At 42.4% G+C, this 72089-nt stretch overlaps 1 protein-coding gene across 1 annotated transcript; it reads right to left on the bottom strand.

Moving 5' to 3' along the window:
* Positions 1–25363: 25363 nt before the first annotated feature.
* Positions 25364–56118, bottom strand: GABRA6 (gamma-aminobutyric acid type A receptor subunit alpha6). The gene is made up of 9 exons (XM_035107994.2): positions 56028–56118; positions 55417–55484; positions 51397–51617; positions 51211–51293; positions 45268–45411; positions 44352–44504; positions 43391–43650; positions 28752–29015; positions 25364–25414 (listed from the first exon to the last, which is right to left on the bottom strand). Exons 2-9 carry the CDS (start codon positions 55417–55419, stop codon positions 25364–25366), a joined length of 1179 nt encoding a protein of 392 aa, XP_034963885.2. The 5' UTR covers positions 55420–55484; positions 56028–56118.
* Between the last annotated feature and the right edge of the window lie 15971 nt (positions 56119–72089).

Here is a 72089-nt window from a genome sequence, read left to right on the forward strand (position 1 = left end):
GTCTCTATTTTTCAATTTGCATTGTATTGTTTTATGCACTGTGGCTTGCTGTTGTTTTATTGATTATTGTTTTGAAATTATTTATTGTAAATGTTAAGAGTGGGTTTCTGTTTAATTATCATAAGCTGATATTATTCTATACTATTGTAATGATTGTTGAATGTTACATTATTTGATTGCTTATTCTAAAGCTATGTTTTATTATCACATTTTTGTATTGCATTAGATTGTTATAAGGTTGTTTTGTATTTCATTAGTTTCTGTTTCTTCAGCTTGTAAACCGCCTTGAGTATTGAATGATAGAAAGGCGGTATACAAATTAAAAGTGATGATGATAAAAAAGCCAATGCAATTCTGGGCTGCATCAATAGGAGTATAGCATCTAGATCAAGGGAAGTAATAGTACCACTGTATTCTGCTCTGGTCAGACCTCACCTGGACTACTGTGTCCAGTTCTGGGCACCACAGTTCAAGAAGGATACAGACAAGCTGGAACATGTCCAGAAGAGGGCAACCAAAATGGTCAAATGGAAACAATGCCTTATGAGGAAGGGCTTAGGGAGCTGGGTATGTTTAGCCTGGAGAAGAGAAGGTTAAGGGGTGATATGATAGCCTTGTTCAAATATATAAAAGGATGTCATATAGAGGAGGGAGAAAGGTTGTTTTCTGCTGCTCCAGAGAAGCGGACATGGAGCAATGGATTCAAACTACAAGAAAGAAGATTCAACCTAAACATTAGGAAGAACTTCCTGACAGTAAGAGCTGTTTGGCAGTGGAATTTGCTGCCAAGGAGTGTGGTGGAGTCTCCTTCTTTGGAGGTCTTTAAGCGGAGGTCTGATGGCCATATGTCAGGAATGCTTTGATGGTGTTTCCTGCTTGGCAGGGGGTTGGACTGGATGGCCCTTGTGGTCTCTTCCAACTCTATGATTCTATGATTCTATTCTATATGTATATGTACTGTATATGTATATGTATATGTATATGTATATGTATGTTGTTGTTTTTAAAAAAAGTTGTGCGGCAAATTCAGATAAAGACCATAAATTCCCAACCTATACAGTGGTACCTCGGTTTACAAACACAATTGGTTCCGGAAGTCTGTACTTAACCTGAAGCGAACTTTCCCATTGAAAGTAATGGAAAGTGGATTAATCTGTTCCAGACGAGTCCGCGGAGTACTTAAACTGAAAATACTCAAACCGAGGCGTACTTGAACCGAGGTATGACTGTAATCAGTTTCTTTGCAAATTAAAGGAAGCAAGATAAACTCTGCAAGAGATCAGTCTTGGTATATCACAGTTTTAAGAAGTGGGGAAATGATCTGTATACACAAAGCAAGTTTAATCATTACCACATGTTACCAGCTAAACTAGGTTTTGAATCTGTTCTGACAACTAAATGGTTCTATGTAGGACATAGAACTTTCCATCTTTGTTTTTGTTTAGTACACATCAATGAATGAGAAGTCATTAGGTACAATTCACAACAAGCTTGATTTAGGGCTAGTTGATATTATCCTTCACTAATGACCACATGTAAGCCAGCCTCCTGCCAGATGCAATCATTGGATGCAATGCTGGATGCAATCATTCAGTGGGGTCCTGCTGTTCTTTATTCAATCTCTGACTCTCCCTCCTGTACAGTTGGCAGAACTGACTGGAGAATACACCAAACTATTCTCCCTTTTGCCTTCTTTGATACTGAGTCAGTCAGTCACTTTATTTGTTTACCACTCTTCTGAATACAAAAACCACATTTGAGCAGTTTGTGCACAACAGAGTTTTTCCTGCCACTGTTATATCCTCCCTCAGCAGAACCATCTCATCACAGAAGGAAACACTTCTGAACCCTTATGTACTTATCCCCCATCGACCTGGTCCAAGATGCCTAGAGAGAGTCTGAAACAAGGAATCTAAGGGATCTGTCAGAATCCTTTAATCTTCTTTTTCATATTTAAACGCTGGCATGGAGGTGGCATTTTTTGTCTTTGAGGGTGCCAATACTCAGTTTGGCAGAAGTATCTGGATTTAAGCCAACATACAACCTGTCTGTAGACAATCAGTTTAAGTGTTTGAAACTGGATATTCTGGCTTAATTGGTTTGGAGATCATATCCAAAACAGGATTGTAAAGTTGTCTGAATAACAGAATTTATGTTGCGTTAAAGCACCCACTAGTGACTTGGAATTGATGAACAGTCTTTTCCAAGACCCCCAACTGCTGCCCTTTGGCTCCTATCATAGGGAGCATGTCAGATTCAACAAGCAATCATTTACTGTGGTCCTGCTGCTCTTTATTTGACATGGCTGATCACCGGCACCGGGTATGCATGAGCTGCAAGGGCCTTGTTTATGGTACATTTGTAGTCTGCGCAGATGCGGACTGAGCCATTGGGCTTGATGGGTGTGACGATTGGGGTTTCCCGGGGTGGCATTAGGCACCGGCTCAAGCACTCCTTGTTCCACGAGCTGATCTAATTCCTTATCAATGTGGGGTTTAAGAGCCCGACGGGTCTTGAACCTGATGGGTCGTAAGCCGGGGTCTAGTTGTAGGCCAATGGGGGGCAGTATATCATCCCCGTTGAAAACCTCCAGAAACTCTTTGCAGATGGCGTCCATGCCCACGTGGGAGCTGGTGTGGTTCACCCTGGTGATGGCTAGCCCCAGTGGCCCAAACCACACCAACCCCAGTAAGCTAACGTAGGACCCCTTGACCACGATCAAGTCCAATTGCCGCTTCTGCCCTCAATATTGTACATTGAAGGTTCCCACCCCCATTGTGGGGACCTTGCATTTTTGGAAGTCCCAGAGGGTGAATGGGGCCAGCCTACGCTTGGGGCCACCACTGGGACACAATTTCCTTAATGTCCATGCCGAGATTATGGACAGGGTTGAGCCTGTATCAAGCTCCATGAGGCACGGGGCTCCCTCTATCCGTATCTCGATGTGAATTTTTTCTGCATTAGAATGAGTGACTTAGAATGGATGGATAGTCTTTTCCAAGACTCCCAACTACTGCCCTTTGGCTCCTATCGTAGGGAACATGTCAGTTTCAACAAGCAATCATTTACTGTGGTCCTGCTGCTCTTTATTCAATCTCTGACTTTTACAGCCTTGGTGTCAAGCATTACAGCCGGAATGGAGTCATAGTCTCCAATGAGAGGAGGATCACTGCCTTCAAGCCCATCTCCTCCTTCATCTCGTTAAAAATGGGGGAAATGTGGTGAGGTTGGTGCACACGCAAGTGTATGTGATGAAAGAAAACTTGGAGCTGTTAGCAGAATTATTAAGTTAGACAATGTGTCATAGTCACACATATTTACGCGTGCTTCTAACAATGCAGAATTTTAGAAAGGTGTTTGTTATGGAAGTGGCAAGTCTTTTCTGAAGAGAAGAAATGTAGCAAAATAAATGCAGGGGGAGTGAACAAATGACAAGTGTAAAAATAAATGCAGGGTGTGGAGATCATGAGACTTAATACTAGAACTGCAGTGCTAGAATTAGAATGTGAAACTTTATTTTTGCTTCTGTGATTTTTATTGATGTGGAATGAATCCTATTTACCAGCTGGTCTCAATTTCTTTGAGAAGCAGAATTGCTCTGAATGAAGCTACTAAGGAGTGTAGTGAGACCAGTTTCTTATAATTCTTCCTGCACACAAAATAGAAGGAAATTAATAGATTAATCATGTGTAGTTTTCTTTAAGATGGCCCTGCTTCTGTGTTCAGTTTCTGTTTCCCCAAAGAGATTTTTTTTTAATGTGTTTTTGGCCAGCATGTAGGCCTTATTTTTATATGAAAGCTGCTGCATTGATTGTAATAGCAGGCATTTTGTCTCCCTCCCCCTCCTTCCCAAGTGGTGGAAAGCTCAAAACAGTCTTTATGAGGGCATTTTACTTTGGGGAAGAGAGGAATGAAAACTTCTATTATAGAATCTGTTTATATCAGAATATAGAGCTGTGGTATATATTAGAGGAGTGCTTCCACACTGAACGTTAACCATCGAATAGTAAATTGAAAAGGAACAAAGTAGAATTATCTTAAAGAAGGGAAAGATCATATACGGGTATGAAAAAAAAATAAGAACCCGGGTCTGGAGTTTATAGCCGTGGGAGAAAAAATGAAGAGAGGAGTGGTAATTTATGTAAAACCAGCTTTAACCCCACAACTAATATTTCAAGATGAAGAAGGTAGAATAGTAGGAGTAGAAATACAAATAAATCAAGAAAAGATCATTGTGGTAGGAGTGTATGCCCCAAATAATAACAAATCCAAATTTTACAGGAAATTGGAAGAGAAGCTTTGGGAACTTGAGAATGGAAAGATAATTTTGATGGGAGATTTGAATGGAGTTATATCTATTGAAATGGATAGAACCGAGAGGGGGAAAATCAAACTGAGGCAGACTACCACTATCGTTTTCCCAGTTGACAGATAATCTTAATTTATTTGATACCTGGAGACTGAAGCATCCCACTGAAAAGGATATAACCTATTTTTCCAAAGATAAAAAAATCGGGAGGGAGAATAGTTGCAATTTGGGCCTTGAAAAAATTGACATTGAGTGGTAAAAGCAGAGATTTTGAACAAATCTCTTTCAGATAATAATCCAGTGAATATACACATAATTTAAAAAAAAAAAACCATACGAGAGGGAGATGGAGGATGAATGATGAGGTATGGAGAGATGAGCAAAAGGTGAATAAAATGAGAGAATTGTTGAAGGAATTTTTTCGAAATTAACGAGAGACATGGGACAGGTAGGAAAATCATTTGGGATACCTGTAAAGCCTATATTATAAAATCTTTGCAGGTGTGTTAGCAAATAGATTGAAGAAATGTTTGAACAGAATAATAGGTAAGGATCAGAATGGCTTTTTCACAGGGAGACAGATAAAAAATAATACAAGAGTAGTGGTTGATCTTCTAGAATTTATTGATATGAAACCTAGTAAGAAAGTGGCACTGTTATTGGTGTATGCAGAGAAAGCTTTCAACAGTGTGGCCTGGAATTTTCTGGTTCACACTGTGGAAAGTTTGAAACTTGGGAACAAAATCTTGAATGGTATTAAACCGATTTAAGAAGACCAGAAAGCTAAGTTAATAATTAATAATGAAATAACTGAAGAATTCCTAATTGAAAGAGGCACCTCTATCCCCACTTTTGTTCATTGTGATGCTGGAAACACTCCTAATAGCGATAAGAAAGGACCCAAAAATTAAGGGGATTAGTCTAGGTAATAGACAATATAAAGTTAAAGCATTTGCGGACGATGTAATTATTATTACAGAAAATCCAGAAGAAAGTATACAAGAAGCCTTAAAGAAATTGACTGAGTACGGAGGAGTATCGGGCTTCAAGTTAAATAAAGAAAAATCTAAATTATTAATGAAAAATATGGGGGGAAAGGAACAGGAAGAATTGGAAAGGGTAACAGGCCTTAAAATCACCACGAAAGCTAAGTATTTGAGGATCTGGATTGCAAATAAAAATACCAAATTGTATAAGGATAATTATGTGATGAAGTGGAAGGAAATTAAAGGATATTTAAATAAATGGAATAAATTGAACTTGTATTTATGGGGTAGGATATCCTTGATAAAAATGTCAATTCTCCCAAGAATGTTCTTTCTTTTCCAGACGATCCCAATAATTATTGGGACAAAATGTTTTAGGCTGGCAAAGGGATCTTTCTATATGCTGGAAGTCAAACTTTTCAAGCAGAGATTGGATGGCCATTTGTCATGGGTGCTTAATGGAGATTCCTGCATTGCAGAGGGTTTAACTAGGCTATTCTCGGGTTTTCTTCCAACTCTGGAGTTCTATGATTCTTTGATTCTATGCCAGCAGTGTGCCTGGCCCTATACAAACACAGGTTTTAAACCAGAATTCTGTCTGAAAGGCAAATGGCAGGTTGGGAAAAAGGATGAGCCAGGGGTAATGTGTATTTACATAACTGCAAGGGAAACCACATTTAAAATTGTAATTGCGAGGGTGTCTCTTGACTTATTAGGAGTGAAAAGATCTCTCAAAAAAATTAAACAGAAGGGGTTTAAAACTGAATGCTGAAAGCAGAAACAGAGGAGACATCGCAGATATTTCAAAAGTAAGGGGCAGCAATAAAGAAAAGGATAGTTTAAACATTTGTAAATGATAATAATAAAAAATTATTATTGACTTTTAATGTGTAATAGATTATTGTATTTTATTTTTCTGTTGGAAGCCGCCCAGAGTGGCTGGGGAAACCCAGCGAGATGGGCAGGGTATAAATAATAAATTATTATTATTATTATTATTATTATTATTATTATTATTATTATTATTAGGAGCATGAGTGGAATGGAAAGGGACTCTAAGCAAAGTTTACAACTGCAGCCATAACAGGAAATTATCAGGGGTGTGCAGGGGTGCAACCATGAAGGGTTCTGCAAATAAGGGCAGAAAGATGAAGAAAACTGAGAAAAGGGGTAATAAACTATTGAAAGAAAATAGGAGTACAAGCATTTGTTTATAAGAGGTAGCAGAAGTAATAAATTTGGTGAAAGAAATGCATGGCTCAAGATGGCAGAAAGGGAAGCAATTGAAAAGTCAGTTGTGGTAAGAGAGGCAGGAAAGAGCTAAAGCAAGGGCCAAGTTCTTAGCTGTGGGGAAACCTAGAAAGGCAGAGACTTCAGCAATGCTCTGAAGGGAGAAGTACCAGCAGGTTTGGGCTGCTGAATCAATTTGAGTAGTAAAGTAGAAAGAGCAGGGTTTTTTGTTTTGTTTTTTAACATGTTGAGTTTAAGCCTGCAGGAAGAAATCCATGCTGGTAAATCTGAAAGGCAGCTCGCATTGCAGGACTAAATCACAGAGACCAGGGCAAGAGTAGTCAAGCAAGAGTTGAGTATTTTCAGCATCCTAATGACACCTAGAGCCACGGGATGCAGTAACTGCCCAAAGAAATGTTAACCGAGCAGGGGGTAGGTAGACAAATGGAGACTGATACAATTTAAAGACAGGAACAGAAAGAGATTAAGCATCTCTCTCTCTCTCACACACACACACACACACACACAAAACAAGATTGTGGAAGGCTTGTGTTCTGTAAAACCAACATACTGTATTCTTGTATTGTTAACATCTGTACTTAACCTGAATCAAAATGTAGCCTTTTAAAGATGTAACCCCATTTTAGATACTGGAAGACTTTGCCTTATTATTATTCCCAGGTATCTCAAAAGATGTCCATCTGTTACAGACAAACTGAAAGTCCTGGTTAATATCCCCCCCCCCAATAGTTATTCCATTCATTTTCTCCACTGATACGGATTTAACCCATATGTAAAACCTCTTTGGCATTGTACAAGATGCAAATGTAAGGTAAGACTACCAAAATGTGAAAAATATTTTTTTTTTGTACCTGGGCAGGGGCAGGGACTTGATCAGGAAGAATAATAGCTAGGTGTCCTGCAAGTCTTTGGTACAGTCTACTGGTAAAGTAAAGAACCCAAAAGCAAAGAGAGAGAAAATCCACAGAAAACATCCTGCTCACTTTAACTAAAACCGCCATCATTGGCTCCTGGCCATGTTAGCTGGGGTTGGTGGGAAATGGAGACCAGCAGCACCTGGAAAACCACGGATGCTACATTCCTGGTATAAAATCTACAGCTACTTCATTTATATTCTGGTTTACCTCTAAGAAGCTCAAGCTTTCTCCCACACATTTAATCCTCACAAGCCTTTGATGGACACTGGGCTGAGAGATGCTGACTGGCCAAAGGCCACTCAGTAAGCAGCAGAGATAAATATGGATTGGAGCCTGGCTTTCTGTAGCCCCTAGGACAGGCATCCCCAAACTTTGGCCCTCCAGATGTTTTGGACTACAATTCCCATCCCACCACTGGTCCTGTTAGCTAGGGATCATGGGAGTTGTAGGCCAAAACATCTGGAGGGCCGCAGTTTGGGGATGCCTGCCCTAGGCCAATTGTCTAAACTAGGGATAGCCAGAAGTTTTGGACTACAGCTCCCATCAGCCCCTACCAGTATGGCCAATGACCAGGGATGCTGGGAGTTGTAGTCCACAATATCTGGAGGGTGCCATGTTGGCTATAGTGACCTAATCATTGCACCACTTTGCCTTACCATTCCACCAAGTAATACCACCCAAACATGATTTTGGGCCACCACTGAACAAGCTAACCCAGCCCAGACTAGCATGTCACAATGTAAGAACTAAAAGTGCATATTGAACAGAACAGTCAAAACTTGCCATACTCCACACATCAGATGTGCAATGTACATAAATGCAACACTTGTTTTGGCTTGTCGGTTTATCATTATTAATGTTTATTATAGTTGTTGTTGTTATTCATGTTGTAATGGTGTTGGGCGCTGCATTTTTAACTTGGGATTTAGCATCAGCATTGAACCCTTATTAGCCAAGTCCCCATCCAATTGCCCTCGTTGTCATGATCCCGATTAAAAGACACCCTCGGGTGCCTGAGTAGAAGTGGAGTAATTACTCTGCTAGAAATGCCTGGTCTCCATGACAACCTGGTAGAGAGAGAATAGAAACCCCTGAGAACAGAATCCCAAAACCTAGAGGCAGATGGGTTTGTAAAGGAAGAGGATAGCCCCCTGTGTTAAAAAGCTGCTAGGAGGTCAAGCCCAATAAGCACAGGATAGAGGGCTGTCCATTTAAGCAAGCAGGAAGGCATTGGCATAAGCAAAAGCTTCCTCATACTCTGCACCTGGTAATAAGCAAAGCCTAAATGAAGAAGAAAAGAAGAAGAAGAAGAAGAAGAAGAAGAAGAAGAAGAAGAAGAAGAAGAAGAAGAAGAAGAAGAAGAAGAAGAAGAAGAAGAAGAAGTTATTTATACCCCGCCCATCTGGCCGGGTTTCCCCAACCACTCTGGGTGGCTCCCAACAGAATATTAAAAGCACAATAAAATATCAAACATTAAAAACTTCCCTAAACAGGGCTGCCTTTGGATGTCTTCTAAAAGTTATGTAGTTGTTTATTTCCTTGACATCTGATGGGAGGGCATTCCACAGGGCGGGCGCCAATAACACTAGTTAGAAAACTAGTTGAGGTAGGAACAATTCCAGAAGTTACATCTGTTCCTTGTGATTCGCATGCAGCCTGCAGAGACTTTGCTACAGCTGAGGTCAGTCAAGTGTAGCGGTTGTATATTACAACTGTTGACAATGGGATTTGTGTGGCGATACCCCGATGCCTCCCCGAGAAATAAAAACACTAGACACATTGCATAAGGTTAATGGGCATAGAAGGCCACAACTTTATTGATTACGGATGTAGAGGGGTATTGGCCTAGGCATTGGATCTAACCGACTATATCTGACTCCAGCCCGCTCTGCTGGCAGTCTGTGAAAGGTTAACCACCGTTGGATGAGTCCTGCGATGCACATCAACTAGGAGCTCATCCTGGGGCCACCGCTAGGGGCGTGCCCTCTGGCCCTCACCTACCACGGCTTCGGACTTGGCAACGCCCCCGGACTCCTTAAGGGAGTACCTTTCCGCATTTTGGGGGAGGTGATGGCCGCAACCTCCCCCCCACACCTGTACCTTCACGAGATAATCCAATGCCTACCGCCAAAACCCAAGTTGTGACGAGTAGCTACGAGGTAGGCGAAAACCACAAGGCCTGAGCCAATTTGCCAAGTGGGAAAAACTCCTACCAGGCCCCAATAGGCGACCAACCGTAGTCCATAGCACTGTCACGAAGAAACCCTGCCTACGTGGGGGAGGTGGGTGGGAGAAACGCAGTTGTTGAATCCAGAAGAAGCAAGGCAGAGTCCCTGCCGCGCTCTTGTTCAAATAGGCGAGCCACGCCCCCCAGAGCAACCTAATTGGCTGTGCTAGGGGCGTGCCGCGGCAGGGAGATGACCAATGGGCTGGGGGGAATGCTAACCATTCCCCCCCACGTGAAGGCCTCGTGGCGCCCACAACATCTCCTCCCCCCGAGGTGGGGAAGAGACTTTGTGTGGCGATACCCCGATGCCTCCCCGAGAAATAAAAACACTAGACACATTGCATAAGGTTAATGGGCATAGAAGGCCACAACTTTATTGATTACGGATGTAGAGGGGTATTGGCCTAGGCATTGGATCTAACCGACTATATCTGACTCCAGCCCGCTCTGCTGGCAGTCTGTGAAAGGTTAACCACCGTTGGATGAGTCCTGCGATGCACATCAACTAGGAGCTCATCCTGGGGCCACCGCTAGGGGCGTGCCCTCTGGCCCTCACCTACCACGGCTTCGGACTTGGCAACGCCCCCGGACTCCTTAAGGGAGTACCTTTCCGCATTTTGGGGGAGGTGATGGCCGCAACCTCCCCCCCACACCTGTACCTTCACGAGATAATCCAATGCCTACCGCCAATCGAGCCCAAAGGGCTCGCCGCCAATACCCCCACAACCGCAACCAATACCTAATAGCAAAAGGAATGTCAGCAAGCCAAACACCATTTCCCTCATTTGAGAGGTGTATGCCATCAACACGGTACAGGGACGCCTTGCAAAAGGAATGTCAGCAAGCCAAACACCATTTCCCTCATTTGAGAGGTGTATGCCATCAACACGGTACAGGGACGCCTTGCAAAAGGAATGTCAGCAAGCCAAACACCATTTCCCTCATTTGAGAGGTGAATGCCATCAACACGGTACAGGAACGCCTTGCAGTCATATGACTCCAGCCTGCTGTGCTGGCAGTCTGTGAAGGATTAACCACCGTTTTGTGAGTCCTTCAACTAGGACTCACCCTGGGGCCTCTCAGAATCCTATGGCTGGGCACAAGATAGTTTGTCCATTCAAAGCTGAAACCTTTCTGGTCACTTTGTCCATTTGAAGCTGAAACCTTTCTGGCCACTGCCAGAACCAACAATTTCCTTCATTTATCAATAGCAGCAGGGTTGTGAAAGTCGCGCAAAATGCGTCTCTTCAGCAGTGAAGACCAAAGATAGTTCAAGATTTGGAAAGGCAGTCCCCAGCTCGACAAAGTCTTTAAAATCTTCAGTGCAAATCAACGCCTTTACAGTAAGCCAAATCATTTCCACCGGGCTGCACCTCCAATAAAACAGGGGGATTTTGTGAGGCGGCCCTGGCGGCCTTGGCCTACACAGCTGGCAGGAGTCTGTCCCAGCACTTCCATCTCCTTGTAAAGCAGGAAACTTTGACCCGTGGAGGTAGCCCCAAATTGGGACCCAGTCTCCAATCAAGGGCGCGCGCCTGGGCATGGTACTGTGATCAACCATCCAGATATTCACCGTATTATCTCCTGAGAACAAAGCAAAAGAATGTAAGTGATTTGCCAAACTCAGTTGCTTAGTCACATTGTGCAGCGGAGGTAACCCTTGTAAGCTTGGACTTCCATTGACCCAAATCTTTTATTCTCTCCAATGAGAGGCCCATGTGTACCACTGCTGTAGCAGACCGAATTCGGAAGGAATGTGCAGTACCACACAGGGACTCTTCCCTCTCCTGTCCATGTGAAGCAATAGTTATGTATCGGATAGAATTAGGTCGGATAACCAAGTGCCCTTGACAGACTGGTCAGGGGCAGGGAGCTCGCACACCCCTCCTGATGGATGATGAAGGGGCCAGGCGTGGGTGTCCTTAACTGAAGGAATCGCCTGGTGTCCTTTACCGATTCTTATTCAATTTTTAAGCTAAGAGAGGAATAGCGGCTGTCAGGCTAGTAAAAGACTTAACCACACGTCCAGGTAACACAGTCAGGCAAGGTATTAAAGCACCTGATCTGTGGCGGGAGGGCTGACTGTGCCTGATATCCCCAGATTTGCCCCATAGGCCATAAAATCTGAAAGCCAAAGGCTTTGAACCGAAAGTCAATGAAATCAGCCATAAGAGTGGACAGAGCCAATATGTCGCTTCTCCCACAGCCCATCGAGGCTAGGCATCGCGATGCCGTTAGTAATTCCAGAAATAAATGTGCTGGTAAGTCGAAGAGAAACTTAAGGTGAAGCTGCACAATTGCGCAGAGTGGGAGTGACATCATCTTGGACCGCTTTGCAAGGGTACCGATGACAGCTCGATTATCCATCCCAAAGGAACGTGGCGATCTCTGAAGTCCTCCATCCAGGGTGAACTGGAACTATTATGAAAGAAACTTCCAAAGGTTAAATAGCATGCAATAGTAACCAGGCAAGCCAAAAGGCCACAAAGTCTGACACCAATGATTTTGGACCTAAGTCCATCACATCCGCCCAGGCCCTCTTATAAGATGCCACTACTCCCTCAGCCCGTTGAGGTATGTCAACGCAATGCCATTAGTAACCCCGGGAAAAAATTCTGAGAAGTTGATGATAAACTTAAGGCAAAGCTGCACAAATGCACAGAGCGGAGCGACATCCTCTTGGAATTCGACGCCTGCTCTGCAAGGACACCTACGACAGCTCGACTATCAATCCAAAGACAAACACAGAGATCTCTGAAGTCCTTCCACCAAGGTGAAGAGCCACTACAATGAGAAGAAACTTGGAAAGGTTAAATTGTATGTAACCGCCAACTTCATGCACCACTGGTGTCCATGAAGGAGCCCTGACTGAATCTGATAATGTGGAAAGAATTACCAATTGTCCTGCCAGAGAGATATCCCCTTGTAAAGATCCAAGAAGTTCAGTCAGGAGTACACCCATATGAAGAGGAATGAAGTCCAGCGGTTTACCCAGCCAGAAGCGCCCCGAATGGCCAGCCTGGCTTGCGAAGTTCAAGAGTCCCCAGAGACTGAAACCACCATATGCGTGCTAGGGGAAGTGAAGAACTCTGGAAGAGGGGAGTTTTGGATCTCGAAAGATCCAACAGCATAAACCCTCATATTGTGCTAATATATGCTGGGATTCCCAACCAAAAGTGAATGAGCTCTGAACTGGAATCCTGGCCTCAAAGACCTCTAATTTTATATTTAAGTAAGGCTGTTAGTGGTACACAAACCACGCCATCCTTAGCCCGAGGCTAAGCAGCCCAGCAAAATCATTCTCAAAATAAACTACAGGGCCCAGGACAAAGCGATAGAAAGCACGGATTGTAATATATGCTTTGTTGTTGTTTTAATTATTATTATTATTATTAATATGTATTATTGCAGTAGTAACATTAATCCAATTATATTCGAAACAATACAAAAGATATTTGAGATTGTAAATATCTGCACGGTGCTTATTGTTATTATTATTAAATATTAATAATTATTATTATTGGTGTACTTATTTCTTATTTAAAGCACTGTTTCATACTGCCATCAATGAGATTTGCAATGGGCAGAATGTACGCAGGCAATTAACGGGGAGGGAGTGGGTTAATCAGCGACCAAGCATAGAAACAGCCTGACGTGTCCCTGTGGTTCTAATCGAATAAATAAGATTGCAAACCAATATTGCTCTTGCCAAAAAAAACAGTCACCAAACAATATGCCCCCGAGTGTTGATAATATCTATGCTGATGACCAGCCAATGCCCCAATATTGTCTGCATCGCCTAGCAAGCAGGACCCCTCAGGAAGCGGGGTTTATTCTCAATAATGTGACTCAATATTATGCACACTGACTGGATTGACAATACTTATTTATTTATTTATTTTAATTAAGAATGCTGAAGTTTGTTTGGCGTGGGCTTGGACACACCTGGACTAGACACCATTTAAAGCAGTCTACTGTGCATCCCGGACTCTCGCAGGGGACAAGTCTGAATTCAATAACCAAAATTTTTAAGGATGTGGAATCTTTTAAAGGTGTGGAAAAAGTAGGAATATGGTAGGGTGCCCCTAATTCCATCAGAAAATTGTTGAAGGTTATGGCGTTATGCAACCCCCAAGCTACATCTGCTTCATAGAATCTGAGTTTTTTGTTGTTGTTGTTGTTTGTTTTGTGTTTGTTAGTTAGTTAGTTTGTTTTCCTCCCCTGGTGGTCATCTAGTCCAGCCCCCCGTATTGCAAGAGTACGCAGCTTCCAATATGGGAATTGAACCTGCAAACTTGGCGTTAACAACACTACTATCCTACCAACCTAGAAACAGTACCTCAGAGTTTGACTTGACCTTAGAGTTCGAGGGACCCAAGAGGTCATCCAGCCCATCCCCCTGTAATGCAAGAATATGCAGCCTTCCCCATATGGGGATGGAACCTGCGACCCTGGTTTTGTTTTGTGTTTTTTTTTTTTTGTATGTGTGTGTGTGTGTGTGTGTTTTGTTTCTTTCTCTCTCTCCCCCCCCTTTTTTTTATATCACTACTATCCTGCCAACCCAGAAACAATAACTCCACCTCAGGATGAGAACCAGAATCATACTCTGTCGGCAAGGTGACAGCAGGAGCCCCCATTAGCTAAAGTGGTGCCAATGAACTGATTGGCGGCCCCTGGGGATGCCCTATTTATTTATTTATTATATTATTACTTTCCAAAAAGGACGCTATAAATCAAACCACCCTAAAGTACATTTATGCTGGGACAGTGAGTTGAATAGACTGTAGCCTTGGAAGGGGTCTGTAGGTCATCCAGTCCAACCCCCTGCAATGCATGAATATGCAGCTGTCCCACATGGGGATCAGTGTGCAACCCTGCCGTTTTAAGGCACCGTGCTCCCATCAACAGAGCTATTTCAAAGGGAATCTAGTACAGTATAGTGTATACTGGCCAGAAGCAGGCTTCTTCTTCTTCTTTTAGTGTGATGCCCACAGAGATATAGAAGCAAGCAAACCGCAGCATAAAAGGAAAAGCCACTACCAGTTAAATTCACTCGAAATGTAAAAAGATCCTAAGCAGTCTTAATACTGGGATTTCCTTATGATGAAATTTACCCTAAAAGAAGTAAGGATACTGGGCTAAATGTGTGGTAGCATGACGAGAGGTCCTGATTTTATTATTATTATTATTAATTTTTTACTTATTTATTATTACTGGGCTAAATGTGTGGTAACATGAAGAGAGGTCCTGATTTTATTATCATTCATTATTATTTAATTATTATTTTATTGTATTTTTATTCTGAAAGAGAATTTTGTATGCAGATGTAATAATAGCTAGCAGATGCCAAATTCAAATAATCAATCCACAGCTTAAAGAGGCTAAGGCAGCAAGTACTGTTTCTTAAACAATTGAGAATACAATACTGAAACAAAACGGGGGGGGGGGAGGACTTGCAACAGGAAGCATGTAACAAAATGTTAAAAGAACAGGTAAGCGTTTTATAGTAGCAAGCAACGTCTCACTTAAAGCCGGCCCAGATAATTCAGAGCAGCTATACTGTGTAACAAAACTGCTATGGGCCTGATAAAACTTCCCCGCAGCTAAACTATGTAACAACTGCTGCTATTGGCAAAGTAAACTGCAGAGGAGCAAATATATCTAAAGGCCAGGCGATCTGGTCAGCTAGGCGATCAGGAAACAATGTAAGCAGGCTGACAGGAAACTGCTGGGCAATAAAGCAGTACTTAAGCAGTAATTACTGGATCCGACCCAAGACTGCACGGCGATCAGGGAAACAAAGAAACTGGGATTAAGGTGATTTTGCTGATAGGTAGAAACTGCCAAGCCCTTAAGCAGCAGTTCAGCCGACTCTCTCATTTTTTATTTTCTACGCGACTTATTGGGAACCTTTGCGAAGCAAAAATCAACAAAGGGGACCCAGCAATCCTTCCCTGTCCCAGGGAATAGTCCGACACTGAGGGCAAAATTGGGAAAAAGGCTGGTAATATGCAAACATAACTATAGCAACTGCAGTAATTAAGGCCAATGGCTCAGTGAATGGAAGCAATCAAGGGGCAATTTACCCCGCAATATCTATATCAGCAGCTCACAGTTAAGGGTTTTAAAAGCAGACTCACTGTAGTTTGCGACCAGAAAAGGCAAGGAATTTTAACTTTTTGTAAACTTTGTGGCCACGTGTTCTATTAAAATGGCGATGCACACTGCTTCATGGTCGTCTTGGCAACCCTCAGCAACTCGGCAAAGGGAAAAACATTCAGCAGTTCCCTCTAAGCCTTAAACACTGAAAATGTTAGCAAGCACAGGGAAAATAGCAACAGCGATTAGAACTAGCTGTAAAAAGGGGTCTAGGAGCAGCGAAAGGGGGGGTGGGGTGGACGATTTAACCACGATAGCAACAAAGTAACCCTCGGCAACACTCCCAAAGCTACTGAAGCACGAAGCTGCTAATTAAACAAAAGGCAACTAAATAGGTTGTGCTGCTCTGGCTTCTTTTGCAAAATTAAAGCAGAGGTGAATTATGCACGTGTAGCAGCAACCCGATACAAAACAAACACGCACACATTAGTCAAGGGGATGTAGAGGGGTTCGCTTTTTGTCTTTTTTTTTTTTTAAAAAAGGTAGCTCGCAAGGAGGGGTTTTTCCCAGCGGCAGAGAGAAATACAAAGGGCTAAATGAAAACACAAGGCAGAGATGCAAATTTCCAGGCTGTCCCCACACACACACACCCCGCAAGCATACGATACCCTACAGCAGCTGCTCCTTGCTCTCACAAGATCCGTCAGGAAACGCAGTTGTTGAATCCAGAAGAAGCAAGGCAGAGTCCCTGCCGCGCTCTTGTTCAAATAGGCGAGCCACGCCCCCCAGAGCAACCTAATTGGCTGTGCTAGGGGCGTGCCGCGGCAGGGAGATGACCAATGGGCTGGGGGGAATGCTAACCATTCCCCCCCACGTGAAGGCCTCGTGGCGCCCACAACATCTCCTCCCCCCGAGGTGGGGAAGAGACTATGTGGGGGTCTGCAAGGAGAGGAGTGTGTAAACAAAACAAGAAGTCCTCCTGCTAAACAGAGAATTTGGTGCACTGCTTTGATTCAAAGATGACTGCTGGGATGTATATAGGAAGTAAATACGATTATGCAAGGAAAAGGTAGCTTGAAAGAAAAGCCACAGGGTGCACTGGTAATAATAAAAACAGGTTGTGCTTTCATGCACTAATGCTCCGCTTGTAGAAATGATCCAGCAACAAAAGGCCAATTCTCCTGATCCAATTGATGTGGTATGGCACAGTGTGCATTGTATGGAACTAGGTGGGATCTGGCTTTTGATAAAGCAGCCATGTGACTGCTTCAACATATGCTCAGCTGCAGGTAGTTGATGGGCTACTGTGTTCTTTCAAGTCCCACTGCTCCCCCTGCCCTTTCCTCCCACAATTCCTGGGTAGAGAACTAAGCAAGTTTCTCTGGGTTGTCCAGTCTAGATGTGGAAATTCCAGACAGGAATGCTCAATCCCTTCATGCGGCTCAAATTGTTATTGTTGATATCGTTTACATTAGTCGCTTTCCTTACGAAAGTGACTCAAAGCAACTTTCAGAAACTACATAAATGAAAGATGCCTCAAATGATGGGGCATTTCTTACAGATCTGTCTCACCCAGGTGATACTTGATAAATCACTTTCAAGAATGAGAATTTTAATCAAAATTGAATTTAACATTCATGTCTCACAACAAATGTCATTGATCTGTAGAAAACACAACCTGAAAAGGAGACAATGCACGTACTTTTGTAAACTAAGAAAATCTTAAATAAAAAGTATTTCAAACAAACAAGTAATGTTAAAAACAAAAAAACCTGCATATACAGACGTGTTTATTAGGAGAAATTTACACTGAAATGCTGATGAATTTCCATGAGGATTTTAAAAAGAAAAATTCACATATTGCTGAGGAAATGGAGAGAGCTGAATTTAAGACAGATTCATCCATTCCTTCAGATTTCCCCTCATGAATGCATTTAGTATGTTACTTTCACTAATATGTGCATTTTCATGCACATCTTTTCCCGAATACATGCAAATTTGCACACATTGGTTAAAGTACTTTATCACATAAATCAAATAGCATTAATTTCAAAGGATAGCTGCACTTGCATATTTGTTCCAGCATATCAGGGTTAGTATTCAGCTAGGCTATATGTAGAGTAGACCCATTGGAATTGCTGTACCTAACTTAGTCATACTCATTAATTTCAGTGGGTCTGCTCTGCGTACAATTTAGCTGACTACCACCCAAGATGTGTTTTTCATTAAAATGCTAACAAAACCAAATCTCTCCTATCCCCTGTTCCTAGTCCCTGGGGAATCCACATGTAGGACAGATGTTTTAAAAGGAAAGCTCATTCTCAGAGCATGTCCTACCATTAGGCAAGATACCTGCACATCCCCAAGCATCCTGCACCTTGTCCCTCCCACTCTTCAGTGTGGTGAAGTGTAAGGTTACCATTTTTTTTGGTGAATCCTGGGACACTTTTCAACTTCAATGGATTTTGTATGGAGACTGATTTGTAAATGCGGGGAGTGTCCCCGGGAAATGGGGACATCTGGTAACCTTAGTGTAGTGGTTAAGAGTGGTGGACTCGTAATCTGGTGAACCGGGTTCGCTTCCCCGCTCCTCCACATACAGCTGCTGGGTGACCTTGGGCTAGTCACACTTCTCTGAAGTCTCTCAGCCTCACTCACCTCACAGAGTGATTGTTGTGGGGGATGAAGGGAAAGGAGAATGTTAGCTTATTTGAGACTCCTTGGGGTAGTGATAAAGCGGGATATCAAATCCAAACTCAACTCTTCTTCTTTTTCTATAGCAGAATGGGTTGCAGAGAAACCTGGATGTAGCAGAGCAGACTGGGCCACGTTATATTCCTAGATCCATCCCATTTTCCTTCAGGTTTTCTTAAATTAGCCATAGGAAATTGCTGTAGTTGGCCTGGACAATATCATTTATTGCTACTGTGCTGCTTTTCTTATTATTGTGGTATTTTGTTTTCAAATTGACAGGCATTGAAAAATGGAACAGTCTTCTATACACCATGATTCCGCCTTAATTCTATGAAATCTATCTCAGGCTCAGTAACCCCTAATGCGCATTTTCCCAAACTTTATATTCTTTTACATGTTTCCTACATTTATAGAATGACCATCTTATGTTGCTAGGCTACTGATAGTGTTTTTTAAAGGGTGTGTGTGGAGTAGGGATGGGTGAGAAATTTGTTTCCATTCACATTTAAAGGCAAATCTACCTAAAAGGTGAACTGTACCTGAAACAAGATGCATCTGAAACACATTCGTCCTTCATAACTCACACTTCTCTGAATTTTGCAAGCTCTCTAATAACATAAAATGGGTACAAAAGCATATGTAAATTGTGCCTAAAATGCATATATTAGTGAAAATGAGACACTAAAATGCATGACATTAGAGAAATTTGCTTGCAAAAATGTGTACATTTGACAAAATTGCCTAAAAAGTGGTATATTAGAGTGGAAAACGCACTAAATTTCTTTTAGCAAATTCTCAAACTGATACAGAAATGTGGAGGAAAAACTTAAGGTTGGATAAATGAGAAACCAAAACCAAAGTTTCACCCATCCATAGTCTGAAGACAAATAATGGGAAAGGGATCTCTGCCTGTCACAGTCTAACCCTTTAACTATCAGAATGATCAGTTCTGATACCTGAAAATCAAGTAGAAAGCCCTATGATTTCTGCCTCACCAGTATCACACAGTCTTGATTCTGAATTTCAGTATCAATTGCTGCAGCAAGCTTGGCAGATTAATATACAATGCATTCCCTTTATAACAATGAAAATAACCATTCTTTTATCAACATTATTGTTTAGAATGATAGCAAAAAAAATAAGTAGGCAAGATGACATCTACTATAAGACCCACCTCTGCTGGGTGTTGCAAGTTTTGCTAGCACAAACTTGCACACATGCATTAACTGAAACCAATCCAATTAAAATATAGCACCTTTGTTTCGCTACACTTTGCCTCTCAGCAGAACTGAACAGATTCATGTGGTTGTAAAATAGTCCATTTTTATAGACAATTTTCACAGTTTAAGACAGAATTGGCATGGCTGTCTTTAAAACAAAAATAACAACCTCTCTCTGCATCCAATCTGTCTTTTGAAGTCAAGCCATTCTTTTGTAAAGGTATTCTCCTTGAGCATGGTCAACTTAGGCCTTCCTCACACGCCAGGATGCATGTGAAACAGAGCCTCACATTTTTATTTTTATTCTTAAAGTTCCCTCTCTATTGTGTTTTATTATTAGAATCACTTATACACCACCTTTCGGGGCACAAATCTTTTCAAGGCATAAAACAATACTAAAGACACTTAAAACTATATTGGCTCTTCCAGCATAAAAACATGACAGAATAATAATAAAAAATTAAACCAGCAGAAATAAAATGCTCAGGGAAAAGAAGAAAGTCATCGGTGCCCATAGGCACCAGCTCCGAGGGATGGAGGCACTTTGAGGGCCCCAATGTTTTTTTTCTTCCTGAGGGGGCCGGCCCCCTCCAGTTGTGCCGGCAGTTTGACTGTTTGACTCTAGGTGAGAAACCAGAGCATGTTTATCTAGTCACTGTTAGGCCATTATTGATGGCTGCTTGTGAAGGTCATTGGGGTGTCTTGGTGGGAACGAACATCATAAACCTGTTCAGAGAGGTTTTTAATGTTTGATGTTTTATTGTGTTTTCAATAATCTGTTGGGAGCCACCCAGAGTGGCTGGGGGAACCCAGTCGGATGGGCAGCATATGAACAATACTATTGTTGTTGTTGTTCTTGTTGGCTGTGCTCAGCTAACAGCTTTGAGAGGCACACATTGTGCAGGCCTGTTCCAGACAGAGCCTTACAGCGCAATCTTATACATGTGCATAGAGCTCAATGGGGCTTCCTCTCAGATTGCAATCTTCATCATTTTCACTTGGCATGGAGTTCCTTGTAGCCCTTAGTCTGACATCACTCTGCAATCCATAGTGGCAATCCATAGAATCAAGGTCCATTGAAGAGGCTGAGCATGTGGTCAGATCTAAAGGTATCATATTTATGACAAGCCATGGATCAAAATATATCGCTGTCTGGTGGTGAAATGAATTGATTGTCTTCTCTTGCTGAAGATGCCAACATGTTTCGTATCATATTATTCAGTGATGACAGAATTGTGTAATTAGCTTCACTCCCACACTCCCATTTGTCTCTCATTTCAGAATTATGCAGAGATTGGATTTCTCTTTCAGCCTCTGTTTAGCATCATTTGATGATGATACCCAAGATAGATTCTGGATCGATTGCATCAGATACAAACTGCCAATAACATCTTCTGCATAAGTTCACTGCGGAAAACTTGATCCGTGTATGAGTATTGCAGCAGGATTCAGGAAAAATGTTGTTGTTGTTTAGTCGTGTCTGACTCTTTGTGACCCCATGGACCATAGCATGCCAGGCACTCCTGTCTTGCACTGCCTCCCGCAGTTTGGTCAAACTCATGTTCGTAGCTTCGAGAACACTGTCCAACCATCTCGTCCTCTGTCGTCCCCTTCTCCTTGTACCCTCAATCTTTCCCAACATCAGGGTCTTTTCCAGGGAGTCTTCTCTTCTCATGAGGTGGCCAAAGTATTGGAGCCTCAGCTTCAGGATCTGTCCTTCCAGTGAGCACTCAGGGCTGATTTCCTTAAGAATGGATAGGTTTGATTTTCTTGCAGTCCATGGGACTCTCAAGAGTCTCCTCCAGCACCATAATTCAAAAGCATCCATTCTTCGGCGATCAGCCTCCTTTATGGTCCAGCTCTCACTTCCATACATCACTACTGGGAAAACCATAGCTTTAACTATACGGACCTTTGTTGGCAAGGTAATGTCTCTGCTTTTTAAGATGCTGTCTAGGTTTGTCATTGCTTTTCTCCCAAGAAGCAGGAGTCTTTTAATTTCATGACTGCTGTCACCATCTGCAGTGATCAAGGAGCCCAAGAAAGTAAAATCTCTCACTGCCTCCATTTCTTCCCCTTTCAGGAAAAATGCAACTATGTTATTTGAGTACTTGTCATGTGGACTATGCATCTTCTAATCCAGGAGTGGGGAACATGTGGTTCTCTGGAAGCTGTTGGACTCTAACTCCCATCAGCCCCAGCCAGCATGGTCAGAGGTCAGGAATGATGGGAGCTGTAATTCAGCAATGTTTGGAAGGCCACAGCTTCCACATCCTTGATCTAGCATACAAAATTAACTATGTAGCCCTTCACAGATGGCTGAAATGCCTGGGGAACTGAATGCTTGTAAGGAGATTGCATCCACTATCCTGCCCATAACTTCTCAGTTATTGAAAGTTCTGTTGCAAACTAAACCTGTTTGTGTACAAGTTGTGTAGTCTATCTAAGATGCATCAGAGAGCCTCTATTTTTGAGATTTTCCAATTACGCAAATGAAGGCTACACGTGTATTATTATTATTATTATTATTATTATTTAAATTATTATTATGACTGGTAGCATAAAGCGTGCCATGTATAATGTTCCAGTTATCCTTTCCATTGGTAAACCTATAGGGTTGTCATGCAGGTTTTGTACATAAAAGTAGGGAATTCACGTGCTATCTATAATTGGGTACATTTAAAAAAGCTCATGATTTTTATTTAGTCTTTTGTACTGCTGTCAGAGCTTTATTTTCTTCTATGTTTAATTATTATGACAAAATACAGAAATAAATACATTCATTCTCATTCACCTCCCCCCCAAATGTAATATATCCTTAGTTATATTTTATTGTAACAAGCTATATCACACCATTTTAAAACTGTGATTGAATATTTACAGATGTACATATAATATATATACATTACAGTTGTTAAATTAGATTCATTTTCCAAAGTGACTTTTTACTAACAATAGTAAAATAAATTAAGAGATCATTCTTTTTAAAATTCTTCTACTGTAATATACAATAGTGTGCAGCACGTGCGTTCTCTTGGGGGTTGGGATATGAGAGCCCTCCCTCCCTTTGCATGTAGCAGCAGAGCTGATAAAGGAAGAGGTGAGAATCACTTGCATTTTCTCTTCCGTCATTTCCTGTGCTGTACTAAAGAGCCTTTAGCCGCACAGTGCTTTGAACAGAATATAGAGTACATTGTGCCATTTGTCACGCTACGGACTCCCAAACTAGCATTCACTGGAAGGAAAACGAGCTGAAACAATTTGGTTAGCAAAAGTTTCTCCCATTACATTCAGGATCATAAAATCTCAGAAGCATGTCCCAAAAATGTGTGTTATAAAAGTGTTACAACAGACTGGAATACCTCCAGATAAAATAAAAGGGAGCCACTAAAGTTATTGGCAATACTTTGTATGTTATATAAAGATACACGAGAAATACAGATGCAACTGAACAGAGAATGCCAACAATGAATGGTTCAGCTTCTTTCAAGCGATTTATATAATCATAATTGTAGATCTTCTTAAAAAAATTAATCAGGGGGGGATGCATACAGTAGGATGAAAATGCATAGCAGAATGAAATGTGCAGCATTCATCTTTAAAATATATATATTAATCTTTTGTTAGTTCTAAGCCAAATTTTCACCTGGTGTTTATCAACAGTTTCATTAATCTCAGTAGAATTATAACTTTTCCATTAGCAATAGCATGCATCTTAATCTACAACTCACTTAAGGTGAAGCATGAGAACTTCAGTGTGTTTATTTCTCCAGACTAGATGGCTCTAGACATTACAGGTGGCAGGACTAGAGGGATCTCCTCATGTGTTAAAAGGTAAAGGTAAAGGGACCCCTGACCATTAGGTCCAGTCACGGACGACTCTGGGGTTGTGGCACTCATCTCGCTTTATTGGCGTACAGCTTCTGGGTCATGTGGCCAGCATGACTAAGCAGCTCCTGGTGAACTAGAGCAGCACACGTAAACACCATTTACCTTCCCGCTGGAGTGGTACCTATTTATCTACTTGCACTTTCCCCGCAATGGAGTGAGCTCCTGTTGCTCGGTCCCTGTTCCTCGTGTGTTACTGATCTGCAAATGCTGTGCTTTAGCCATCTTGAGGCGAACATATTCATGATTGCATCAAGAATCTTTTTCTGTGTTATTTTATCAAATGCACATTATGTTTTTTAAAAAGCCAACCTTTATGCGACGACATATGTTGGTGTATCAAGATCCTTTTTTATGTAGTGTTTTACTAATGTGCAGGAGCACATGTGCACTTCAATGCAACATTGCCCCCAAAGATGTGGGTGTCATGTAAGGGGGGAAAGGTTCAAGTGAGCTGGAAGAACCAAAAACAATGTGCATGCTTCAGTTCTGGATTGAGTTCTAGAAAGCTTCCTGGTTAAACTGGAGTTGAAGAGGAGTAAAATTTTAAAAGGGAGAAACAGCCCACCCCTTTCAGCCCAGCACATTTGGCTGTCTGAAACAGAGCCCTATTGGCAATGTTGCCCCTATGTTAAGGTCAACTCTTTAAAAAAAGTCTTTTCAAATCATTAAGATATGGATTCCTCCCCCTTTATCTCTCCTGCCCGCCCACCCAGAACCTCACTTTGCAGCCTGTCTTGCCCTGCTACTGGAAGGAACTCAAAGATCAGCATAAGCACCAGAAACACCCAGCAACATTAATGTGTGAGGTTTGATGGCACATTTTTATGGAAGAGAGCAGAAAGAGTCTGTTTCATCCTTATCCTGCCCAGATTCTCCCAGTAAGATGTTCTTGGTGGTTAATATTTTTTTTTATCCCACCTGCATTCTAAAACTTGGAGAGTGCAGGGGTTGCACAAAGGAAAGTCTTTGTGCATTGGCTTCCACCAGCACATCAGCTTAGTTGCATCTGGCCCCAAGTTGTGCATGAAAGGAAGCTTGCAGATCCTGCTCTTTTATGGATTTCATTTATTTATTTATCAAAAGTTATACATCACTTTAAAAAAAAATCTAAAAGACCTTGACTTAAGCAGGGTACATAAAGGATGTTAAGGTGTTATTCTGAGTCTGATTTGCTTTAAAATGCTACCATCCCTGGAATATTTAAAGACAGCATTAGCTCATGTTTTCCCATTTAACTTGGTGGGGCAAAGGCTGCAGTCCTATGCACATTTACCAGGGAGTAAGCCTCACTAAATTCTTCAGGACTTACTTTTGAGTAAGTGCTCATAGAATCAGGCTTTAGATCAGCTTAATTACAAGTGTGCTTGTCTGAATTTTTTGGTTAAGTGGCAGCCTCTCACCCTGACGTTTGTGCCAGCATTATGCCACCACCATGCTATGCAATTTGATACACAGCCTAGAACAGCACCTTGTAGGGAGCAACAATTTGAGCGTAAGTGAATAATTAAGCCCAAGCTTCAGCCCTGAGCTATTTAGCAAACAAGCTAAAACACAAAGGGAATCAATAGAAGGACTTGTTCCAGTGATCACCCTCCATGGGGTACATACTATACAAGGATTGTGCCGTCTGTGTGCCAAGAGTTCATAGCGATGTCTTCAAACACTGAAATATTTTACATTCAGTGACCAGAGCCTCACAATTGTCTTTAGAACCAGTCACTTAGCCCGGTGAGTCTTTTGGTCCGTTGTCACACCTGAGTTTGCAGCCATCAGTTGGTTTGATGGTCATTTCGAAGATGCATTGCAGTAGGTTCAAAAAACTGAAAGAAAAGAGTCAATGGAAAATTCAGTAAAATACTCCCTACAGGGCAGTCAATCAGCAACACGGGTGCTATTGATTTTCATTTGTCTCAGAAGACCTAAATCAGCAACTTATTGTATGGAAGAATCATAGCTGACGTGACTCAATAAGGCCCAATGCGAAGTGTGCATGACAATGACTCTCTAGCTATTTCTTTTCTACACATTCCCCTCCCACCTTCCTAGTAACTGAAATGTAGCTCGATAAAGGCTTACATGTGAATAATTCTGGAGTTCATGCTTAAAAGTTTGAAGAACTATGCCATTGTCCACATGCCTTGTTTTCAAAGCACATGGGGGAATCGCAGTGACGTCAGGTGAGGAGCCGCACCAACCTGTCAAACATGGCCCATTAGGGGTGGGGGAGACAAGGATCCAGCCCATCAGTCAGATCCAGTTCTCCACCTTGCTTATAACACACAACTTTTTATTTTATTTTATTTTTTATCTTTTTGAAACAGAGTGCAAACAAGAATATGTTCCATTGTTATTGTGCTGGCGTCTGCCTGCCTCGGAAGACAATGGAGGAGCGCACCTTTGGGGGTGAAGTCAAGCTGTTGGGAGGTTGCAGCGCCTGCTGTGGCTGTAGAGACCAATGTGGGAGAGACATGTTTTGTTGTAGCTGGGGCAGATGAAGGTGTCCAGTTGTGCTGCTGCAGATGTACCATGGTGTTCTCTGCACTCCTCCCAGTGGATATTTCATCACCATTGCAAATTAGATAATATACTGTAGGTATACTTATACTTTATAAATGCTCTGTGGCTGGTTGTTTCAAATAAGAGTATAAAATCCAGCTTCCTACTGTTCCTTTGTCATTGGATTTCCTGGTCAACAGGGTCAATGACCTTTTTCTCCCAAGCTTCATTTCCTGTTCTTTTCATCACATTAAATCAGGCATAGGCAAACTTGGCCTTCCAGATGTTTTGAGACTACAATTCCCATCATCCCTGACTACTGGTCCTGTTAGCTAGGGGTGATGGGAGTTGTAGTCCCAAAACATCTGGAGGGCCGAGTTTGCCTATGCCTGCATTAAATAGTACAGTGTATATTCTTCCCCCTCTGTGTAAGGCTTTCCCTCTTCCCCCCACTTTCCCTTGTACTGTACTCATAACTTCCTGTTCTCTCATACCATCCTTTATCTAGCCTGTTTACTCTTTTACCCATCCTATCTTTCTGACCCTTCTGTCTGCTCTTGAATTCCTCTTTCCACTCAGCCCCCAGATTGCAGCTCTGCCTCCCTGGGCTCCTGTCTCTCCTGCCCAACAAAGCATACAGTACAGTTACAGTGTGAAGTTTATCTTCAGCAAAAAATTAATCTTTTCTCTCAGAAACTGTGCTGTTGATAAACATTCTGATAGTGAAATTCCCTGGCATCGTAAAAACTCAGTCAAAGACCTGGATGAGTGGTGGCTTGAAGACTAAAATATTCGTTTGTCTATTTAAAAAAAATGCTTATTAACTTTTTTATTTTAGGTCCACATTTTATTGTAGCAAATCTTCTTGGAGTGAGAAAATCTATTTGTGGTATTTCCAAAAATTAATGTTCTTTTGTCCCTAATTCTACATTCACACAGTCAGCTTCTTTAATGGAATGGAATGGAAAATCCTTACTCCATCAATCTCTGTACTTGGCTTGTGACTGTCTGTGCTAGTTTGCAGAGTGGTAAATCCCACTGTGATTACCAGAAGTGTGTGTTTGCATTAGATAAACTATGAAATATATGGCATGCGTCCAAAGTCATGTGCGTATGATAGAGAAGCTGTGTACTGCAACATTCCATCTAAATTAATTGCAAATTGATCTTGCGTAGAAGGGGATGTCTGTCCTCTTAAAACAATGATATTAATACTTTGATTTTGCAAATTATAAACATCACCATGCATGCTTCCGCAATTAAACATCTGTCAATATTTCAGTGGTAAACCCACATTTCCCCATGGCAGCAAAACCTGACTTTCACAACGTGCTGTAGTCTAAATACCTCCGCTTATAATTTTACCTTGGAGATTGTGTTTTGAATTTGTCACTTTGCCCCAGATAAATTACACTTGAAGAAACACTATGTGGGATTCTTAAACCACACAACCAACCAATTACTCCTCAAGTGGAATTCTTTTACTGTGGCTGAAGATCTAGGCTACCACCATACAGTTAGGAAGCAACTAGGTGATGGTAATCATATGAGGGTTCAAGGCAGCAGACTGTTCTATCCATCCTAGGGGCAGCCAATATGATGATATGTAGATGCTGCTGTGCTACAGCCCCCATCAACATTGACCTCTGGCCACCTTGCCTGGATGGAAGTTTGGAGTCCCAACAACATCTGAAGGGCACTACATTGATTACCCCAATTCACCCCATCTCCTGGTCAGATTAGCTGGTGACTCCCAAAGCAAACCACCAGGTGTTCATCTGGCTTTAACTTCTGAACAACCATTGCCACCATTAGCCACTTTTAAGTACTGTTTGGTGGAAAGGCCGGATACAAATTGAACAAATAAATACGAAATAAACACAGTGGCTTGGATCCTAAGGAAAAGTCATCTTGAGGAAATTTACAGACGGAAAGTTTCCTATCCCATCCCTGGCCTACAGCCCCACCCCACCACATGCCCCATTGTTCAGGAGAGGCCCCAGACCCTACAGAGAGGCTGGTAGGTGGTGTTGCAGGAGAAAAGGAATATGAAACTTTCTTCTCTTAGGAGTCAAGCTATATTCTCTCTCTCTTTCTCTCTCTCTCACACACACTGTGTATACACTGCTGTGCAGAAGGAACTCCTGCAGGAGCCAGCTTGCCCAGTCACTTTAATAGAAAAAGAAAATCCATGCTTGCATCCTCCCTTTTCATGAATTGATTTTTTTTCCTCCATCAAAATGAAAAGTAAATCCCTTTTGGTCATGGCCTTGACCATGACATTCAGATACCAACTACAGCAAACCCGCAAGCCAAAGTTCTCCACTCCCCATTTATTTAATTCCACCCACCCAGCAGGTTTTCCTTGCTTACCAGGCTTTGGGAAGGAGATTTGAGGGCTCTGGAAGTGTCCCAGAGGCTGGTAAGGAAGGCCACTCAGGGCCCTCCCGTGACCTTCTCAGATCACACTTTGTGGAGGCAGTTCCAGGGGTTCCTGGCTTTGTGCAATTTGGCCTTTGTGTGTGGACCCCTGGAACTGAACTCTTACTTGTATGTGGTGGGCCCACAGTATATCTATTCATTCAAAAACTTCTCCTTTAGTGCTAAATTCAGCTCAATACAGGTTCAGGCTTCATATTGCTGGAGAATACTGCTACTCACTTCCATAGTGTCCTTTGAAAGGTAAACCACCCAGTATACCAGGTTGAATCCTGCAAATGCCACTGGAAAGAGGATCCTGGAGTACTGATCTATTTTACTCGTGCCTCCAATTAGTGCTGGTGGTGGCGGCGGCGGCGGCGTAGTAACAGACGTCTGTTGACTTTGAGATGCACTATTAGACAACATGCTTGTTTCGAGGGACTGATCTGTTTGAGATGTGATAGAGTTGACTCGCTTCTTCAAGTTGCAGTTGGAGTCGGAGTGCTGCAAGGAGAAATATGGTTACGACACAGTTTACAAGAAACTCGGCTCTGTGGTTTTATTCACCATACTTAATATTTAAGAATATTAAATTCTTGTTTTCCCACTCTTCCATTACTTAATCATTCTCCCACCCACTAGCTGCCACTGCCTGCTCTAAAATAAACATGAAACAAACAAGCACAGAAACACTGGAAGCCACTGTTGTCACCCTTGAAATCTATGTATGTGCATCTCATCCCTCTGATCTCCATTCTTCGTTGGCAGGTTATATTTGGTGGAATGCTCCAACATGAAATGAAACGAGAAAACCTCCTTATAGAAGAAGCCAGAGACGACATATTTTGTTGTGTGTATGTTTTTAAAAAAGGAAGATTGGAAGAAAGCCAACAACTGTTTTATTTCTGTAGCGAACTGCACTTTCTTCTAATAAACTGTAATTTTCCGAGGACAAATTCAAGCATCAAATATTGCATTCACTTAAAAACTGGACCGAAATGGTGTCCATATGCTGTCCCCCTCTCCTATAATTCGCTAGCAACCTCTCCTTTCTGGACTTGAAGAATACTTTGCTCTCTCAATTTCCACCTCCACCAAACACAAATTATTAAGGAGGAGGGCAACCAAAATGGTCAAAGGCCTGGAAACAATGCCTTATGAGCAACGGCTTAGGGAGCTGGGTATGTTTAGCCTGGAGAAGAGAAGGTTAAGGGGTGATATGATAGCCATGTTCAAATATATAAAAGGATGTCATATAGAGGAGGGAGAAAGGTTGTTTTCTGCTGCTCCAGAGAAGCGGACACGGAGCAATGGATTCAAACTACAAGAAAGAAGATTCCACCTAAACATTAGGAAGAACTTCCTGACAGTAAGAGCTGTTTGGCAGTGGAATTTGCTGCCAAGAAGTGTGGTGGAGTCTCCTTCTTTGGAGGTCTTTAAGCGGAGGCTTGACAGCCATATGTCAAGAATGCTTTGATGGTGTTTCCTGCTTGGCAGGGGGTTGGACTGGATGGCCCTTGTGGTCTCTTCCAACTCTATGATTCTATTATATGGCTTGAGTCTTTGATTTGTTTTCCACATCTCACTATGGCCTGCAGCATTTACAATAGAGGTTGGGGGCAAATATATTTAAGAGTCATTTCATGTTGTGTGTCACCCAGCAAGGATACATAATTGTGCTCTAGTGTCTGCAAGGGAGGCTTGAGGACAAACACATTTAAGTGTGGAAGAAACCAAACGGCGCCTCAACGCTCACTACTGAGGGGATACAGTCAAGTATGCAAGCAGGAGTGTGAAGCTTTCGGTTCAAAGCAATGGGAGCCCCAACACTGGTTCTGGGCTAAGTGCTTTGACCTGGTTTTGCTCTGCTTTGCCAAGTGTTGTTCATAAACTAGAAACACTTTGGAAATTTTGCCAGTCTAAATTTCTCTCAAGATTCTGGATTATATGGTCTTATTTCTGAAGGGAAGCCAATGCCGTCCGGGTTCTCCTCTGTCCCCCTGTTGGTTTTTCAAAATTTGCAAACTGCAATGACTGCACAGTTTGCCACAGATTTCAGTTCCTCTTGGGGCACCCCCCTCTCCCTTTCGCTGTATTGATGATGTGCACATGGGCTTTACAAAACATTATTTAAAAAAACAGCTGCCAGCAGTTTAAGGATTACATCAAGATTTGATTTGTTCTATGTTTTACTGATGTAGAAAGGATAGTTGTATGCTTCAGCGGTCAATACAATCTGGATATGAGTGTATAGTTATTTCCATTAAGATTATTATTATTATTAATAATATCATTTTTATACTGCTTTATATTTTTAAGAAAAAAGTTCAAAACGGTTTACAAACTACATGAAAAATGAAATAAAACAATCCAGAATAAAACATTGCTGGAGAAAGTCAAATATAAAGCAAATATTCCAAGCAATATAATGAACAAGAAACACAAATATTATCATAAAGATTTCAAAATAAAGCATTATAATTTAATTTCACTGCACACAGGTGGTGTAGTGACAATAAATGTTTGTTTGTTTGTTTGTTTGTTTACAAAGGAAAACAGATACTGAACGCACACTTAACACAGCAAAGTTAACAATATATATATATATATATATATATATATATATATATATATATATATATATATATAACTTTTCCAAAGTAAAACCCACTCCCACCATGCAGCAATCAGTGCTGTGTAAAGTAGGGAATAGTGGAGGAGACAGGCTGAGGGTGGATTTGAGGCACATAGGCCTTTCCTCTGCAAAACCTCCCACTTCACTAACAAACCTATCTCAGTACCAGAATAATCTTCCTAGGCCTTCGCTGGCTGTGGTGCAGACTCATGGTGGCAAACTCATTACCAAACAAAGATGCAAACTTTCCCACAGGGAAAAAGAATTAACGCAACATGTTAATTGCATTAAACGTAAGCACATTTTTTCAATTATTTAAATGTATGCAGATTTTTAAATTGAGACTGAAGGAAAACAAAAGGTAAATGCACCTGTCTGAGTAGCAAATAAAAACGAAAATGGGCCTGTTCTTAGACAGGTCTCTTGCTTTCCTTAGTAACTGCCCACATTTCCACAGGAAAGACCTCTTTGTCATATGCAGGCCATGGTCGTTGATAGAGAAAGCTGGCACATGATGGGATTATTAGCAAGTGATCTGTTTACCTGAATTGGCCGTGGGAGAATATTGCAAAGCTTATGAAGCTCATCTCCACTGCTGTTCCCTGCCAGTGATCTGATAGTGTGATACAGCGATAGCGCCAAGCGTTTCCATTGCACAAGCAAAAGTTTCATCCTGTGCTACACAGCAAATACCACTGACAACTTAAGACGGCATCCCTTTACCTAGTCCCCTCCAGCTCCATTCATCCCTGCTTGTGGAACATACAAGCAGGGGCTGATAGCACACCAAAGCACTTGCCAGGTTAGAGAAGGCTGGCTTAAGTGCTGTGCTTAAGCACTGGCTCCACAGAGTTACAAATCAGCCATACGGGAGGCAAGCCTGTCTGAAATATCCACTGTATTATTGCATATTTGGTTAGAATATTCACGTAAAGAGGTATACAGGACATGATCCTTCTCTCCCTCTCTATCCATACATGAAGCCTTCACACTTTTGAAAGTAGAGATGGAGCTTCGGCTACAATCCTCTTTCTCATTGCACATATATTCACTCATGTGCTACAGACTGGCATAAAAAATGGAGGTACAGAGAACACAAGCAGGGCCATCTTAAGCCGACCTGGCGCCGTGGTGCAGGGATCCCTTGGGCACCCCCACACCCTTCCCTCCCTTCCGCCGCCTCGATGGAGCACAACAGGAGGTCCCCAGCCTGGGAATCCGGCCCCCGTCTCTTCCCTCCGGCCCCCAAGACGGGCTCGTGCACCCGCTTTGGGGAGCCCCCCCCACACTCTTAGAGAGGTTACCTGTCCCAGAGTGCCAACAGGGCCAGCGCACCGCTCCTCCTCCCACGGCTCCTCCGTCCCCTGAACACAATGATATTTTCATATCCCAGCTCTCCTGAGACAAACTCCCAAAAAGCTAAGCGGGGGGGGGGGAGAGGACGAGGAGGAGGAGGAGGAGGAAGAAGAAGAAGAAGAAGAAGAAGAAGAAGAAGAAGAAGAAGAAGAAGAAGAAGAGGAGGAGGAGGAGGAGGAGGAGGAGGAGGAGGAGGAGGAGGAGGAGGAGGGGGAGGAGGAGAGTTTGGATTTGATATCCCGCTTTATCACTACCCGAAGGAGTCTCAAAGCGGCTAACATTCTCCTTTCCCTTCCTCCCCCACAACAAACACTCTGTGAGGTGAGTGGGGCTGAGAGACTCAAAGAAGTGTGACTAGCCCAAGGTCACCCAGCAGCTGTGAACCCGATTCACCAGATTATGAGAGAGTTCCCATTTCAATAGCAACTGGCAGCCCCTCCTAATAGAGGCCTCTTTCAGAAATGGAATGAAAATACAACATTTGGATATATGCACAGGATCCCCAGTGATGGGGATAATTGGGTGTTCTCCCATCATATTTGATTTTCAGAAAGAGATCTTCTAGTGACCTACTTTACTGTAGACCGAACAAACTCAGCCGCTCCCCCTTCCCCGCCCCCCTACCTCCCCGTTCTAAAATGTCCATTTCTTGAATCGTCGTTCCTTCACCACTCACATTAACCCAAATAACTGGCAGGGGAAATGCTTTGCAGATGGTTCTAAAGTCTACATGTATATACGATGGGGCTCTGCCTATCAGGAACACAGATGTCTGATTTTCTATTTTCCCTCCTACACAGCAAGCCGAAGACAGATTTAAAGGGAGATCATCCACAGATGTGTCACAGAAGCAGAAAGAGGGTTATCCATGTCCACTTGCACTAATCATCATAATAATCCTGCTCTATAAATGGAGTCTTTGAGCCACTGCTTTCAGTCACAGTCACTTTCAGATTTGGCTTGAGGTGCCTTTGCTTTACAAAAGGAATGAAAGCGCTGTGGCCTGCCTTATTAGAATCCTTGTCCCTTCTGCCCATGAACAGAGTTACACCGCATGCTAATCACAGCACCGTGTCACACACAGGTAGGCCCAGGATTCCAGCTTTTCTTGGGCCTTCTTCCAGTTCTACTTATGATGGAGAGGGGAGGGGAGGAGGATCAACAATGGCAGGATAAGCAGGAAAGCTTTAGACTTTCACGTTCCAGCAAAAATTCAGAATGGATATCCACTTCTATTGCAAACACTGCCCATGCCATAACAGCAACTACAGATGGTTTCTTAGTGGGAATTATTTCTATTGGATGAAAGGAAATCTCATGGACACTGGGTCAATTCATATATTATATAAATAGTGACCCTTACTTCCATCCATGGCAGTTAAGCTGGGGTGTTACTGTTGGTTTTAGCTGTTAAGTGTTCTCAACTTGAATTTCTGTGAGATTTTCTATTTCTTCTTAGTATGCTAATATTTTCCCCAAGAGGGCAATAAATTTGAGCACATTTCTTAGACATGTCTAAGTGCAGACGGGGGCTTGAGGTCTTAAAATTCAACTACTGTACTATACTTCATTGCATTGCATTTTGCTAACACTTGTACTGACTTATTTTGATGGCATTATTTAAATGTACTTTAAAGAGGCAATTTATACCTAACATTCTATATTTCTGTGGAATACTTTCAAGGGGTATTCATATTAAAATATCACCAAATTGTGTCCGCTTTCTGCCATGGATATTTGATTCCTGCTATCAGTGCAACTTGTAGTCAGGCAGTCCCATAAAATGAATACTTCTCTATGTTCCTAGATGATGCCATTAAAAGTTTACACCAAGACATCAATATAGTTTTTATTTCTACTTTCCATATATTTGCGAATTATGTGCCTTAGTGGCATCTCCAGTAAAGTTAAAAGAAATCAATTACAATAACATCAAATTGGCAGTCAGGAAATGGACCTCTCTTATTTCCTCTGTAATGTATTAGATTCAGGATATAGGTGTTTGGTGTTGTAATGCTATTGTGGGGGAAAATCAGATTATTACCTTTGCTCAATATGCATGCTTCACATTTAACAAGCGGATATACCACTAGAAGAGCCTTTTGGCATAATTGTCATAGATTGCCAATAGAGTTCCCATTCTTGCAGTTCTTCTTAAAAGAATAATGAAAAAAAATACAATTCCCACCTCCTAATCCATTTAACTAGTTTACGGAAAGAACAGCTTCCTGTTCCAATTGCGACGCCGGACCTCAGTTTGGGATCAAAATGTATCTGCAGTTTATCTCCAGTGTCTACAAGCTACCTGTTCACTCTCAGCTACTCCTACTGTCCAGGATAACTCAGTCAGTAGAGCATGAGACTCTTAATCTTAGGGTTGTGGGTTCAAGCCCCATGTTGGCTAAAAGATTCCTGCATTGCAGGGGGTTGGACTGGGCCCCCTACCTACCAATTCTATGATACTAAGAAACTTCCTAAAGGTAAAGGTAAAGGGACCCCTGACCATTAGGTCCAGTCGTGACCGACTCTGGGGTTGCGGCGCTCATCTCGCATTATTGGCAGAGGGAGCCGGCGTACAGCTTCCAGGTCATGTGGCCAGCATGACTAAGCCGCTTCTGGTGAACCAGAGCAGCACACGGAAATGCCGTTTACCTTCCCGCTGTAGCGGTCCCTATTTATCTACTTACACTTTGACGTGCTTTCGAACTGCTAGGTTGGCAGGTGCTGGGACTGAGCAATTGGAGCTCACCCCATCGCAGGGATTCAAACCACCGACCTTCTGATCGGCAAGCCCTAGGCTCTGTGGTTTAACCCACAGCGCCACCTGTGTCCCGAGAAACTTCTTATATTTCACTAAATCTCTCTTCATAAGTGAAACAGCAAATCCTCTCCTTTGGTTCATGTGACTGATCAGATCAGCTTCACAGTTTTAAAAATGGAATGCCTAGTTTGATGGCATATGAAATGGAGCTTCCAGCTCTCAGGCCCTTGAAGTCTATCTCCATTCTCCTACCTTTGGTGGTTGGTTGGGAAGGTAGTGAGTTGTTTTCTCACCTTTTTAGTGTTCCTCTTTTAGTCAGGTGAATAGCATTTGTCCTTTTAAAATCATTTAGGTATTGTACTGTTTTATACATTTTTAACGCATTTTATGCTGTAAGTTGCTTTGGAGCAGTCCTGTTTGTGGAAAGCGACAAACAAATTTAATAAAGAGAAACAGAAAATAAGTGACTGGCTGGCCTGGGTTACTATGCATTTTGGCCGATTTGGAGGCTGCTATTTGCTGCACCGCCTCAGGAAGTATAATATCACAAGACGTCACTGACATTGAACAATGCGCGATGATAGCCCTGGCTGGGGTTTCCAGGATGATAGGACCAGAGGTCTTTGTGCTCCAGCAATTGTTACAACTGCAAGTACATGGATAGCGAAAGCTGATATTACCCATATTCGGCTAAACAGAAATTGCTGCAAGTGACAATATTACCATTAAACAGCATGAGTTCTGTGTGAAATTGATATCATTACAAGAACACAATCTAATCAAGCAGTCTGAAAGCTCACAAACAATGGATGGTGGGTAATATCCTTCTTGGTCTCCATTATTTAGTAATCAGAGATATACAGGAATCCTTTTTATTATTATTTTAGGTGGTGTAGCTAATAATCATTGATAGATTATTCCTCCACAATGGTCTCAGGTCTCATACTATTATGATTGCTGCCAATCAAGAGCATCTTAGAAGAACTGAGTTTATATCTTGAATTATGTTGAAGATATAACTTAATTGTGTGTTCCATGAAAAAGTGTGGTCTCCTTGTGTGCACTCAGTCTATTGGTGAACAAGTGCATTGAAACAGCTCTTAGAAAGGGATAAAAGGGGAGGATCTCCCTTTACCAAATATCTGAGCAGCACTTCCCACATTGTGACAGCCACACTTAGAGATTACAACTGTGGTAAAAGAGAAAGCCTCTCAATAGGTGGGCCAGTCCTATCACATGGAAAGTCTCTCCATCAAGAGTCAACCCAACAATAAACCATACCAGCATAAAAGACTGACTGATAATATGAGAGGCAATCACTTAAATGATATTATTGTTATTATTGCAACATTAATAACCCACAACACTGCTAAATTTTAAAACAAGTGTTGATCTTCTTATCCAGGCCTGTTCCAGAATTCTATTCAAATCTCCAGTCTAAATTAATTAAAGGACAACCTACATTCATTTCTCTCTCTCCCTCTTACCCATTATCTGCTTCTATATTGGGGAAAGGAACTTCTGCAATTTGGTCTCTTGATGCTATTAATGTCAGTAACACTAGCAGCAGGAGATATATACAATCTGGGCAGATAAAAAGCTTTTCCATGCGCCATTTAAAGATGCATTATCTCTTGATGTCACTGCAGTCTCATGGAAGCAACAGATCAAGATTTGCACAGACACTAGTTAACCTGATGCATCACTTTCTGGGGTTGGGTTCCTTGTTTTAGTTGTTTTTAATGTGTTGTTATGTGTATATATACAGAGAATATAAATACAGAATGCTCTCCATTATTTCTGTATGATGTAGTCACTATTTATACTAATGACCTATATGTGTTGTATGTTTTGTCTTTGTTTTTATATTTTATATATATGCCAATAAAGGTGTTGAAATTTGAGAATGTAAATACAGGACAAATCCAGCAATACAGAGAATGTAAATACAGAATGTAAATACAGGACAAATCCAGCAATTTAAATGTAGTATACTGCCTGCTACCAGTATTACTGTGAAATGTGTACAACAATTCTAAGAGGAATTGAAATATTCCTTCAATGTTCTTTACTCTCACAGTTGTTCTATTTTAATATATTCTCCTACAACCATAGCACATAGCTCAGATCAAAATCGGATTGTAAGCAAAAATATCTATTGTGCAAGAATGAATATTTGTTTGTTTGTTTTTGTTTTTTACACACACACACACACACACACACACACACACACACACCCTGTTTGGAGGGATTTTTTAAAAAAACAAAAACAAACAAACAAATATTCATATATATATTTCCACCGCTCCTTTTGTAATTCACTGCTCTTGATGCCAAAACTTTTAGTCCATATAAAGTGAATATATTCTGAATTCCCAAATGTTCTCTTTTGGGGGTTGTGACAGTGGTGCTTCTGGATAACAGGAGAGCCACCATGAAAGCTATCTGAGCTTCAAAAGTGGGGTACAAAATTAAAATAACTCCCATAAATAGACCTTGCTGTGCTTGACTTACAGCATTATGCATCAAAGGAATTGATATTACTCGATACCCTTTTAGAAGATTTGGTTGGGGGCCCAACCAAATATTTTGCCAATCACCACCATCACACATGGAGGCTCCAATACCCTTCTGCATGTTGGTCATTGTTTTTCTACATAAAAACACATAAAAATGTTCCAATTTGAAATGTTCCTGCTTATGTGTTCTAGCCAGCCAGCCATTCCCTTATCCAGGATACTCCATTCAACTCTCCATTTCATGGAGAGCTTCGGTTCTGAAAAGTGGCACATGAATAACGCTAGTGCTATTAAATTGCACTCCATTTGTGTGCCTACAAATTCAGAAACAGAGTCCAGCATGTCTCACTCCCAGATAAATGTGTGCAGGATCCAGCCCTAGTCATTAAAATGGCCATCCGCTCCTGTTGTCTGGCATTGAATCATGTTGCTTTTGTAAACCTCATTTTGCTCTTGCACTGTGTACCTAATAAGCAATATGATACCGACAAATCAAATGATATTTCAGTCATTTCTACCGAGCCCTTCTCAAATGTCATGACATTTTTTAAAAGCTATATAGCATTTTCTGAACGCTAGCAAGCCTATTATGTGCGCTTATTCTTACAAGTGTCTATAAGGCATTGCAATGAAAAATGCAAGCATTAAGGGGCTGCCTTAGGCGTACAGGCCCTGTGAACTGGGGCCTGTCAACTACAGGCACTGTCAGCTATCGTCAGCTGGCAACAGAGCTGGAACCAGCTTCAGCCGGATGGCAGGCAGGCTTTATCTCTGCTCCTTGAGCTGATCTTGAACTTGGGGAGAGGGGTTATGTGGTTACCAAAAGGCAATCTAAATTAAAGCTTGCACATGTGTGTGTTTAAAATACATAAGCATATCTATAAGCAAAATGCCAGCTTTCCCTCTTCTTTGAGCACTCCCAATGGCAATAACAGCCCCTTCAAGAAACTGTGGCATCCTGCTATCTCCCTAAGCCTCACCAACCAGTTGTTACTACAGTGGTACCTAGGAGGGAGAGTGGAATCTATTCGGGAAGTCCGTTCGACTTCCAAAAACATTCAGAAATCAAAGCCCAGCTTCTGATTAGCTGCAGGAAGCTCCTGCAGCCAATCGGAAGCTGTAGAAGTTGTGTTGGACATTTGGGTTCCACAGAACATTCACAAACTGGAACACTCACTTCCAGGTTTGAGGCTTTCGGGAGTCAAAACATTCGACTCGCGAGGCGTTCAGGATCCAAGGTACGACTGTAGGAACAGGGATGAGAGCTCATGTCCTGTGCTCTTTGGCACATTCCCAGCCATTCACAGTAGGAGGATGGCCATCAGCACTGTGTATCAGGGAGTCTGCAGGAGTTGAGCAAGCTCCCTGCTATGGACCATCACCCTCCAACTCATGGAGGGTGAACAGAAATGCAATGGAACCAGTTGAGTAAAGGTGCTCTTCCCCCCTTCCATATCTATATGAAGAGGAACAAATGCCTGAGTAGGGTTTCTGTCCCTCTTGATCCCATCCTAAATCCAACATTGTTATATCACATGTAGGGATGGGAGAGAGATTTGATTCAGTTTGCATTTAAAGGCGAATCTAGAAAGTTCACAAACCAAAACATAGCCACCTTTCAAAATCTGCACTTTGGCAATGGAGTTATTCAGTAATATGTACAAAAAAGCACATGCTAGGGTCCATAACAGTGATAATAACATACAAGCATGTACTATATTCCCCACCTTGCAACCAACTCCAAAACATGTGCATAGGAAAACAGCATGCTAGGGAGCAATATTTAGCCTAACTTTTGTACTAACATGCTATTTTTCCAAAAGCAGGTGAGGGAGATTTTGATGGTGAAGCATTCAAACATGCAGGAAAGCCACAGTCCAGGGAAAAGCCTTATCAATGGAATGTGCTGATTGCAGAAATCAGTGGAAAAAACCTGCCCCCTGAGTGTGGTGCACTGACCAGAGTTCAACTTCCTTTGCTTTTTGTGTTCTTTAAAATTGCCATTTAACAAGCAGAGACTCAGGTAAAGCTTTTCTTCCCACCTCAACACAGTGATGCAGTGAGTGTGGAGGAAATGTCCCCTGCTTCTGGTTTTCTGCATCCATAAAGAAATGGAATGTTTTGTCCATAAAAGAGATGAACACAAGGTGCAATCTAAACCCACCTCCCTTCTCCACCGCAAGCAGATATGACTAAACAACAATATCAGCGTTAGTAAAAACCTACACAGCTTGATCATCAAGCACATGGCTGACCTCCTACACTTCAGCAGCCTATACAGTGAATAACTGGCATGCAGGACTACAAAGCAGGAGTAGAAATGAAGAGGGAAAGCAACTGGGGTAGGGAGTAGGATATATACCCTCAGCACTATCCCATTCCAAGTATCATGACTCCTCTTGGGTGGAATTCATTTCTGTAGTCACGCTCCAACCCACTAGCAGTAGCTCTTAAAGCACCAAAGCCTGGGTTAGCCAAAGAGCGGCACCTTATTTAGGGGTGTTCTAATATCTGAAGGAGTGGAGGGTTTTCCCCTTCCTTCACTTAACCTGTCCGTATGCATCTAGCTATTATTAAGGGTCCCCTGCCCCTGCCCGCCCAACAGTTCAGTGGCAAACTGAACTTGGATCATGTTCCATACTGAAAGAGAGAGCAAATGGTCCAATATCACATATCCGAGAAAACCCTAAATTCTGCTATGAAAGCATAGCATAACTGGAAGAGGGTGTCTCATGTCATTCGCCAAAAGCAAGCAGAATTCAAAGACATGAAGGCAAGTTATGAGTACAAAATAATGAGATGGATTCTAAAGGTTGCATTAAGTGGTCTTGAGTGTGTGTTCTAGGAAAGGGTGTAAACTTCAGTATCACTCAAGTTTGATATTTTAATGGTATCTCCGGGTGCCCTAATTGGAGGGGTATCCTCATAACCCACAATCAAGCTGGCAGAAGTCTGCCTCTTTACTTTTCTGTAACCCCATAGGAGCCAACTCCTGAGGGCCAAGGTCCATCTGCTCCCCAACAAAATATTTGAAGGGACGGGGGGTGGGGAACAAAGTTGATGAGCACTGCCATTCAAATGGTGTGCATGTGCTGTGTCTTGTGTTCTATTACATAGGGCAGAGCTTATCTGCCCACCCAAAGGTTGGCACCTCTCGTAAACCCTGATTGCAGCTACATTCCTATGGCATATTTACCATAACTGCACAGTAGGACTTCTATGTAAGCACGATTTGAATTATGCTGTCAACTCCATAATGTGGACTCCAAAAGTTTTCAGAGCATTGAAGACTTTTTTTCTTTTCTTTCAGGGTTCCTGTACTTTGAACAGCTGTACAACCAGTAAATTTTCAACAACAGAACCTTTAATGACAGGGAAAACTTCAGCTCCTCAGTTGCTTGCCTGTCATGCAGGCGTTAATGGAACAGGAAGGACAAGTTTATTAAAGAGCATTTCTCCCTTTCCTGGTAGAGCTCCTATACCTTAGGCACCTGCATAAAATTCAACAGATGTTTTTCAGGGCATGGAACAGTAGTGGTGTGGAAAAGTGTATCCATTAAGCATCTGCCCATCCAACATGAAATTGGTTAAAGGTCCAGAAATGCTTCCAGGGAAAATATACCAACCATAGCATAGAGTAGCATCATAAACCCATATGGAATTCAATATGTGGTAAAACAGCCCTTGTGTTTACTTTACCACAGCAACCCACTTTAAGGGAAGTTACCCAAGGAAATAAATAAGGGGGAAACCCGTAACAGGTTATGTATGCCATCTTCCAACTTCCTGGGGCCTGATCTAGTATGAACACAGAAATCAGCTATACTAAGCCAGGCCACTGAGACAAGTGACAACTGAAGCCACAATCAACCGGAGGTGCTGCAGTAAGGCATGGAAATGTGCTGTGGCACAGAAAGCACTTATATCAGCATGAATGATTGACAGGCAGTGGCGTAGCAAGGTCAGGTGGTACCAGGTGTGGAAAATTTCTTGTCACCCCCCCCCCCCATCCCACATTGAAATCTAGTTGGACTCCCAAGAGACTGCGATCTACTCACAGTATAAAAAGACTAGCTGTGATCTACCCATTGTCATTGCCAGGAGTTGTTGAGCTTTTTTAAGGAGAGGGTTGGCTTTTGGGGGGGGGTTGCAGGGTTTGGGTCCTGAGTTGAGGGAGCTTCTGCTTCTCTCCTTCCCTCCACCCGCCGCTTGTTTGCACACCTGCCTCCTGCATGCCTCCTCTGATGACACCCGGGGCGGTCCGCCCTCACCGCCCCCACCTTGTTCCGCCCCGTTTACAGGTAACGTCAGATGGTGTCACCTCAGTGATAGGTGGGTTTGGCTTGCAAGAAATGGCCTCATGGGCCATTTGGAAGGACTACCTGCACTCAGGGTTGTGAAGAGTGGTCTACAAATGGAATAAATAAATAAATAAGCTGCTCCCCCCATCCCTGATCTAGCTCATTGTTGTCTGTAGGACTTTCCCAGCCCTATTGGAAGATGCCAAAGATTAAACAAAGGACTTTCTGCATAGCTAGCATATATTTTACCATTGCGCTATTGTCCTTTCCATCTCTGTGGCAAGAATTTCTCATGCTACCACTGTAGGGCAGGGAACCTGTGGCCCTCCAGGTATTTTTCAACTCAGGGTCCCATCAGTTCACCATCCCTACACTGTGGGCTCCCTGTTCAGTGAAGTCGACTGCAGACTTTCTCGCTCTTCTTCCTGTACCAGTTCCATGTGGAGGAAACAGGGCAGAGGAGATGGCTCTGTCCTTGTGACTCTGCATAGAGGTTCAGGAGACCGGGAAGGAAGTTAAGAAGTATCTTGGGGCCATCTAGAGAATCTCTGAACCATGAGGGCATTGAGAAATCAAAGAGAGGAGTGGGACTTTGCCCAGAAGGGTCTCTCTCACTGCTGCATCTGCCAAACAGTTCTTAAATTGCATTTCTATCATGATGGAAATGCAAGATGTTTGAAATTACCAGCGCATGAGATTTTCCTTCTGTGAAGTAAAGCCCTTTAATATCTCATGTGAGTTGGGCACTGCGAGATTCCAGCCATTCCATAACTTTTGCTGGGCTGTGTCCAAGACAGCCAAGCATAAGGGAAGATGCCAAGTTTCTGTAAAGTCTAATCCCCCTTTCTCTTCCCCCCCCCCAGTGACCCACTTAAAGAATGCCAGTTACAAACTGATCCAAGAATATGTGGCCTGTGCATATCCCCTTGAAGGGTATACTGTGTTGCTTTCCATGCCAGTGACACAGAAAGCGCTGGAGAAATTTACCTGGCAATATTTCCTGCCGTGCAAGCTGGATAGGCTGAAAATTAATATTCTGGTAAAATGGATATGGAATACAGTCATACATATAAATGCACACATGCGCGCGCGCACACACACACACACACACACACAATATAATCCCTGTGCTTTCACTTTTAAAAGTTTGGGGAATCAACTTACTGCGCTCCTGCATTGATGATACGATTTGGTTATGCAATCTCTCCCAGACTAAGATCACTTTAATATTGTTCAATTGTTTGGCATTCACTACTTTGGCTGTCTCTTCCTATACGATGCTTATTATCAGAAATGTGAGCAATTACCGAGACTATCTCGTCCTCCGCCGGTGCGGTAGCTGCTGAGAGCGCGGCTGCTAGTGCGGCTGCCCTGGCTGCCTTCTTCATTGCTCTCTGAGTCTGGAGATTGGTAAAGTAGTTGACAGCTGCAAACTCGATAAGTGCAGAGAAGACAAAGGCAAAGCACACAGCAATGAACCAATCCATGGCAGTAGCATAAGACACCTTGGGCAAAGAGTGGCGGGCGCTGATGCTCAACGTAGTCATTGTGAGGACAGTGGTGATCCCTGCAAAATAAGGGTGACAAGGAAGCTGTTAGGCCTCTGCATGTATCCTTTTTCAGGCTTCCAATCTCCGCACACACCAACTTCTCTTTGTGTAACTGCTATGTAGCCAATAAACAGATTTACAGCCTGAGCTAGAAGCCACAGCAAGTCCTATTCATTTCCACTGGCAGGAGCAGAGAAGCGTTCAGTGGCACTCAATTCCTAGAGCTGCAGAGCTACAGGCTTACAATGTGATCCTATGGATGTTCATTAGAAAACCATCTCCCCAGCAAGAGTTTAGCAAGAGATCCATGACTACACAGAAGATTCAGTGGCACTTACCCCCAGGTTAATCCTCAGCGCATAATTTTCCTCTGTCACATTCGTTAATTAAAAACAATGCTAATCTCTATCGCAGTACAATACCCTGAACGAACGAAGCAACGAACAAATGAAGGTCATGAGAAGAAAGCGTGAATACCAGCCACGGTTCTTGCTGGGATAGCTTCTTTGTTGATCCAAAACACAACTTGGGACAGGATTACAGTCATGATGCATGGGATGTATGTCTGAATGAGATAGTAGCCTATTTTCCTTTGCAGATGGAAATAGAGTACCTGAAGTGAGTACTCGCCTGTGAGAAACACACAAAGCAATGAAAAATGGTGGATAAATGGAATGATGCAGAGTGGTTTGGGGCAGATATGATAACACCAGCATACCAAAAACTGTCCTAGCTGGAACAGACTCCTTATTAATCCAGAAAGACACCTGAGAGAGGATGACTGTCATGATGCAGGGAGTATATATCTGAATCATGAAGTAGCCCATCTTCCTTTGTAAGTGGAAATAAACAGTCATTATTACGTATTCACCTGTTAGGAAACAAGTATATCAGCATTATCTTTGTCCATGTATTAGAGAATCTTGGAATGTCTTAAATAAACACATAGGGAGGACTGTGTGTACTCATCATTAAAAAAATAACAATTCTGTTATCAGGAAAAGCTGTGTTTGCAACATATTCTACCCTTTGGCATCCCCCCACCCCCCATTTTTCAATTAATTCAGGTTTTAATTATATTAGGGAGGCCTTGTCCACATCCCTTTGAAATGCTGGGCTTCTTAGATTTCAACAGACATTGCCCCACAAACTTCCAGGCATAACTTCACAACCATATGGCCTAAACAAAAAAAAAATTGGGGGGGGGGGAGTAATGAAAGAGAGCACAGGAAGCTGAATTTTACACCCAGGACAACATCCTGTATTTCCCAAGTGTTCCTGCTGTATATAAACCTTGCGAATAAAATGGTATTTTTAGCTAGTTTTGCCTAGGAAGCTTCGAGGCAAAGTGTAGATTCAGAGCCCCATAACACACCAGCTTCCTTGCCTTTGCACCTCAGCCTATAACCGCCCTCTGGATGGCAGCAAAGAGATCTGGCCTGGAACTGGGAGGAGCGATCAGAACTCCCACCAATAGATTCATTATCATTTACTCTCCAAAGGACTAGCAGTTGGAGCAAGTATGCCATTGGACACATACACAAGTCACACTGTGAGCGTGTAAAAAGTGCCATGTTGAAAATCTCAGTGGTCATTTTCTAATGTTGGCGCTCTGCATGCAGATGTGATCTTACCTGTATTGGATTTTATCGTTTCACTAGAGACTGTTTGCCCTATAAGATCATACTGGAGAAGACTGGAAGATTCTTGTGGAATTTCCACCGAATATAATGGTCCTTTTTTCCAGGTGTAAATAATCTCACTTTTAGGATAGGCATCTGAGTCAGGCAGGGAGAGAGAGAAAGAGAGAAAGAGGAGGAGGGTTGTCATGTGTTAATTATACTTAACTCCTAGTGCCAAAATAAGCAGCAAATCTCTTCTTTGGTAGATGCTGCTGATGAAGCACACAATGTGGTGTGATCTATGTTCTATGCACTGTTACCGCTGCTGTTATAGAACCATCACATGCTCTAGTTCAGAATGGCCAGAGAATACTTGGGCTTCTGCAGGCTCCCTGTCTGGGCTAGACGGTCTGAGTATTGAAAATGCAAGGAGAGATGTTGCAAACTCTCCTGGTTAAAGAGACTCAGGGGTTTGCTTCAGGCTTATCTCACAGTCTAGAGATGTATGGGAGAAATGGACACCACGTCTTCCATTTGCTGAAGGAAAAACCAACAAGGCGACCAACGTTTTCTGCTTCTCTGGCACGACTCTTTAGTTTCCGTGCCACTTTCACACTTGTGGACAGGAGGTCCTAATAGCTGTGAAATGCAAGAGGTACAATGCAGGCCCAGGGCACAATGCAGTTCTCCAAGCCTCTCTGTCTGGCTTCTGGAACTCTGCCCAGGCCACAACCCCTCCCCCAGGTCACATCTCTCACTTACCCTGCTTTGCACCAGAAGAAGAAGAAGAAGAAGAAGAAGAAGAAGAAGAAGAAGAAGAAGAAGAAGAAGAAGAAGAAGAAGAAGAAGAGGAGGAGGAGGAGGAGGAGGAGGAGGAGGAGGAGGAGGAGGAGGAGGAGGAGGAGGAGGAGGAGGAGGAGGAGGAGGAGGAGGAGGAGTTGGATTTGATATCCTGCTTTATCACTACCCGAAGGAGTCTCAAAGCGGCTAACATTCTCCTTTCCCCTTCCTCCCCAACAACAAACATTCTGTGAGGTGAGTGAGGCTGAGAGACTTCAGAGAAGTGTGACTAGCCCAAGGTCACCCAGCAGCTGTATGTGGAGGAGCGGGGAAGCGAACCCGGTTCACCAGATTACGAGTCCACCACTCTTAACCACTACACCACACTGTTTTTGCCAGGCTGAAATCTGCTCATGAACTCAGTTACTGCCTCTTGTTTGCCTGGGTGGGAGATGCCCGAAGGTATGTGAGTGGGTGTAGAAACTAGCCTATTCTACAAAGGTAAAATCTACATTAATTGCTCTGCCCACTTCTGCCGCTGGCCTCACTGCTGCTGGCAGCTTGCCCAGAATGCAGTACGCAGTCCTCAGGCTGAAAAGGGTTCCCCTTCCTGGCACAGCATAAAATTTAAACGTGCACCAGATTAGCACAGCAGCCAGTCACAACAGCAATATTATTCCCCCATCACGGTTTTATTTATTTATAATATTTCTCTTACCCGCTTTTCATTAGCAGAGCAATCCCATTACCATCGCATTGACATTAAAATCACGTACACGTTTAAACAAAAACAGGCAGGGAGATATCCAAATTAGCACGCAACCAGCAATGTAAAATAGCAACGCAAAAAAGTAGGCATTTAGCTGATGCCAAAAAATCCGCAGAATCAGCACCAACCAGGGAGGGAGTGGAGTCTAGAAATGGTTTAGTGAGCTTCCTCCATAGATCTTAATTCACAGGCAGGTCTATAGAGTGAAGACTATTCATCTTCAGTCAGTGCAAGCAGCTTGAACTTTGCTCAGTAGCATGAGAAAAACATCTGTGGAGCTCTTTCAAGACTGGTGCAATATGATCATGGTGGCCATCCTTGCCATGGCTGTTCCGAAGTAACTTCAAAGGCAGCCTGGCATATTACATTAATCCAGTCTTGAGGTTACCAGTACATGGATCAATTTGGCAAGACTATCCCCTGTCCAGGAAAAGCCACAGTTGCCTTACCAGCCAATGCCAGCAAAATGTGTTTCTCTCCATGGAGACCACTTGTGCCTCCAATGACAGTGATGGATCTCAGAACATCCCCTGGAATATGTATTTGTTCCTTCAGAGGAAGTGCAGCTCTGTGCAAAACAGGTAACTTGCCCAGTTCCTGGACCTGGGAACCAGCCACCAACCAAGTCTCCATTTTATCGGGAACCTGTCTCAATGTTGGTGTGTATTTCAGCCTATGGACAATCAATTTTATTCTCAAGGTACCTCAAAAATTTGTCACAGCAGCTTTCTAAGGGTTCCAAAAATAATATTAACAGGGATCAATCTTAAAAATTCCCCTATGGTGGAGTATTTCAATTTAAATGGCAGCTGGCAATGGTTTTTGTTATTTTTCTATTATTATTATTATTATTATTATTATTATTATTATTATTATTTATTTCTTCTTTTGTTACAACTGCAAATACAAAGTTGAAAGAAAGAAAAATCCCCATACAACACAGAACAACTCTGCCACATGGCTATCTGAGGATGCAACAGAGATCCTTCTTTGCCACCTTTACCACCATGTCGTAGGAACAATCATATGCTCTAGCAAACATTGTGTCATCTTCCTGCTGAGATTTGCTCTACTTGCATTCCAGCCATTGTTCAAATTGCCTAAGCCACTTTGAAAATAAGGGAGAAGATGGGGCTCTGTGCCACTAGAGAGGGCTCGTAGGAGAGATCACATTGATTACCTGCCACCATTCCACAACAACAATAGGGCTCAATAAGATCACCGCCCCTCTGTCACAAAATCCCTCAGATTCAGGAATCCATCAGATTCCATTAGCCTCTGGGAGTGGACCATCTTCATGTGTCCCCAATCCCTGCAGGGGGAACTGATGCCATCAGACCAAACCTCACCAAGGAATGGTCTGACCATGACAGTGGATTAACTTTCCTGTACACCACTTAGACTGTTGTTAAGTGGAAAACAGATACAGAGGAACCTTGGTTCTTGAACTTTATCCATTCCGGGAGTCCTTTCGACTTCCAAAACGGTTCAAAAACCAAGGCGCGGCTTCTGATTGGCTGCAGGAGCTTCCTGCACTCAAGCAAATGCACGTCGGATGTTCGAGTTCTGAAAAACGTTCGAAAACCAGAAAACTTCCTTCCGGATTTTTGGTATTTGGGAGCCAAAACAGACGAGTACCAAGGCATTTGACAGCCAAGGTACAACTGGAAAGAAAGAAAGAAAGAAAGAAAGAAAGAAAGAAAGAAAGAAAGAAAGAAAGAAAGAAAGAAAGAAAGAAAGAAAGAAAGAAAGAAACTACAAGCCCCTGCTCCAGACTATCCTCTTTAAGTTCTGGCACAAATACCAAATCAATGGCATGCACTGCAACATGCTCCATGGCTGCTGTGGTAGCCATGAATTCCTGAGTTGGGGTGGGTGATGCAACAGCAGCATCCCTATTTTGCCTCTCTGTCCCAACACTAGATGCAATCCCTTGAATTCTACGCAGGAGTGGAACAGTCTGGTGAGGGAGACAGAATCCTTATGGACCACAGCGACATCCTCCTTGCCCTGCTGTTTACCAAAGTACTCAGGTAGATAAAACTGCACCAGGCCAATTCCACCCAGCTAGTCCACAGAGGTCTTGGTAATGCATACCAGCTTAGCTCCCTCATCAATGACCAAATTGTGAGTGACATATATTTTATTAAGGACCAACCTGGAGTTAAGAAACCATACCAGAGTGGCTGAAAGGACAACCTAGGTCTTGGTGGATGGAGAAGAGACTCAAAAAGGACACAGCTATCAACCATCTCTCTCTCCCTGCTCCTCACTTTTGTTGTATATGGTCACTGTGCTTATCTTCCATGAATTTATTCTTTACACAGAACTGTCACCATTTGTACCTCTTGCATTTCATGGTCACCTGGCCCCAGTGGATTAGTTCCAAATGAAATTGGTTGAACAGAGAACCCACTGAAATCAATCCAACACGTTAGTCCCATTAATTTCAGTGGGACCAACTTAGCAACTAACTAAGCACTGATCCAAGCCTATGTTCTATACATTTTTCTCTCTAGGGTGGGTGGTCGATGAATGGACAGCTATCTGCCAATTGTGACCAACATTTTATGCATTTGATAAGATGAGTTCTAGTCCACAATAGCTTACTCCATAATAAATCTATTTGTCGGTGCCAAAAGACACTGTCGTTTTTGTTGCAACAGGCTAATGCCACCCCTGCATTCTAATTTTCAAAGTAGATGAAACATCAAGAGGTATTATACAGTACTGCAATTCCAACAAGACACACCCACCTAACTATTCCTATCATGCATGATAACTAAGCAATAGTGATGATATCCAGGATTATGCAGAAGTCACTGAAGTTTCTCTCCAACCCAAAAATGTTGCTAGTACTTTTTAAACTGTGGCTGAAAAAAAGCAAGCCATGGTATCCTTCACAGAGCATCTTGAAGCCACATTCATCATGTGTTTTAGCCTTGTCTTTAGGTACTCTCCCTCCTTCCACACCAGCAGGTGAGATCTTCCATATCCCTACTAGACTGGGCTACAAATATCACTTCCCTTGCCAAAGAACTGGGTAGGGAGATGTGAAACTAAGAATTAAATTCAGGAAAGATCCTTTGTTTTTCCATCAACTTAGGCAAAGCACCCTGAAGCGAGACGCGAGGGAAACTTGTTTTCACATCCTAAATCAAATGCCATGAGACAGCTTTTTAAAACTTGAGATCTGAAACATGGCATCTTTCATCCCCAGCTGCCAATTACAAGGCTTCACACAAGCTCTGATAGGTAAGTTCTGTGCACAATGGCCAAGTTTCTCTCCCACTGTTAACTTGCCCTTGTGCAGCAGACTCCCAGGCAAATAGTTTGGCTGGGAAAGAATAAAGGGTTGAGTGCGTGCCCATTTTCTTCCTTGGCACCTAGCACAGGGTGCGAAATCTTTGATTCCCCAGATGCTGCTGGACTACACCTCCATTTTCCCTTACCGTTGACTATGCTGGCTGGGGCTGATGGGAGTTGGAGTTGAACAACAACATAGGTTCCCCGCCTATGAGTCCTTATCTTAGAGTAAAGCCTACTGACCCAAGCAGGTATCATTCTTGAGGATAGCCAAGTTTTACCAAGTGATTTTCTCTAAAAGGTTTACAGCAATGACTGAAATTGCACTCCTGGTTGTAACTTAAGATTGGAATCAGCATTTCATTCTCCTCTGTCCCTTAAATATAAAATGCCTCTTAAAGAAATAAATAAGGAAAGTGGGGATCAGTGTCAATTCTGATGGACCCCAGACTTACAACCACAGACACTGAAAACTATTACCTGTTATTTATTTATTTATTTATTTATTTATTTATTTATTTTTACAGTGGGACCTCGGTTTATGAACGCGATCCATTCCATGGAGGCATTCGTAAACGGAGGCATTCGCTCCCCGAAGGCACGCTTCTGCGCATGCGCAAAGCGCCGATAGAGCGCTTCAGCGCACACACGTGCTGTGCAGATCGCTTCTGCGCATGCGCGGGCTGCGCAAATCGCATCTGCGCATCTGATGCCGCGGAACCCGGATGTAAACACTTCCGGGTCTGCGGCGTTCGTAAACGGAGGCGTTCGTAAACAGGACTGTTTGTAAACTGAGGTACCACTGTATTAGCACGTCAGCAATCATTACAAGTTACTACCAAGGCCATGTTCAGCTGAGGTAGCAAAGCACAATGGAAAGCGCAGTCCAGGAACTCTGTAAGAAAGCATTGCTTTGAGCAGCCGACCTAGTTGCCTAGCCCAGAAGATCCTACCACAGCAAATTCTTTCATGAAGGGCCCATTTTTAAGAAACATACTTGCATAAGAGATTGTGCTAAGAAACAGTATATCAAGAGGCAGTATATTATGTTGCCTAAGACTTTGCTTCTACTGAAAGATAGGAACTATTTGCAGACTTACAGCTCCCAAACTTCAGGGGACAAGCATGTCCATCCATAGGGAAGTTTACCAGACGCATAGGACAGTCAGCATTAATGGTAAGTCTACAAAGGAGAGCAGAATGGAGCTGAGTTAAATCACCAGCAGATGTGGGAGGGGGGAATACATGCCAGAACAAAATTACATGCCATTAGAGTGCCTTCTTACCTCATGGTATAGAGGATGGTGCCATTCTGCATTATCCTAAAAAGTTTGTTTGGAGTTGTCATATTATGAGCAATTGACTTCTTCCCATTTCTGAAAAAGGTGTCTGGTGTCCATATTTTACTGACCATTAAATTGTTCAATCTCAGAATTTCAGTGGGCCCACCAAATTTCAACCTCTCATCAATCCACATTTGCCGAAAGAAAACATCCATGGTATATTCCTATCGAGAAAACAAGTGAGCTGAAGATCAGGACCCAGCCTCTCTAAGTAACAATATATGGTTACTTAGTAGGAAGGCTTACATGCACATGTTAACCACACTCCATTCACTACTTAATCACTTTAATCCTATTATCTTTAAGTAATTCCTTATAAAGGAGCCAGCCTATGAAAGGAAAACATATCCTATTTCATAATAAATTGCCCCAAATTAATCAGTGAATAATGGATAATTTGCTATCACAAAAAAACCAGATATCTTGATATGTATTCATAAAACAGAATGTAATTCCTGAAACTAATGCCTTATAACAGATATGTGGTATTGATTTAGGGTGACATTTCTTTTTATTTCTTAGCAGAGGTTTGGATTTAACTGGGTTGTGGTTGGGTAAAAGCTTTCCTGGAGTGAGAGCCAAGGGAGTGGGCGGGAAGAGATTTAGTGAATTTTTATAGTTTTGTTTTTGAAATAATGTATAAGAAGAGGAAGAGATTCGGGAGGCTTGAAGTATAAACAAGACAGTCAACACTGACCGGCCCAAGGCATTTGCTACCTGAAGCAGAGCCCAAATGGTGCCCCTCTGCTTGCTGTGCTATTCAAACATCAGTTCCTGCCTTCTTCTATCCCCTCTCTTCACACTGATAGTACTTCCTGAACCAGGTCCCTTCCCCCCTACAGGCAGTTGTAGGATCAAGAGTGCCATGGCCACTGTAGATGAGGAGTGGTAAACCTCTAGCAAGGGGGTTTAACCCAGCCCACCAAGCTTCCCTATCCAACCCCCAACCCAAACACTCCAGACACCTATAGAAATCCAATATAATGACGAACTTGGAGGGGAGATTGGAGCCATCAGGACCGAACACTGTGTTTTATTATTCTGGTAACGGTGCAATTTATAACCTAACTTTTGTCCTCTTGGAAACACCAGGGCTGTTGGATCATAAAGATTTTTGTGGGGTTGTAAATAGAAGATATAGAAATTGATTGTATGGACATTTTTGGGTAGGGAATATTGGCTTTGGAGTAAAATAAAAGTTAAGAGAATTAGGTTGTTAGAATGTTATTAAAATCAGGGTTTAGAAGTAAAAGGGGTATAATTTAGTAATAGATTGAATTTAAGTGAGAAGGGTTTATGTAATGATAAATGTTTAAGAATTAACGTTTAAGATATAAGGTATGATGTTAGAATTAAGAGATTTTGAGAAAGTATGGATGATATTTGAAAATTGCATGATTTAGTTATAAAAATGAAATCAAGAGGGAGATGCGAGGAAGTCCGTAATGTTAAGAAATAAGATTTGATATTGGATTCTTTTTTCTTTTCTTCGTCTTTGTCTTTTTTGTCTTTTGTCTTTTATTTTTTATATTTTTGACTTTTGTATGTGGTATAAAATGAATAAAAATTATCTGAAGGGAAAAAAACATAAAGATTTTGCCTTCAAAACCCCAGTTCACGTACATAAGAATCTTAGTTTTTGGCTGCTTCCCATTCAATTTCAGTAACGCTTACACAGCAAGTTCCCAGCAGGTACTGATGTACTCATTAGCTTATTTCAGACACAACACTCAAGTATGATTTAACCTTATGTGAACAATCCTTGGGCTCATCAACACCATTCTCCTCTGGTACAGCCACAGTTTAGTGTTACATCCAAACCTGGGCAAACTGTGTTTAGTCTTAACTATGGTTTACTGAAAGCCAACTTTAAACCATGGTTTCTGATCCTGGTTTGTTTCTTTAAACTATAATTAACAGTAACCACAGTTTGAAGTTTGGAAATTATGCCATTAACTGGAAGATATCCTCTTCACAGCCACACCAGAAGAGGTGAGAGGAGCAGTCAAGCCCAAAGGTTGTTTGCATGACGCTTAACCAAAGTTTAGCATTAGGTCTGAATACACCACTCCATGTTCCCTGTGGTTTCTATAACAGTGGTTATAGAAAGCTTCACTTCTGTGGTTCCCCTATAACTTATATCCCTGCTCATCAAAAGCCTCACCAACTTTCATGGCATTATTTATTGTTTTTGTTTTTGTTTTTTAACAATCTTTTATGCCGTCCATATTTGTGAGATTGTACCTCATATTTCACTTCCCTTCTCAGCGCATTGCTATGCATTTTGTAAGAACTTTTAAAAAATCCGAGGTAGGTTAAATGGACAGACAAAACCCAGGATTGAGGTTGGAAGCACCTTATTTTACCAACCAGCCATTCGCCTATATACTTAACAATAAATCTCAATGATGCCCGCGGGAACCACAAACATAATTGCAGCCTTTAGATGGTTGATAATTGATTGTGCGGACATAACAAAACATTCTAAGGAGATTCTAGATGCATACACCCTACTGAGTCTGTAGCATAAAAATGTACGTTTCCCCACCCCCAATTCGGAATAGTTCTTGCTTGTCTTGAACATGCTGCTTTCAATTTAGATTCTAGATCCTGCCATCCAAGGGTGGGTGAGGTTACTTAATACATGTTTGAAAATCATTAAGTTGTCTGTGTGTTTTCCTCCCTGCACATGCCCCAGGTAAATGAAGAAGGAAGTAGGGATTGCAATCTTGGTATACAAGCACCCACAATGTCATTGGGAAAGTGTGTATGTGTGGCTCCTTTGCCAGGAACCACCTATATCGGTTTTCAAATGGATACACTGTTGGTAATGCAGAATTTCTCTGCAATGAGCTTCCATTTTTGGGACAAAACTAGTTTCTCAAATAATGCTTCTCAGGGGCAAAAAATATGCAACAGATCTAGACTGTGTGTGAACTACAGGGGTATCTCAGTTTACGAACTTAATCCGTTCCAGAAGTCCGTTTTTAAACCGAAACCATTCTTAAACCGAGGAGCACTTTCCCTAATGAGGCCTCCCGCCGCCAGTGCCCTTCCACCATTCGGATTCCATTCTTAGACCGAGGTAAAGTTCACAAACCGGGACACTACTTCTGGTTTTGTGTAGTTTGTAATCTGAATCATTCGTAAACAGGGCTGTTCTTAAACTGAGGTACCACTGTACATGCAAAAAACAAGGTCTCCATTGATTCTAGAATAAAATGTCATGTGTGCATTACTCCAGAATATAAGGGATCCTAATAATACTAGGAAGGAAGTTTACAGCAAGGGCACACACACAACATACTGATGTGCCCACCCCAGGTTCCATAACTGAGTGCCTGTTGCCATCTGCTCTTTCACTGAGCAAAAGGAGCACTCCCTGCCTGACGTGCATTTGGCGAAGTTTACTTCCCCTGCTCCGCTGTGTATAATTCTCCGCATTGTGGTGCAAGCGGCGGCAATCTTCTTATAGCTCTGATGCCCTCTTAACCAACAAACCCTGCTTTCCACCCAGGAAGGCCAGAGAGCAGTGGGGGGAGTGAACCCAGACATTTGCATTATGAACTAAATATTTGATTTGCAAGTGTGCTTGAACACACACACACACAGAGAGAGCTCTCCTCCCCTCGAAAAAAGATGCATGCTAAAACTGCCCTCCCGGCCCATCGCAGTCGTGCAAAACCGTTTCTCTGTGCAGCCCCAACGGGAAATGCACGGCCGGGTCCCTGCAAGGCAGAGATTGTCAAGAAGATTAAAGCGAGTAATCTGCTCTAATGACAGTCCACTCAGATGCCACCGTAATGAATCCTAGAAAACAGGGGCAGAGCAAGCTCCCTTGCAGCCGAAGGGCTTGAGAGGCAGAGAGGAAGAAGGGGGAGGGGGAGAGACCCCCTTTGACACCAAGGCTCCTCTCACAGCTAGGATTGGGGGGGGTGAGTTGCTGGGGGGGGGGGTCCTTACCATTTCCACATCTGACACAGGACCAAAGCTGGTCACGTATATGTCTGTCTTGACTTCCGTCACGGCTCCTGAGAAGCGGTTCCAGGGGGCGAAAGTTTGCGTGCGCACCGTCGAGGGGAGGAAGGAGAGAGTTCAGTGAGATGGGTGGCATTTATTCTTAGGGTGCTTCCCCCTCCCCCTCCCCCAAGGGAGGAAACAACTTGTTTGCACGTAGTTAGCAAAAAGTAGGCTTTGTTTGGCTTCCCCAGTTGCCCAAACAGGACTTTCGAGAAGGGGTGTCTTGGCGATGCAATCCTGGGAAGGAGGTGGACGGGGGTGGTCTTGCCTCAATGAAATCTCCCCCCCCCCCAAGATGCCCCCACCCCACAACGGCCCCAAGGTAAGGAGCAAGCCGGGTTTTTCCCCCGCTTGCAGCGCGACCCCAGCGGCGCATACTCGGAAATCCAAGTCCCACATCCCCAACGCCGCGGTGTCCGATGGGGCTCCCTTGAAGGGACGTTTAGGGTCGCAGCCCGCCTTGCAGGCAACTGTGGCTCGCAGAATGCAGCTCAACGGGAGAGGTCAAACGCCGTGGGGAAAGAGGGAAAGTGCACAAGACAACAAGTAAGGACCTGGGCTGCCCCTGCCGCCGAACCCGGGTCGCAGCCGGTTGTCGTAGCCGTCCAGGAGCTTGTCCAGGATCCGGGAGATGTTCTCCGAGTAGAGGTCGCCCTCGTCGGCGGCGGGGTCGTCCGCCAGCACCTTGTGGAGGCTGCAGAGGCAAGCAGAGAGCCCCGCCGTCACCCACAGGGTCCCTTCTTGCCCCAAACAAACTCCCACTCCCACGCTCCCCCCAAAAGTTGCTTCACTTTGGATCAACAGCAAAGCAGCCCTCCCGGCCATTTGCTGTCCCAAGGATGTAGGAGAGCGAGACTGGCCCCTACTTCTTCTGCGCCCAAGTTTGCTTTACTTACCACGCAGTGAAGCAAATCCAAGGAAACCACCAAGCCATGCCTGCGCTCTGCCCAAGACCTGGATGCCAACCTGGTCAACTGGAGCAAATCTGAGTAGGACCCATCTTCCTTCTTCAGTTTTTGTCCTCCCACTCGGTGTTTTCCTTACTACCAGTAGTATACCCGTAGACCTAATGCTCTAGAGGAGTGTGGATGGGCAGATGGACTTGGGCTGGTTTCCCCCCCCCTCTCCCTGCCAGCCCCGCCTTCCAGGGGCTCCTCTTCGCCCTCTCTGTGTGTGTTTGTGTGAGTGTGTGTGTGGTCGGTCCCTGATATTCCCCCACCGTCGTTCAGGCTCATCTGAGTGCTTCAGTTGTGGAATTACAGTATGAAGGGACGGTGCTGGGTCGGAGAGCAGTGACAATAATCGAATAAGGCATTAGGGGAGATTAAAAGGAAGAAATCCACTGCTAGTTTTGGCATGGAATTAGCAGGGACCTGTTAGGAAATCTGGAAAAGCACTGGCATCTTGCTGATAGAGATTATGTTGGAAATGGCCTCAGCTTTTATTATTTTTACGGTTCACAGAGATATTATTATGCAGCCTGTGCATCATTAGAACCCTCCCCCCCACCTTTTTTTTCATTTGACCAGTTTGCTCTTTTCTGCCCTTTATGACCAGGCCTTAAACGCCTTGACTAAATTTGTTAACATTTCCCTCAATAGTGCAGGCATGCTCTCAAACACATATACATCGATTTTTGAAAGGAAGGAAGAAAAATCTAATCTCTTCTGCCTGACCTCCACCTGGGCCTAAAATCATGTCATCGTGTTCTCTGTTGTGCTGCTTTGCCGTGACTTGCTATTCGGTACGTTAAAGGGTAAGAATCACTGCCATAACCCAGTGAAACTGAAGTGAGGCGATTTTCAAGCTGAAGGGAGCAAATCGTTTGGAATCCAAGCACTTCAATTAAACCGGAGTGTGGGGGAAAAAAAAGGTTATTCTGGAAAGAATCAGTTGGTTAAACGGTGGCAACAAAGCTCGTAAATTAACTACTACTTGGATGCTGATATTACACTCCCTTGGGATATTGCCGAGTTGGAAAAGGTTCAGAAAAGGGCGACTAAAATGATCAAGGGGGTTGAGAAAAGGTTGCAGTGTTCAGGATTTTTTTAGTTTAGAGGAAAAGCAAGTAAGAGGTGACATGACAGAGTTTATAAAATTATGCATGGAATGGTGCCAAATAAACACAATTGTTTTAAATATATAAGTACTTTTTAAAAACACCAAACACTTAATTCCCTATAAACATATAAGATCCCAATGTCTTTCATACATTAGGACAGGCACGTCCAACAGGTAGATCGTGATCTACCAGTAGATCACTGGATGTCTGTAGTAGATCACTGCTAGATCACTGGCACCCAAAAAAAAGCTCACCCAAAATTTTCCTCCTCCCTAAAAAAGCTGAACAACTATGACCTGAAGCCCTAAACAAAAATGAGCCTTCCTCCCTCCTAAAAGAAGCTCAACAAGTTTGACCTAAACCCAAATAAACAGGGCTTCCCTTCATTAAAAAAACCTCAACAGCTTTGACCTGAACCCCCTAAAAGGGGGTAGATCACTCCCAATTTTTAACTCTGTGTGTAGATCAGTCTCTTGGGAGTTGGCCACCGCTGCATTAGGACATTAATGTACCTGATTGTGCATCCAACCAAGTGTGGAGTAGTGATCAGACTATGGGACTGGAACTGAGGAGCTCCAGGTTCAAATCCTAACTCAGCCATAAAGCTCACTGGATGATGTTGAGCCAGTCACTGTCTCCCAAGCTCATCTACCTCTCAAAGCTGTTGTGAAGGAGGGAAACCATCTACCCGATCTTGAGCTTCTTATGAAAGGCACAATATGAGGGTTTAAAAACTAGTGCCTAGTTCTATTTACAACCCTTTAGATATAAGATCACCACCCACCCACCATCAACAACAACAGAGGGTGATGCTTTCAGCTTGGGATGCCCCTCCCATACATATCCCTGTATATGCGGGCCAGTACAACTTGGGACACCAAGCACTGAACCAGGGGACTGACTCCATCTTCACATGTGCCAGCTGCCTAAGACTGGAAAACCAGGAAGTTGGCCAAGTGCCTGACACTCCACAGGCCTAGACTCCACAGCCTCTCACAGTCATTCTGTTTACACAACAGCACCTCGGCAAAGCATCCAGCCAAAGGAGACCCCTTTCCACAACCACAAATCAATATAGTTGCTAGATTAGAAAACAAACAAAAAGAGATTTGAAATATTGAAATGCATGTAGCACAAAAAGTGCTCTTATAGTCACACAGAAGTGGGGAAAATGTTTTTTTTAATAAAACAAACAGATGGATGCATACAGAGAGTTTAGTTGCACCCAAGAATGGTTTGTTACGTTGCAACTTATATGTTGTTTTGAAATGTTTAAATGTTTGAAATGTTTAAACCAGGCATCCCCAAACTGCGGCCCTCCAGATGTTTTGGCCTAGAACTCCCATGATCCCTAGCTAGCAGGAACAGTGGTTCAGGAATATGGGAATTGTAGTCCAAAGCATCTGGAGGGCCGAAGTTTGGGGGGGGTGCCTGGTTTAAACTGTGTTGCAAATTATATTTCTCTCTGAACTGACTGGGTTTTAGTTCAGAGCACTATATTATACTATTTTGTACAATTCAGCCTCCAACCGCTTTATTGTTGTCGTCGTTGTCCAGAGTTTATTGTCTGACAGTTAGCTTCGACTGTCAGTCCTTCAGGAACACGACAGTTTCCCTTCCTTTCTTTAATGTAACACTGCTGTTAGTCACCCTGAGCCGTAGGGCTAGAGCAAACTATATAAATCTACTAGTCTTGAAGGGATGGAACTTTAGGATTCCTCTTTCAACAATATTGCAAGTTCTTGCTAAAGCCAATTAAAAAGGCTGGCCCACTGTCAGCCAGACAATTGGATCTGTGTGTATGTTTATAGCAATATTCCAAAACGTCAAAGCAATCTCATTTTTCATTATCTTTCTAAGGCTTTGAATCTGTTTCTATCCTCAAGTCCGTAAGCAAATATGCTGATGGAACTATTGACAGATGGCGATCCATGTTTTTGCGTGTGTGTCTATGAAGATTCATTTGTTACTAAGAGCATGATGGTAGCTCAGTTTTTGACTTGCTGGGATTCTTCTTCACATGTCTTCATGCTAAAAAAAAACCCAACAACTCCAAATCCACTGAAACTATGGTAAATAGCTGGAGATCAGGAAGGTGAGCAGAAGAGGCACACATTTTTCTTCCCTCCTGAATAGCGGTAATGCCATCAATGTGTCTTAGCAATTTTAAGAGAGAACAATATCCAGGCAGTCTTGGAACTGGAACTGAAAGAGAGACAGAGACCTGACTTGTTGTCTGTGAGAAACCAACACTATGGTGATGGGACACTTCCTGGAAATCTGATGGAATGCAGTGAGCATTCTATCTCCTTCTCAGCCTCTATATACGTGTAGATAAAACTTGTATCACAGAATGCCACCAGTCTCTAGTAATCTTCAGTTCAAGGAAGCCAAACCCAAGGTGAATGCTGGGATCACCTGGGTGCACTTAATTTTTTGACAGTTAACAGATGGTCAAGTACAACTATCTAACAACACAAAGTGATCCTAGATTCCAGAGCAAGCGCTTTTGAGATTGTAGAGCCTCCTTCTTTTAATACAGCCAATCCTTCTTCGTAATTGATACTTTATTTGTATCCAGTCAAGTTAGTCTTCAAAACTGCATATATCCAATTAATGTCACTTTTTTGGTGATGGTTTGTTGTTGTTGTCATTTAGTCATTTAGTCGTGTCCAACTCTTCATAACCCCATGGACCAGAGCACGCCAGGCACTCCTGTCTTCCACTGCCTCCTGCAGTTTGGTCAGACTCATGTTCATAGCTTCGAGAACATTGTCCAACCATCTTGTCCTCTGTCATCCCCTTCTCCTTGTGCCCTCCATATTTCCCAACATCAGGGTCTTTTCCAGGGAGTCTTCTCTTCTTATGAGGTGGCCAAAGTATTGGAGCCTCAGCTTCAGGATCTGTCCTTCCAGTGAGCACTCAGGGCTGATTTCCTTCAGAATGGATAGGTTTGATCTTCTTGCAGTCCATGGGACTCTCAAGAGTCTCATCCAGCGCCATAATTCATAATTCATAATTTTGGTGTGGTTACTTACACATTTTCATTAGTATTAAAAATTAGAACATCTCTTTCATCCTAACAGTTTTAGGCTGAAAGTTTAGACTCTTATCAAGCTATTTAGAGGTTACAACACATGATCTGGTGCTGTCGTTGTACCTTCTACACAAAGATAATGAAATATAGCCTTTCTCTATAAAATATAAAATGCCCAGCATGACTCACAGTGTTCTATCACAATTCCTGAAGATTTGAAGATGGCCAAGGAAGTGGACATGAATTAAGATATCAGACTATAGCTTGTAATTGTGGAGCTTGTAATTGCATATCATATATTTTCCTGGGGAACAGGTAGCACACCTCTTCATGCACAGCTTGCTTCCCAACAAACCATTTATACACACAATTGACTACACCTTGATCAGTATTATTTAACTTAATAGTTCAAGCTCCATAATTGTTGTTTACGCGGCTCTGCAGCTTGATGTGCACTCAGGCAACTACAATGTTGGTAGAATTTGATTTCTACGGTATGGGAACAAAGTACTTGAATCTTGAAGCAAAGCAAGTGAAATGGGGAGCCTAGGCTACTTTTCTCAGACATGAAGCATGATATACCACTACAGTAAAACAGGCACTTAACAGATTAGAATGTATTGGCTGTCAATTTAATCTGGCCACAACTTTATTGAAAAACCCTGACCAGTATCTTTGGTGATTGTGTTAGGTTGAGACATCTAGTTTTAGGCGACGAGGCTTCCCAGACTGTCTACCTTTATACGTTTTATTATAAATCTGAGCATCTTTGACATATCCCTGAGAAAAAACAAGGAGTCAGCTCTGTGGACAGAAAAAGGCTGCAGCTCGAACACAATGAACCATGCAACTGGCGGATGAGAACTCCTTGTGGAGTTTGCCCCCTTACTAAGGGGGCAGAAGCAGGGCTTTCCACCTCAGGTGCCAAAATGCCTCAAGCTACCCCTGCCTCTTGTTGTCCTGCATCCTGCAACAGTAGAACATGTGCCATTTTGTTTCCTATATCAAAGACCACATAGCTGATCATAGCATCATAGATCCAGCATGGCAACCAAGTAACGGGCCTTGCTGTATTGTTGCTCTTCCAATGATAAGTAATTCTGCCCTCCAGCCATAACTATTTGACTTGTAATGCACTTTCTTTGTTCTAGGCCTAGCAGCCATTTTCCAGCCAATGAGTTTACAGTGCAATCCTATGTATATTAACTTGGGGTGTTTATGAAGGGTGGAGGAGAAATTTGGTTCTATAGTGGTACCTCGGTTTACAAACACAATTGGTTCCAGAAGTCTGTACTTAACTTGAAGCGTACTTAACCTGAAGCGAACTTTCCCATTGAAAGTAATGGAAAGTGGATTAATCCATTCCAGACGGGTCCGCGGAGTACTTAAACTGAAAATACTCAAACCGAGGCCTACTTAAACCAAGGTATGACTGTATTTTCACTTAAACATGAGCTTAATTCACACTTCCGAAAACATAGCTGGCCTTTAATATTTGCATTTCTTCAAATTCTGCAGTGCAGTTTCCAACCACGTAATGTATACAGAAATGTGACTTGGGCAAAATGTGCATAGAAACGCCTGCATTGGTGAAGGAAACATACAAAAATCCACTGTATTAGAGGAAATTGATTGACAAAATGTGTACGTTAGGCAAAATTGCATTAAAATTCACCCCAAGACGTTGATTTTCATGAGGACTTTTAAGGGGGGAAATGCAAACTGATGTGAAAATGTGGAGAACTGATCCTCAAGATTGAAAAAAGTGAGAAACTGAGAGAAACTGAAATTGACAGATTCATCCATTCCTGGTTGTGACATATTGAAAAATGTATAACTTTTTAAGTGTAAATTGTTTTGGTATGGCAGATTTGAATCCCAGGGCCTGAGCCTCAGCATTTGTTTCTGTCTTTTAAGAGACATAAAATCTTTCTAATCTGGATTTGAATGTGGTGCAGAAATACAGTTCAGAGTAGCCTATTTAAAATTTAGTTTATTTAAACAATTAAGCTTAATTCCTCCCTCCCCGTGGAACAGGATGTGTTAATTGCATGTTGTTATGATACAATTCTTTCCTGAATAAATCAATATAGTGGTAGCCAGACGGTGGTTGATTTCAGGAATTAAAAGTAATGGTTTCATGAATTATGAATATATTTACACATAATAGTAAATGATGTTCAAATTTACTGTTCATTTGAATTTTAGGAAGTGACTAACTTGTTTAATTAGCATGCTATTGAGGGAATTTAGCATTAAAATCAGGGCCAGCTCTAGGTATAGTTCCGGTGGTGTGGGGCGCTGCGCACTGCGAGGGGGGCGGAGCAATCTACGTGCCTCAGCGCCAGGGCGCCCGACCTGCTCGAGACTGCCCTGATTAAAATGCAAATGTGACAAGTCTTGAGAATGTGGGGCAGTGGTCCTCCAGAAATTGGTCTACAGCTCCCATCAACCTGAGCACAAAAGCACTCTCCCCTCTTGCCTCCTGCCATGGAGGCAGAGCACAGCCACTGGTAGCCTATACCTAAATTCATCCTTTACTTTTGAAACCTCCCTCAACTCAGGACCAGTCCAGACTTCTGGGGGCTCTTGGGCACAAAGAATCATTTGGCCACTTCTTCCCTCCCTTTCTTCCTGAAATCACACCCTCCCTTTTGGTCCAACTGCTTTAAACTAAAACCAAGATTGGCCAAGTGACCGCTATTGTCAAATAAAAACAGTACAAGCGATTTCACTAGTTGCCTTTTAATTCTTTTGCGTGAACAGGTTGACCAAGAAATATAATGTAACATGTAGTCCTGTACACACAAACCCGATGTATACTCCTTACCACACACTTACAAGTGTGATGTAGTGATTAGAGTGCTAGAGTAGGACTTGGGTTCAAGTCCCTTAACAGCCATGAAGCTGACTGGGTGACCTTGGGCCTGTCACTGTCTCACAGCCTAATCTACCTCGCAGGGTTGTTGGGACGATAACATTGGATGGAAGGAAGAACCATGTATGCTACATTGAGCTCCTTGGAGGAAAAATGGGGTATAAATGTGTTAATAAATGAACAGATAGATTTCTGAGACGTATAACTAAAAGTTGTAACTTAATCCTCAAACCTGTAGAAACTTACCAGTAAGTAAGTCCCTTTGAACACATTGGGGACTGCTTCTGAGTAGGCACATATGTAGGAATAGACACATATGTAGGCACATATGTAGGAATGCGTCTGCGCAGGCCTTTGGTGTTTTCATGAAGGGGTTTCAGACCAGAGGCTAGAATCTCTGTGCTGGAAGAATGGGAAGTATGTGAGCCCAGCGCCATACAGACTGGCTGCTGACAAATCACTGGCACTGGCGAAAACACCTTAAGAGGAACCTGTTCTACTTCATTTGCCCTTCCTGCAGGGGCCACTGTGGAAAGACAAGCACACCCAAGATGATTCCTTCTAGAATCACCAGCACCCTCAGGAAGAAGGGACAGAGAGTGGGGGGGTGCATAGCAACCAACCAATCATTTGTTATTTGCATGTGACAAATTTCAATAATTCCAGTGGAATAGTGCAGCACACGCTGATAAAAAAGCACCTGCAGGAAAGACACCATCTGCAACACACACCTAGAAATCTGCAGCATGCACCTTCATTCAAACATTTTGAAAACCCTTGAAACAATTTAACCCCTCAAGAGGACAACATCCCTCCCACCCAAAAAGCTTTGCAAAACGACTTTGTTTTTTGCTACTGTTTTCACAAAAAGTAACGGAATCTGGGAGAGTAAATTAAAGGTTATGATAAACAGCTTAAACATTTGCCGTGAAAGCCACATAAAAGGAAATCTACTGCATGTCCTGGTTGACAAGGAAGCCAGTTTATAGTTTTAGAATTTAGAATTATTATTTTCACCTTGTATCATGCTGCTAGCAAAACATTTCATATTAATGCTTATATTTTATGTCACTTCCAATAAAAAAAAAAATCTGTGCCATTACAATCTATATATTTAGCTGACCGTTTAGTGGAAAAAACATATTTCTTAGTTGAGAATATTTGGTTCGATGTAATTTATTATTATTACTATATATAGTTATATAGTTATAGTAATTGCTTTCTCAGTATTTATAGATTTCAGTGGGAAGATGGAGCTGGCAAGAGCTGCAAGAAGTGTGGAGAGGCAGAAGCAAACAATTATTTTCTCCCCAAAAAATAAAATCACCAGATGCTATTAGACAAATCCTTATGTAAAAAAATGTGGTGACATAATCCAGAGGAACTGCTCTGGTGTTACCCAACTGAAGTGAGTGCAAAGGAGAGCATTGTATGTTATCATAGCAATAATAAGTAAGTGGATTTCAACACAGCACCAAGTGGGGTACATGTATACAGAACAAGGTCCATTCACAGTGCAGGACATTTGCTCCCTCTCTGCCCCCACACTTCCCCTCCTGAGCATGTGAGGAAAGAAGGGGAAAGAAAGTGCCATTGTGTGAGTGGACCTCATCTGTCAGGAATGAGCCAGCTCCCTCTGAGAGTTTACAGCCAGCTCTCAGTGGTAGCTTACAGCCAACTGCAGGAAGCAACCAGGAACAGAGAGGGTTGGTTAACTTTCATGCAGGATGAACAGCAGAGAGAGCTAACTCCCCCCACCCTTTGGAATGCAGGATGATAAGGGGAGGACTGGAGAGGGTGGAACCCAGCCAAAGTTCTCAGGAAGTTCAATTAGGTGGGAACAGAGAAGGAAGTAGCCTGTCCAACCAGGAAGAAGTTGGAGCTGATTCAATCGCTCCTAAGAGTCAGCTCAGGGGAGGGCTGTTAGACCGGAAACAAAACAAAAGATGTCAGAAGCGAAAGTACAGTTGCTTCTGGTCACACCGGAAGCAGACGTCAGAAGGGTCATTGTGATTGATGATGCCGGAGGCGGCGTTACAGCCATCCGGAGTGATCTTTTCGTTTTGCAATAAACCGCTTTTTAATTAACGATGCTTGCTGTGTTATCAAGCCGGGAACTTGGACGCATGACATCATTCCTTGCATACAACAACATAGTTGAATTCTGCCCTTAAGTTACAGTATTATTTGCATAGTTTTGCAAGAAGATGGATCCCTGACCTGAATTCAGTTACACCCTGAGGTCCAGAGGTTAATTTAATGCAACCTTTGGACAATGGGGGTTCAGTTCTTGGGATCCTCTGCAGCGTTTTTGTTTTGCCAGCAGCTCCTACATGGGGTATCAGTTACTGCTTCTCATGCCACCAGCAGCTTTGGGCATGTCCTTCACACTTACTCCTCCGTGTGTCCCAGTCTCTTGATTTGATTCCATTGATTTCACTTCCCACCCCTCTTACCAGCCCTGTTCCCAGCTATCCACAAAAAAGGGGTTTATCTGTGGAAAGAAGGCTTCACTAATTAATTGCTGGTTGTTACTACAGACATTTGGAAATATTTTGTCAAACATTTTACTCATTTTGAAATGAGTCAAAAGAGGTTCTGTAAAGAGCAGGGCGATGAGGCTGGGTACAACCAGCCTAATGCAATAATATTACTTATTCCTTGATACCATTCATCTTGTCTCTTTAGATTTATAGCAGTGATAGAAAATGCAGTCCCTAGGCTTTCTGGGGGGGGGGGGGAATAATTCCACGTAATTCAGCCTGCCTATTAGAAACACCATTAACATGTCTGTGGCGGCTTTGTTCCATAGCTTTTAGATGCTGAGGCTTTCCATTAAACCCTTTTCTCACTCTATTAGTAAAACCAGAAAGCTGGCTAAGCAAGTTTTGATATTTGTATGTTGCTTTCTCAAAGCATAGAGAAGCAATCCAAGTATTCCTGTTCATGTTTCATTTAGGCGAAAGTCTTGCTGAACATGAAAACAAGCGGCCTTGGTTTTATTTAGATGGCTTGTCCCACTTGCTGGGAGATGCTGAAGTATTTCATCACACACTCAGCACAATCTGCTCTATGGGTCAGTTATGCAGCCATTATTAAAGGCAGCACTGTAAGACATACATAAAATGCTACTCATCACTTTTCTGTCCCTATTTTTGGGGCTGCTCAGGTTAGACCTGCTGAGGTTGTGGACTCTCCTTCCTTGGAGGTTTTAAAGAAAGGGTTGGATTATTATTATTTATTCAAATTATACACCGCCCTATACCCGGAGGTCTCAGGGCGGTTCACAACAAGACCACAACATATAAAATCAAACCAAAAGTAGTAACCCAATAACACACAGACACACCCCAAAAAAGCCACATTCTAAAAGGGCATTGGATGTCAATAAGATCCACCAAATGGATGGCCATCTGTCATGGAGGCTTTTATTGAGATTCCTGCATTCCAGGGGTTTGGACTAGATGACCCTTGGGATCCCTTACAACTCTACAATTCTATGATTCTATGATTAAATCAATTGACCAAAGTTAGTCATATATATTCATTTCAATGGGTCTGTGTATGATTACTCTTTGTCTCCAAATTTTCGTAACACGCAGCACTAATACACCTAAAGTATATGAATATAAAGTTTGTTGCAGTAACAGCAAATGCACAGTTCTAACAATGACTGGCCATGAGGGAATGGGGGAACAGGATTTTACTATTAAAGAGTTTTGCTTGAGAAACAGTACCAGTAAACCAGTGAAATTCAACATTGGGATCAGTCTCATATGCACAGCAAAAAAAAAAAAATGTAAATCAAAGCAATACCTCTGCTTGTGTGAACACAGGAATTTTAAAGCAGGCTATTGTTAGTAATGATCATTTTCTTTAAATACTATTCATTCATTTGTTCATACCACAGCAACATAGTGCATAGACCATAAGCTGAAGAGAAAGGCAGATCAGTTCTCCAAAGAGGTCACATTCTGAGGAACCAGTTTATAATAAGAGACTTAAGATGCTTCTGGGAGCACTATGATTTACTGATTAATCTGAAGTAAAAAAAAAAGTATTTTAAAATAAATCTTCACTATTTAAATCAACACTATTACAATACTTGTATCACCCTTCTTGTGTCAACAGAACAGTCAGATGAAGAAACAGTTGAAAAAAAATCTTGTGAATTTCAGGATGGTCGGAATAAGTCATCTCTAGAGGAAGGTAGCAATTACATTTCTCTAGTCCCCACTTCCTGAAAGATTATGCCTTACCCCTCTGTCCCACGGCTACCCCCAGCTTGGCGATGCATCTACATTGCAAATGATAGCAAGGAATAGAACAAGTTTGTATTTCCCTTTTTTCCTCAGAGCAGAGGTATAGCACAGGGTTACAAGCCAAGTCCCATGTTTGTAATGGACTGTACTTGATGTAGAAGTTTTAAATATGTTTTCAGAATACCATTCAACCAGAGATACCTGTTACATATAGTTTATGGATTTATGGTTCTGAAAAAATATACAGCTAGGCATAAAGAAGGGATGGCTCAAATTGTTTGGTCTGAAGTGGTATATTTTGATGCACATATATTTTGTCTATATTGTCAAATATCTCTGAGCTTTTCTGAAGTATGGCCATAAACTTGTTCCTTTTGGTCAGCAGCCAGGAACAACACCATAAAACAAGACTTGATGATGAAGAAGAAGATGGCTATATTAGGCTTTTATTCTCTCCTGTTATATTTTATGTCAAAATTTATATCAAAAACTGATGGATCAAGACAGATGCCATAAAACCATGATGAGAGCCATTCTTCTTATCTTGCCATGCTTGAAGCGAGAGTTATGTTAAAAGTTTGTTCTAGTCAAAATTAGGTGCAAATTTTAGTTTTTCAGCAATATCACTTTAAAAAATTCCCATCACAAATTAATCAGTTTCTTTTTTAAGCCACTTGATCTATGCAAGTGCACATTCTTTACAAAACTGTGTTTCCTACCCTAACTTTGTCAAATATTTTCACTCATCATAAAATTACAATAGAATGCACTGTGTTGCAATGTTTTTTGATCAACTTGCTTCAAAGAACTTATTAATCATACCGTGTTCCTTTTTCACGTTTCCCTGCAACTGAAACCCTTAACAAACAAGTAAAAAACCTTGAAAATTCAAGTCTTGGTAGCAGAATACATTATATAAAATAAAATAAAGAAACTACCTAACTGTTCTGAGCACAGAGCTGGGCTTACTCACACCAGAACTGTTATTTTTTAGCAAAATAAAAAAATTCCTTCACTAGCACCTTAAAGACCAACTAAGTTTTTATTTTGGTATGAGCTTTCGTGTTCTGACGAAGTGTGCATGCACACGAAAGCTCATACCAAAATAAAAACTTAGTTGGTCTTTAAGATGCTACTGAAGGATTTTTTTTATTTTGTTTCGACTCAGAACAACACGGCTACCTACCTGTTATTTTTTAGTATATGACCCACAGCTCTTAACAGAGGACTGAGTTTGTCCAACTATGGAAATATTGCAAAACATTCCTTTTTAGTAAGGTCTCCACTGACTCATTGCAAATTGTATTTGAATTGATCCGGAGTGCAGTTGATAAACTGGAACTGAAATCTAACATTGATACTTTTCTCCCGTTTTATTGGGCACCTCTAGATGGGTGTTTTATTGTGGGTGTATTGTGCAATGTGTTCTTAACACAATAATAGTGCATCATGGGTAGATTTATTCTGCTTTCAATTTGTTCTGTGATACTTCCCCTGTACTCCCACATTATTGCTGTTTGGAAGGGCTAGAGTGCAACAAAAGTGGGACAAAAATAAACCAGGAACATAGGTGGTATAAATTTTTTGCTTGATTTCTGCCGGAACTTACAGATATGTACTGACTAGAAGTGGCACAGTGTGACCACCCCAATTTTTTTGTAGGCACAAATAGTTTTGAAAGTGAGATCACATGTGACCTCTCCAATCGCATCAAGAGAACAAAGGGGTGTCTGGAGAGAACCCATTTGTGTCATTAGGGGAGATTTAAGTGTTCTATTTTTATTTTATTAATAAATTGTCCTCCTACCCTTTAAAAAAACTATATCACCAGTGTCAAAGCAATGATTCTTCAACATCAACTTCGTTGGACTGGTCATGTTGTGTGGATGTCTGATTATCATCTTCCAAAGCAACTACTGTGCTCTATTCGAAACTTAAAAATGGAAAGCATAATGCTAGTGGTCAACAAAAGTGATTTAAAGACTGTCTCAAGGCAAGTATAGTATAAACACCAACAATTGGGAAACACTTGCCTGCGAGCGCTCCAATTGGAAAACAGCCTTTACCAAAGATGTCACAAATTTCAAATAAAAATATATCAAAAATACAAAAATGCATCAAGAAAAAAAAAGAAATAGTAGAGTACAAACAAATCAAATTAAGATTGAACCCTTTCTTTCGTTCTTTTCTTTCTTTCTTTCTTTCTTTCTTTCTTTCTTTCTTTCTTTCTTTCTTTCTTAACCTGTGAAACTAAGACAGCCTTTTTCTGGTGAGCTGAAAAGATGGCCATGTAGTTTCTAGGCAAGCTGCCTTTAGGAGCACATTCCACAGCTTGAGTGCCACCACTAACAGATGAAATTAACGGGAGCTGTGCAAGGGTTCATGTTCAATTCTCATTCATTTCAATGGAGTGTGCATAAGACATTTTCTTCGTGGATTTTTGTGCCCATACTCATGGCATGCTCCCTCAGTGACTGAAGATGTTTTAAAAAAGACTTGTTGGTACAAAATGTGAGTGATCTGAACCTTCTCCTCCTCTCTGTGAAGTGTATTTAAGAAGATGACTTTGGCAGTTCTATGTATAGACAACGCTGTGGAAGGCTCCATTAAACACACTCCAGAACTGGCGAGATGTAAAAATGCATTGAAGGAAAACTAAGTAATGATAGAACCAAAATTGGGTCTGAAAGTCAAAGAGCTGGAAAGAACTCCCTGGCGTGCTCTTGCCCAGTTCATATAGCTGGCAGGGTCCTGGCACAGAAGCAGTGGGCATTGAGGAGGGGGGAGTTATGTACATATACTCAACCAACAGATGGAAATTGCTCGTGCATGCTGTGAAACAGGATTTGCAACATTTTGTGTTAGGAGACGAAGCTGCCAAACACACAGCAAGCAAATACACACAGAGAAAGAAAGAAACTACCAAAAACAGGGTTCTGTGTGTCTTAAGCATCTGAATATACTTACATTTCAACATACTTTTGAAAAGAAGTACATCTATATTTCTTGGTAGCAGTGTGCGTAACACACACACACACACACACACACACAGAGAGAGAGAGAGAGAGAGAGAGAGAGAGAGAGAGAGAGAGAGAGAGAACATGTTTATTCATTTTGATAAAATCTGGATATCTGTCAGGAGCGAGCCAGCAATAAATCACACAACCTAAGTGATGCTAACTCTTGATTAGAAGAAACAAGGTCTGCCCAGGAGTGCCAAACCTAATGAGCACAGCTACTCTTCTTGGTAGGTCTTGTCCCTATGAGGAAGCTCTGGAGACTGAAGGTCCCCACCTTCCCACAGCTGCCTAAGTCTCCTCCTCTCCAAGGCCCTTCCCAAGCAATATGCGGCTACGCTGACACACCTGCCTCTGCTCTTCCAGCTTCATACCTCACCTGGTCCTGGGAAACAAGTGGGGAGGGGAGCTTGTCACCGCAGGAGGGAGACACCAGGGCTTCTTTACCAGCCTAGCTCATCTCTGCCTCTTGGCCTCCCTCCTCCCCTGCTTCCACTTCTGATTCTGAGTCTAGACTTCTCTCTGCCACAGACTCTCCCTGCTCACTAAGCCCTGTTATCTCTTCAGGTTCATATACCTCCTGCTCCCAATCTCCCCCCTCTGATCACTCATCATTATCCCACCACCAATCTCCTAGCTCTGAGCGTTCTTCCCTTTGGGGTTCCCCAGCTGCTGCTGCTGCTGTTGTTGTTTAGTCATTTAGTCGTGTCCGATTCTTTGTGACCCCATGGACCAGAGCACGCCAGTCAGACTCATGTTGGTGGCTTCGAGAACACTGTCCAACCATCTCGTCCTCTGTCATTCCCCTCTCTTTCTGTGCCCTCAATCTTTCCCAACAACAGGGTCTTTTCCAGGGAGTCTTCTCTTCTCATGAGGTGGCCAAAGTATTGGAGCCTCAGCTTCAGGATCTGTCCTTCCAGTGAGCACTCAGGGCTGATTTCCTTCAGAGTGGATAGCTGTTGCTTCCCACCATTCCTCTGCATTCAGCCAGTCCATGACAATATACAAATTCTAGCAATCTAGGATGTACCCATTGGAATCACTAAGTATGGGCTTGCTATTTTCTTGAAAACTATACTTTTGGCAAGCAGGTTGACATATGTTTTAAAGGTCGTAGGTGACTGAAACAAGAAAATGGAACTTGATATATGTAGGCAAGAAGAAGAAAAGTCTGTTGACACGCTTGGCTAACACTTGTGGTTACTGCTGTGACATCTTGGGTCTAAAATTGAGAATAATGAGGGTGGTGTTTTGTCTGAAGGTAAGGAGAGACAAGCACTTTTATATGCACGGATGATTGTTACATAGGAAAAGTCAAAGCTTCAAGTGAAATTATGCAAATCTATGTCCAGCTCCAAAG

Source organism: Zootoca vivipara, chromosome 2, assembly GCF_963506605.1.
Source record: "Zootoca vivipara chromosome 2, rZooViv1.1, whole genome shotgun sequence".
Taxonomy (NCBI): domain Eukaryota; kingdom Metazoa; phylum Chordata; class Lepidosauria; order Squamata; family Lacertidae; genus Zootoca; species Zootoca vivipara.

What these genes read in the sequence shown, in the direction of transcription:
- GABRA6 (XM_035107994.2), bottom strand. An exon ending in ACCATCCTCTATACCATGAG is followed by an intron (nt 51,294 to 51,396) that starts GTAAGAAGGCAC and finishes TCTCCTTTGTAG; the next exon opens with ACTTACCATTAATGCTGACT. An exon ending in TTTCAAAGGACACTATGGAA is followed by an intron (nt 25,415 to 28,751) that starts GTGAGTAGCAGT and finishes CTTTTCTTTCAG; the next exon opens with TTTTTTGAACCTACTGCAAT.